The sequence below is a fragment of the Pinus tabuliformis genome, chromosome 7, assembly GCF_031772625.1.
Source record: "Pinus tabuliformis cultivar Carrire ecotype Pingquan chromosome 7, CPIR1, whole genome shotgun sequence".
Taxonomy (NCBI): Eukaryota; Viridiplantae; Streptophyta; class Pinopsida; order Pinales; family Pinaceae; genus Pinus; species Pinus tabuliformis.
The window spans coordinates 1705809397-1705881485 of record NC_142293.1 but is presented as its reverse complement, the minus strand read 5'-3'; the positions used below and the strand labels follow the sequence as shown (position 1 = coordinate 1705881485).

The 72089-nt window shown below is 36.6% G+C and overlaps 2 protein-coding genes and 1 pseudogene across 4 annotated transcripts; all 3 read left to right on the top strand.

The window, feature by feature from the left end:
• Positions 1-2304, top strand: part of LOC149255144 (2-oxoglutarate and iron-dependent oxygenase domain-containing protein CP2-like) — a 42757-nt pseudogene extending 40453 nt beyond the window's left edge.
• Positions 2305-22926: 20622 nt separating this feature from the next.
• On the top strand, positions 22927-23922 carry LOC149255143 (uncharacterized). Its single transcript, XM_089454959.1, has one exon. It carries the CDS (start codon positions 22927-22929, stop codon positions 23920-23922), a length of 996 nt encoding a protein of 331 aa, XP_089311085.1.
• Positions 23923-68654: 44732 nt separating this feature from the next.
• LOC149255142 (putative F-box protein At2g36090) lies at positions 68655-71325 on the top strand. 3 transcript variants are annotated; one of them, XM_089460327.1, is made up of 2 exons: positions 68655-68926; positions 69787-71325. In XM_089460327.1, the coding sequence occupies exon 2, from the start codon at positions 70061-70063 to the stop codon at positions 71150-71152; it is 1092 nt and encodes a 363-aa protein (XP_089316453.1). In that variant the 5' UTR covers positions 68655-68926; positions 69787-70060; the 3' UTR covers positions 71153-71325. The 3 variants fall into 3 exon arrangements, with proteins under 3 accessions (XP_089316453.1, XP_089316455.1, XP_089316454.1); XM_089460329.1 differs by having other exon boundaries at positions 69768-71325; XM_089460328.1 differs by lacking the exon at positions 68655-68926 and adding an exon at positions 68943-69541.
• Positions 71326-72089: the final 764 nt, after the last annotated feature.

Below are 72089 nucleotides of genomic sequence, written 5' to 3'. Positions count from 1 at the left end.
AAGTATATCTCTATTGCATTGCTTTAACATGCCATTTATATAGTCTAATCATCTCAGAATGTAATCCTTGAACCAATTTTCATCATGGCTTGCTTAAGCATTAACTCCACCACCATATCCCAATTCACATAATATAGAGTTTATTGAACATGACATTTATGCACCCTTGGAAGTTTGCTTGGTTTGGATTTTGTTTCGGCTAATGTTCAAAGTAATCTTGATGCATGGTTGCAGAAACTCTATCATATTTTCTAAGGAACAATGTTTCATGCAAATATTGAATTATTTACATCACATTACAGATATATGGCACTTGCTTCCCTACTTACATACGAGAAAGGGGATAAATTATCAAAAGAAGGGACCAAGGCATTTCTACCATGGAAAAGGAGGACATACCTTTCACCATTCCTCCACAATCAACTTATGTTTCTTTTGGCATGCCACCTACCATGCCTCTCAATGCCACTTTTAATTTGATGTGGAATTATTGTCCTGACTTATATGGTTGAGGAAAACTAGAGTGATGGCATTCTCAAGAAAATGTATCTCAAGTAGAGGACTGAATTTCTACCCAGATGATCATAAAAAAATAAAAGACTAACTCATTGAATTCCAATTATACGAATGCAGAGCTTTTTATCATAAGAAGTGATTCAGATTATCAACTAGAAAACAATCTAAAGTGTGGATTATCTCAAAATATTTTGAAAATATTAGGACACAGTAATCAATAATTAAGCAATCGTAATGAAGCTATAATTAAACAATTTCTAGTAGAGGAATTGCAGGGATATAGTAATTCTACAATCACCCCTAAAAAATAAATGGAAGCAGCTCGTCTCGCTAGAGAATCAAGAAGTAAGTATTATATTGGACTAAAGAATGATGGTTCTCGTATGATACTATTATAAGGTGGAAGTTTGAATGAAGTAAATTGTGAATGAATTAAACGTTTAGGTAAAAAGGAAGGAAAAGGAATGTGGCAATTGGGGTGTCAGTTTAAAGTATGACAAACTTATCCAAGTCAATTAATAAGTATACCTTGAACTATGACTTTTCTCCATCTCATCATGATTTCTTACCCCAATCACAAATCCCATCTCTAACTTTTATTCATTCCTTCATTCTAAATTATGTTAATTGCATCACCAAAATGCAATCCCCTTAGTTGCATTTTCATTGACAACTAAATTCAATCACATTTTCATTGGCGACTGATTTCAATCACATTATCATTTGTGGTTGGTTTTAATCACATTTTCAATTTGTTTTATCACATCACACTCATTTAATTAAAATGTGATTTCCTCATCATTAACACTTTGTCTTCTTTGCAATGATTAAGGGGAGGTTTTTCAAGTCGCACCCATCACCAAGGATTGAAAGAGGGAATTCAAACCACTTGGTTGCATAGTCAAATTATAGTCCTTTGGTTGCATAGTCAAATTACAACATATGTCGACACAAAAGAAGATAGTGTGCTAAGTATGGACACTGTATGGTATTATGATGATGGCACGAACCTTGTCATGGAGAGGGACTATGGTGTTGATTGGAATCTGGCAAAGTAGCTACATCAAGAATTATACGCGTTGAATCCTAATCAATTGTTTTTTCAATATTTTATCAATGCCATTAAAGGTAATATTGAGGAGATTTTTAGAAGAATTATTTCAAAACCATCCCCTGGGATTTATACATTTAGAAAGCTTCGTCATAATTTTATTAAATGATTTTTTTTCTGAGGTGGATAACTTTCAAAAGTGGGTTCATGCAACAAAGTTAAAAATAATGAGATAAAATATAATACTTGATAAATTGATGGTAGAGTGTACAACTCCTTTGGCTTCAATTTTCTTTCCTAATCTTTGTGGTTCATACCTTGATTCCCATCGTGGCCTCGTTGTTGTGTATAGAAAGGATAAAGATTTAGAGCTAGGTTCTCATGTATATGACTATGAAGTAACATTAAATGTTTGCATGGGTAAACAATTTACTAGTGGGAATATCCTTTTTAGGGGAATACTATGTTAGAATTATGTTAATGGTAATACTTATAAGGAGGAAATTTTTAAATATTCTCATGTTCCTGGCCAAGTTATGCTAGATGTTGGTCATCATTTTCATCGAGCAAAGATCATTACCTCCGGTTATAGGGTGAATTTGATTCTTTGTTGTAGAATTTCATTGTTCAGAGAGCTAAATATGTATCAAACTGAATTTTCTAGTTGGTGTGGTGAATGCCTTCACTACAAGCAAGAACGACAAAAGAAATATTTGTTGCAAGGAAGCAGGAATTAATTCAAATATATTAGGGTTAATTCATTCAACTAGACTATGAATTGTACCATATTCACTGCTATCAACATTCACCTCCAATCATATTATCTGTACATAGCGTGAAGGGTTCATGGTGGCAAAGTTTCTTACTATTATTTTCACCATGGGTTGAATACTAGTTATTTAGGTACAAAATTGTCAACTTACCCCTTTTTGGGGTATCAATTTAACCATAAACACCAATATTTCAATAAGTTTTTCCTGAAATTTAAGAAAAAAAATTGGATTGAATAAAACATATTTGTCCTTGCATGTCACATAAATTTATCACAGTACTTCGAGTTCAAAGAGAAAAACTTATACATATGCAGTTTTACCTACTTTTCCTATACCATCATATAGCAGCATGATAACTATTGTATCATTTAGGGAACATAAGGGGAAGGAAAGAAATTTGGTAACCTCATCCATCATGGAGAGGTGTCATAAATTGCAACTCATTATCATATGGAAAATATTATTTGTCATATTCATGAAACTAATAATGTAAAGGTCAACCAAAAGTCATAAGGAATTTAAAGAGTCATGGGGGAAGGTGAAAGGTCACCTCCTAATTTCTATAAATGTCTCCCCATGCCTCTATAGAGGGCACTTTTAGCACTTGAAATTTATTAGCATTTAGATAGTTTTTTTTTGCTTAGGGAGATGAAAAAATTCTCGCTCTTGGAAACTTTTAGGATGAGTGGTGGCGAGGCTAGGGTTTTTTTCTTATAGTTGATATGAGCAACCCTCATTCCACTATTGTATTTTGACATTATTGTAGCATACGTACTTGGATTTGCAACATAATTATTGGGAATTTATTTATGTTTTTGGCATAAATTGCCATGCATTTCTTTGTTGGGAGTAATGGCTAACCAATACTCCAATCAAGTCTACATATGTGCTTTCATATTAGCTTTATGTTGATGAACTAATTCATGGATATTTCTTATATGTTTGCTTCAAATCTTTTCTTTCTTATTCCATGTAGATAGTAACTAACTATGAACAAATGTGTGGTTGACCTATATTGCTTTCTTATTGGTATGTTTCAGATGGTCTTAGCTAATTGATTCCCCTTGAGGCATACTTTTCTTATTTTTTTGTTGTTATGTCCTTTACATTTTTTTGAAAGGTTGTCAATTATGGGTTGACTTCGTCCTAATTCTCTAGGAATTTAACACTTATCATCACTCTAACATATCTACATTTGACAACCAAGAGAAAACGCACACAGTGGCAATGAGGCCCACATGTCATATGGGTCTCCTATGCCAAATGGTTTGAGGTCTAATTGGGACTTCACACTGGGGAGACCCCTTATTGTTGGCGGTACATTTTTCCTCATCAATAGGGAGATGGGTCATTTCATGTCCACACCATTGCCACATCAATCCAACCTTGCACTACCTGGATGCCTTTTGTTCTATCATCTGGATATCATGAGTCCTATCCTCCTGCTACCACGTAGTTAACCTATTTGCCACGTTACTGTCACCTTCATGCCATATCATCTTGTCATGTTAGTATTATGCCATGTGTGTTGCCAAGTTATGTCGGGTCCACTTGTTGCATGAATGCAATATTCTCAACCTATAGCTTCCTGTAATTATTCTGCTAGATCATGTGATTTTCTTCTATTCCCTTGGCAGTTGTGTTTCTCAACCCTCTGCCCATATATCTAATAAAAATGTACTTTGGTTGATATATTTTCTTGGCTTTCCTGTCGAATTATCAAGGTGTGATGGTCTTGGAGTCTAATATTTCCAGAACCTTAACTAGGGGAAACTTGTCCTGTACTGTTACACTTCAAATCATTTTTCTCCTAGTATGTGGGAGTTAGGAAAACTGTTATATATTTTTTGAAACCTCTCTTAAAGGGATATCTACCCAAACACTTCTCATACTCTTTTGATTAAGATAAATCTAGGAAAAATGTTTGTTAATCTAGGTTTACCAACTAATTTGAATTCATGACGTAAAGGAAAACAATCTGCAACATATATACTCAACAATAAATGACAGTGGGCATCTTAAATGGTAATGAAATCACTAGCATCATGAATATTCAACAACCACTCCCTGAGCTTAACATCACTTGAAAACAATGACTAAACTTGACACCGATGACAACAAAAAACTACCAAACTACCAATACTCTCCCCCTTTGTCACTAATTTCAATTACACTAGAGATTATTGGTCATTGTTGGGCCTAGAAAAAATTTGAAACTATAATAGGCTCAATAGAATAAATATATTCATAGACAATTGGTATAAATCCAAACATCAAAGGAAATACTAGTAATGCTCCTCAAATGATCTTGGTTGTATAAGAAACAAAATGAAGTGCAAGAAAATGGTGGTGGTTTATCTCTTAATATAAAGAGATGGAAACTATGCTCATTCAACAACGCTATTACAATAAGCCAAGAGAGTGGCCTTTTAATGTAAAGAAAGAACCATAAAGGTCCAAAAACTGAACCTTAGGGAGGGGAAGTGCCAAAAGGTTTGTAAGCCCCCAAGGTGGTTAGTTGATACATCAAATTCCTAGGGGAGGGGCATAAGTTTTGCATGAAAATTCCATTTAGGAAACAAAATAACTCATTAGAAATATCTAAATAAGAAGTGAAAATATTTCTAGTGCTAAGGCATGCCATGGTAACTCTAAGCCCCGGAATTGCTAAAAAAGATAATTTAGGGACCTCAAAATCACCCTAGAAGTTTAGGATTAAAAGAATAACAAAAATGCGAAGGTAGAGAACCATGTTGATTCAATGGAAGAGGTCGATGACCACCAATATCCACCATGATCATAAAAATTAGGGAGTAAAATCTGTTTCTAGTAACCCAACCAATGGAGGAGGGGAGGAGTGGGCGGGTTGGAGAAGCCAATCTTTCTAAAAACCAACCACATCTAAAAATATTCAATGAAAGGAGTGTGTTGTAGGGAAACCCAACATCCCCCATTTTTCATTCATTTACTTTAAATAATGGGGACCCTTTCCAATCATTTTTGGCTAAAATACATTTTTATGATTTTCATTAAGTTAATTGTCCTACAATTTTTCCATTTTTTCATTTTCGTCGGATTTCTATTCGGATTGTTTAATTGAATTCGTCTTTTAGCAAGATTTCCATCGATACTTGTTTCACCTCATTTGGTCAACCAGTTTGTAAATGACACTCCTTTGAAGTTTGATCATTTTGTCGCCAGGGTTAAAAAAATGTATAAAATGTATAATATTTCAATTTTTGCAATTAAAATAGTTATTCATTGTAAATATTAACTCTTAGTTAATTTTTACTAATTTTTTCATTTTTCACTAACGGTCCTAAAAAATGAGCTAGTCAAATTGTAGAATGGTCAAAAAACGCGTTTTGGGGATCTCAGGGAATTTATTCCAATTTCTTATTTTAAAACAAATTGTCAAACCCGAAATCTCAAAATTGCAAAGTGGTTGTAGTTAATTTTGTAGATTTTTTAATTCCATGTGCGCCTCACTTGACATCACCTCCTTCCTTCTAAAACCCCGAAATAAAAATCTTGGTCCGATATAAAAACTTCGATATCGCAATATTGCGTATCGTAGTTTTTGTGCTCATAATAAAACTTGTGGTATTACAAAACTTTGATCGTTGATTGGTTTTATTTGGTGCCTATTTGATTTTAATATAAAATTTGTTCTAACTCCTTATGACTCCCGTCCTCCTCACCACCTCACACTCACATCACCTTATTCCTGTGTCATACTCTACCTCACCTCCTTATCACTCCACCTTACTCCATCTCACCATCCTCCATTAACTCCCATGGCATGTATTATGATATTTGTTTGAAGTTTTGATTTATATGGTATGAAAAATATATATATTATATTATATTAATGATATAATTTAATTATATTTTAATTTTAATGTAATATCATAATTTTCATTCCCGGATCCGGGTGGCACCATCGACCTTACTGTTTCCCATGCAAGGAATTAATGTCCGGTACTGCCAGCTGCAGAGCAGCGTGGCCTCCCGGGACTTAAACTCATGCGAGCTGGGGAAGGTTATTAATGCTGGATCGGTTGGCGGATTCGCATTTATGCTCTGCGTTGATCGACGCAACATTCCTACTGTTATAATCATGCCGCTCCATAGCTCTTTCACCATGCCTTGTGCTCAGTCGCGCGGCAACGGAACCTAGTTTGCGGAGGCTGTTGGTGATGGACTAATTCTGGTTCACTGCCACGAGCTCCAAGCCAACTCTATCAAGGGTAATTTCTCCCCTATTCTGGATTCATGCATTGTGTTGTTGTCTGCAAGTTTTGTGGTCGTCTGTAAGTTCTATTATATTGTTTTTTCGGTTGCAAGCTCTGTTGGGCATCCCTCTCGCCTCAATCGACTTTGTCCTGTTGGTTCTCCCGTCCATAATCCATTTGCGCCCTACCTCCTATCTGTCATCATGGTTCGCTCGGGCAAGAGGCAACGTTCAGGGGGGCGTCGTGACAGTCGCTTGCATCCCCTAGTTGGTCATGCCATGGAAACTGCGCCGGAACCCTTCAATCCCTCCCCCGTCCATGAAGCTGGGCCTTCTATAAGTTTGGTCGTAAGCCTATTCCGAACAGTGCCTTCCAAACCACGCACTTTAAATTTCAAAGCAATTTGCATAGGCCCCTTATCACTGCTCACATCACCATTATTCGTTCGGAAGAGGAAAACCAAGTCTCCCCTTTGGCCTGCATCGCCCCTGATCCTTCCCAAAGCAGTGAGCATTCCTCGGACAAAGACAGCATGGAGAATTGGAAAAATGAGAAGTCTGAACAGGAGGAATTTCTCAAAAATCTTCCTCCCCTTGAAGATACAGGACCTGCGGCTGAGACCGGGACTCATGGCGAAGCAGGCCATGCCATGGCAATCCCTGACAGTGACTTGAGCGGTAATGAAGGTCTGAAGACTGGTGATATAGTTCTGGCTGAGAAGAAGAACCATGGCCCGGCAAATGAGAAGTAGCACAACTTGGGACTGCCTCTTTTTGTTTCGGCTACTGTTTCAGGCTCGCGGTCAAGGTTCAGTGCTAATGTCCTACTGTTTTTGGCTTCCAGATGGGAATTTGGTGACACATTATGTGCTGGTTTGCAATGTTTTTGTGTTTCTGTGCTGGCTGAGTTCTCCTTCTCGGCAAAACATGTCTCTCTTTATGTCTGTTATCTGGTTTCTTGATCTTTGTAACTGGTTTCCCCAGCTTATGTCTGTAAAGGGGCAGTTCTGTTCTGTCGAGTGCTTCCAAGCCTCGATACTATGTAAAAATATTTTGCCTTACAGTTAATAGAAGTTAGTATTTGCAGAGAAAAAAAAATATCATAATTTTCATATAATTTAATTATAATATAATTATTTTTAATTAACTTTCTAATTAGTTTTAATTTTTAATTAAAAATTATTATTTGTGATAATTAAATTGTAATTAATTAAGTTTAATAACATAATTATAATTAAATTAGTATTAATTAATTAATAATTATAATTTAAATTCAGGGTTTAATTTTAATTAAAAATTCCATTTTTAGCCTAGGCAACAGATTTTTCAAAATTCTGGCAGTTTTAATTTTTCAACTTTGGAAGCTCATAAATTAAGCTTTACTTTGCCAGATGTGGTTCACGACGACTCGTTGGATAGATAAAATCATGGAGAATATTTCTGAAGTGATTTAATAACCAAATTTGATCACTTAATGGGTCTAAAATTCAGTAGAAGATCAAGCTCAAAATTTTTAAACAAAACTAATTTTATGAGTTTAATTTTCTACATTTTCAATTACTCATAGCTTCTACTGAGTGTACATACATTCGTCTATGTTCACCTTGATCAATTAGATCATCACAGGAATCAATAGAAATCTCATATTTCTTTCGATTTAATTATGTAATTGAGTTTTGATTGGATATGTTTTATAGTCTAGAATTAGTACTTTGATTTTAATTAAATTTTGATTTATTTTTTGCAGGGAAACAGTTAAAGAGATGAGGAGAAAAAAATTTAAATCAATGAAAATTCTCCAACAATAGAAAAATAAGATTTTGGGCCAATGAAAATTGATTAAGCAAAACTACTCTTCAACAACTTTCCTATTGAGAATTCTTTTTGTAAAATTATAAATAGTAGATTGTAGAATGTAGAACGTATTAGGGGTTTCCCTTCTCTGAAATTTTGGAATTTTTAAAAGCATTATTGTAATGAGGATTTAGAGTTGTAGGTGAGAGGAGAGAAAATCTCAGATATGGGGGATTATTGAGGATTTTTCTTTTGCATCATGAATTATGTATAAAGGGCGAATCTTGCATTATTACAACTCTTGTTTTAACAGCAGAAGTTCAAAGCATTGTAAAGGACCATTGGAGACCAAAGCCAAAGAAACAGATTCATGGTATTTATAATGCTATTGTTTTAAATACTTGTTTCATTTTATAATGATAGAAATGTGTCATTTTATTCATATTTGTGCACTATTGTCAAGGTGAGTATTTTGCCTCAATAATCTGTTGTTATTTATCTCTGCTCTTATGTGCTGAACTACATTTCTGAGTAACTATTTACTCAAAAACCAGTCTTTTAATTCTGATTTAACAAACAATAATATTTTATGAACTATTTCCTTATATTATTGTTTAATCATTCAAATTATTGATTTAATAATCAACATCATTTTGTGAACTACTTCCTAAATGTTATTGATTAATTATTTCTCTTAATAAATCTCTGAACATAATGTGTTTTGGTATTCATGATATCAGTTAATTGAACTATTTCGTTAGCTTGATATTTATTATAAAGCCATATATATTTTAATCTCAATCATTTAAATATTATTCTCTCGGTTAGGTTAGATCTATATCTGCCTAATTGAGATAGCTTTAGGATCTTTTCCCTTTGTTTTCATTTTAGGATTAATTAGCATTTAGATTTAATTCTACATTTCTAGAAGTCCTCTTCCCAAACAGGAAAATTTTAGTTGTGGCTTGCCCAATCCCCATATCAGCTTAAGGATCACTTGCTTACCTAATCAGCAAGAGGGTTTATCTGATGTCTCTTCTCTATTTTTAGATGAAAGTCATATTTTAAGCCATTGGAGATAGAGAGAAGATAACTGGACCTAGTTTAACCAGTCATAACCACCATTTCAACTGAAAAGGAGTTGTTTCAAGGTCCGGACCAATTGGTCGCCCTTATAATGTTGTAGATAGAGAATTTTGAGCCTTCAACATTTTTGGCGCTAGAAAGAGGGCCTAAAGACTTATTGTCTATTGGAGTTTTTATATTCTAAAGTTTTATTTTTCACAATGACTCCTCTTAAACTTCCAATTTGGAGTTGTATTTCTAGACGTGCATCTGCCAATACTCCACCAGAAGTAGTAAGACTCTCGTCTCAGGTAAATTTTAATGGTAAGAGGAATTCTTCTGCTTTTGATCATGCCTTTCAATTTATTAAAAAAATTACAAATTCTGATTTTCAAGGAATTGATGAAGGTATTTTATGCAAGATTTTTACTCTTACGTTCTTAGGAAAAGCCAGAAGTTGGTGTCAATCTCTTCCAATTACCTCTATTCACAATTGGGATCAATTTATCAAAAATTTCCTTTGTAAATTTGATGGCTATGACCACGAACAATTATGTGATGAAATTGAAGTATACGGAAGTTCGAAAATGAGTATTATATTGATTTTACCATTAGATTTTGTTTAAATTGTTTGAGATTTAAAATTGAAGATAAACCTTCAGGAGATGAATTATTAGATTGGTTTGAATATATTACTCTCTTCCTCCCATCCACAATCCATGTGGGATTATTACAAGTTTTTATCAAACCTCTTCAAATTTTATTAACATAATTGAGAATTTCAATATGGAGGTGCAAACTAATGATGAAGTGGCTTCTACTATGTACAATCAATTCCTTCATTTAGTGCACACTTCCTACATTGTTAATAATGATCAGGATGCACCTTCACATGTTAGTGAATCTCAATCACAAATCTTGGAAAATTTTACCATTCAAATGCAAGAAGATACTAGCAACAATCTTAGAGGAAAAAACTGCCTTGAAATCTGAAAATCACTGTGCATTAAATTCAGAAAATCAGATTATATATCAGCAAGTACAAGCAGAAATTCGAACTTCCAATAATATGCAATTTGTTGTACAAATTTCTGAATCTAATCATGTTGATCAAATTCCAAATTCAGGGCAGCCAAACAGTCTTCAAGAAAGCATTAGTAGACAAATCAACTACTATAAATCTGAAATTTGCAATGAAGAAAATGCACAAGAATCTGCAAATAGAGCTATTTTTAAATTCATTACTTTTGATTCTCGTTTTCACCTCTATCCTAATATTTTTGCTCATAGCAATTTATCCCCTCTCTTCTTTAATGTTATTCCAGAAAACAGAGAGGCTAATATAAATAAATTTCCTATTAGTTTTTTCTCAACATAGAGAAACAATTATTGATCATTCTTCTAGCATTGATGAACATGTGTGCCATATTCCTTCTTGTTTTCATACATCAGATGAGAATGAAGGCAATTCTAAAGAATGTCATGAAGTTCTTTGTGATAATTATTCTGACATTGAGGATATTGATTTGTCTTATTCTCAATTGAATCCTCATGATCAGAGATCAATTAAATGTGGAAATGAAAAACACTCTAATTCAGAAATTGTTCCAATTAATTATCATTCTCAAGCAAAAAATTATCTTCACGATTTCAGCATTCAAGAATCAATCCCAATTTATAATTCATACGATCATCAAGATCTTATACTTGTTCGTGGTTTAGAATTGTTTCATCTTCAACAAGTCAATGCCAATGGCCCTTCTTATTTTATGGTTAATGCTTATGAGGAGGAAGTTGTTTTAAATCTATTCTAGTTGTGTTGTAACAATAATGTAAATTATGATTTGATTTTATTAGTTGTACTTCATCTATTTTTATTGTGGTCAGGATTTTTTTGTTAACATTTTTCAGCTTTTAGATGTCTTTTGCTGGCATATCGAATAACTAAGGGTTGAAAATTCGCAATATGTATTGCTAGAATGTGAAGAAGAATCACAAAATCTAAATTATAACCATCAAGAGGTTTTGATCTCTCAATTCTATTTGATGGTTGTATATTATCATCTTACTTTTCTTTCTAGTATGCATTATCAATATAAAACAATGCTTGGAAATAAATTGGTCCAATATGACCAACAATCTAATTTAATTAATAATCTTCCATCAAATCTATTAGATTTCTATCCATATTTCATAGACCCATTTGAAATACATTTGGAAAGTGTTATGAAACCAGCTCACAAAAAGATAAAAAGGATATATCAACGCCTTAGAAATAAGCCTCTTCGAGGGGGCAACCTCCTTTACATTACACGAATGAACAATTCTTAGATGATACAAACGAAAAGACCCCATTTCTATATATAGGAGTCTAAGGGGTCATAATACAATCAGAGCCGACATAACAATAATAATGTAACTGCGCAGTAATAACAATAGTGGGCTTCTGTGGGGCACAATAATAACAATATGAGGACTACATGGACACAAAAATATAATAAGGGGGTTGCAATAATAACAATAAGGGGTTACACTAATAGTATAGGGACCTAACATGCCCCTCTACTTCAAAAAGTGTTGTCCTCAACGTTTGAGTAATTCTTGATGCTTCTGTATAAAATTCTTGTCCTCCCATGTGGAATATTTAGCGGGTAAGTTCTTCCACTTGATGATATACTCTGAAATTGATTAATTTTATAGCTGTCGGGTTCTTGTTTCTGTGAGTGCTCCAGGTTCCAATATGATTTTTCCTTCCTCGTCAAGTTTTGGCAATATTGTTTGAACTGGGATCTTCTGCAACTTTTGAATGAGTGGCCACACTTCTTCGTCCTTCTTCCATTCATCCCTAGCTTTTTTTATCCAATCTGGTGGAATAATAGAAATAGCACAAAAGAATGCTTCCACATCCTCATCCTTTCTTGAGAGTGCATCTGCAACAACATTTTGCTTCCCTTTTTTTGAAAATGATTTCAAAGTCATAACCCAACATATTTCTGACCCATTTTTTTTGTTCTTCTAAAGATAATATTTGTTCTAAAAAGTATTTAAGATTATCATGATCCATTTTTACCTTGAAGTGTCTTCCCATTAGGCAAGGTCACCATTTCTTAAGTGCATGTAGTATTTCCAACATTTCCTTCTCATAAATAGCTTTCTTGAGATGTAGTTGTAAAAATACCCAATTGCTTCCATCAAAACATATGTCACTATGACGTTGATCTGCCTATTGCTTCATTTGATTCTGCACCAAAGTGGCATTATCCTTTAAAATTTGGAGAACTTGTTGTTGATGCTCGATGTGATTTTTCACTGCTTGAATCTTTTTCTTCTTGATATGTTCTTCTATATTGAGAGTTTGAGGAGTGGTAATTTCTTCCAATACATTACAAGATATGGTCGGATTCATTTCTTGATGCTCGATGTGATCTTTCACTTCTTGAACATTTTTATTCTTGATATGTCTTATATTCATAGTTTGAGGAGTGGTAATTCTGGCCAATGCATTACAAGATATGGTCGGATTCATTTCTTCTTTCTCAATGTGGTCTTTCACTTCTTGAACCTTTTTCTTCTTGATATGTCCATTGATCTTGAGAGTTTGATGAGTGGTAATTATTTCCAATGCTTTACAAGATATGGCTGGATTCATTTCTTGATGCTCGATGTGATCTTTCACTTCTTGAACATTTTTCTTCTTGATATGTCCTTTTATATTGAGAGTTTGAGGAGTGGTAATTCTTGTCAATGATTTACAAGATATGGTCGGATTCATTTCTTCTTTCTCTAGGGTTGGTTCCTAGTGTATATCCTCTTATTTTGATGGTTCTTGATCCTTTTCTTCCTCCTCTTCACACTCAATGTAAAATAATTTATTCTCAGCACACTTATGACCTTTAATGTATTTGTTATCACAATTGTAACAAAGCCCTTTTGCTCTTTTTTCTTCCAATTGTTGTGGTGTCAACCTTGTAGGTTGTGGAAGGCTAGGAGAAACAACACTTCCATATTTATAGTTGTGAGGGGTAGACTTCCTTGTTGCCATAATTTTGCTTTCCACTTTTCTTGCCAATCTAAATGGATTCTCCAACGAATTAGGTTCTCAAAGACAAACCTCATGTTGAATGCTATCCTTTAAAGTCCATATGGAGACCTCAATCCTCTGCTTCTATGGAATATAATTTTCCCTTATATTCGATTTTTGAAAGTCCTCAATGTGCCCCGCCATTGAACACTTTTGTTTGAGATTTATCAATTGGCTAAAGAAGGTGTTGCTCTTTGTATCCTCATAATGTGCTATCATTTCCTCCATGACAATTGACCACGTAACAAGTGGTTTACGAGAACAAAGCCCTTTATAACATAAAAATTGATTCAGTTCTAAATAATTAGATGCAGTACGTACCTTTTGTAACAGTGGTACACCATGTAGATCAAAATATTTCTCCATCTATAGTATCCAATTTACCAAATCCTTTCCATCAAACTTCCTCATCTCGCTTTTTCTTGATTTTAGGAGTTCGATCTTGAAACAATTGTAACTCTGTACTTTCAGATCTTTAAGTTCTGACATTATGACCTATGGTATCCCTCTGCATCCTCTTTCTAATGCCACCCGTTTGATCGAAATTGGATTCTCCAAGAAATATTTATGCACAATCTCCCAAGATAAACTAATCATATGCCTTTTCAGATGAGATAACTTGTACAAAGTACCACGTTTCATGGTTTTGACCTACGACCTTGAAATTGATACACAAAAATCTACAGGATGTCCTCTTTCTGTAACTTCTTATGAAACTGCAATCTGATGCTCAGATAGAACGTTATGACGATTTTCCCAAGGTCACCTGTTTGGGATGTAATTCGGGAGCCTGCAGAAACCTTAAATTTCTTGGACTATATCTCCACAAATATAGCGAAAAAAGATCTGAAATTATGGACCGAGCTTCAAAAAGTTTTCTGCTCAAATGGGTTTTAATTTCAGAGTCTAAAATTTTGTATAAGAATAATTATAGAGAAAACTCCATGATGACCTATTTGAGATGGAATTCTGGAGCTTGCAAAAAACCCAAACTTCCTCAGAACATATCTCTGAAAATATAGTGAGTCAAGATCTAAAATTCGGACGCGAGCTTCAGTACAATTTTTGCTCAAATGGGTTTTTTTTAGCTTTTGAAATTTCGCAGGAAAAAAGATATAGAGAAAATTCCACGATGACATGTTTGGAGCAGCAAAAACCCTAGAATCCAAAGCTTTGATACCAAATGTTATGAAACCAACTCACATAAAGATAGAAAAGATAGATCAACGCCTTAGAAATAAGCCACTTCGAGGTGGAAACCTCCTTTACATTACACAAATGAAAAATTCTTAGATGATACAAATGAAAAGACCTCCTTTCTATATATAGGAGTCTAAGGGGTCATAATAAAATCATAGCCGACATAACAATAATAATGTAACTGCACAACAATAACAATAGTGAGATTTTATGGGGCACAATAATAAAAATATGGGGACTACATGGACACAAAAATATAATAAGGGGGTTGCACTAATAACAATAATGGGTTACACTAGTAGTATAGGGACCTAACAGAAAGTTTTCATACACAAAATATTATTAATAATTTAACGTATGCACATAAGACTGACAAATTTTTGCAGGCCATTGTATCTAAAAGTTCATTTCCACAATCTCGCATATTATCCTCTCTTTTGAATCTCTTCCAATCATTAATGGAAATCCATCCATATTTCTATGATCCAATTGATTTAGTTCTCTATAAATATGTACATTCTGCATACAGATTTAGTTCTCTTAGTTTAACCGCATGATAAACCATCCAGTAGAAAAAAAATACTGAGTCTATCTATCCAAGCTATATAAGTTTGATTATTGTCCACATACATACTCTATTTGCCTATACATATATATGACTGTAAACTAGAAATTAAAAGCTATCCACATAAAGACTAATCCAAAATAACTAAAAGCAAGCATTCTATTCATCCTTCTTGGTGGAGGAAAATGCAACTAGGGTCAAATCTTTAGCATTGGAGCCTAGTAGTTCTATCTACGAAAGCAGACAAGGGAAGTGTCTCTCCAAGCGGCCAAGGAATCCTTCCTTTTTTTGCATTTGAAATTGCAGCTTCTGAAAATCCTGTTTATAATTTGGGAAATTTTGAACAGCAATCACCATGCTCACCAAGATTTTCTCCAAGGGCTTACCCAAGAGACTTTTCATCAACCAGTATAGATACAGGGTCTATTTAAATTGAGTCACTCGCCCTCTAGTGTGACCATGATCCAGAACTAGGAGTCTCAAATCCTCCATTTAAACTTCATTCGTGCTCGCTTGTCAGTTTAATTCATCCTCCCATTCTTTTATCAACCCTCTGATCTCGTCGTTGGTGCCTTTCTTGTATGTTGTAGCCACTTCATTTATCATTTTATCCACTGGATTTCTCCCACGTCGCTTGCCTGAGGATCTTGGTTCCTCCTCCGCCTCAGCCACCTGAGGTATCTCGCATCAACCCTTACCTTTTGTCATTCTGCCCATTGCCACACCATCTCGATGCCTACCTACCAAATCTTGTGGAAATGGGGAGAGTAGCGTCAATGCTCTTCGCGCCCGAGACTGCTTACCGTATTGAGGACCTAATATGGAAACAAAACACCATAATTTCCAAAACATTATATTTCGTTTTTCTGTTTCCTGCAAGCTCTGTTATTCCACAAAATCTACCACCCCTGGTCCAATTACATAACGATAGAATTTAAGCATCCCATACCAATCATACCCATTACCCGCACCCTGGTACAGGTTTCTTTGCCCCAACTAATGCCTCACCATAACCATTGCCTTGCAGATGCTTCGACCCCAACCTTGGGTACAAGGCCCCAACAACTAGTCAACCACAGATCCTATAGTAGGGTGACCAAGCCCACTAATACCAAGCCCCTCACCTCCACTGCCAACATTTGTATGACTAGTCCCCCAACCCAAGTGACTCAGCACTGTCTTAGCAGTACCCTCACCGATATTGCAACACGAGCTTTGAGCATCTAGCCCCAAGAAACAGCCATCCAAAACTTCGTTTTCCACCCAAATTCCACTGAACGATCCAAAACTGGCATGTCTAGTGCCAGATTCATTCCCAATCCCAGACCCTAGATGACCCTTCCCCTCGAAAACAACCCCACAACATTTTCGACTCAACTGATGGGTGCCTACCTTCAGGAGCTAACCTTTCAAAACCTCCACAACAACCTCAATGAAGAAAGTATGACATGCGATGATAGTATCACAAACATTGACAACATCCCAACCCCCGACCCCCTAGTTTAAAAGACAAGTTAGACAGAAGCATACCTCCGGGCTGACACCCTTTCCCCCAAGCCAGATTAGCCCCATGTGAGAGGAAAATCCCATAGCGGATTGACACTAGGGAGGTGCCAATGAAGTTGGGGTTCTTCCAACGGACTCTTGATGCCATGCACTTCCCCCATCCCGTCTTATTACTGCCCACCAGCCAATTTCCACCATACATATCCCAATTATCAAACCAGACATAGGGAAGCATGATGGAAGGAAAGAAGAACCAAGTTACATACCTGGTACCTAGCATTTGGAGCCGATGGGACCTTTGTCGCTTCTAAATCCGTTGGTCCACTCTCGCCTCCGAGACCTCTACACCTTCTATCCCCTTACTTTTATCCTTCACAATGACATGAAAACTTATCAAAATGTCTTTGCCACCTTTCTTCGTGATGGTTATATTAAACATGCCAAAGGCCACCGCACCCATCGCCTCAAGCATGTGGGGGGTGGTGGCATCATTCCTCTACGTACTCATCATAAAGGCAATCTTAATGGATCCATCTGATAGCTCGCACCCCGATCGGGGGATTACTGTAGATTTTTAATAAACAAGTAATGAGTCCAATTTTTTCCTTGGCATTCCCCTATCATTTCCTAGCAAAGTGGATTAAAACATATCATAGTCGAATCATATACAGATGTGATGCACTTGATTGCATTACTTTTTTAAAACTTCATCATATGGTTTAAAAAATGTTTTTGTGATAAATTAACCTACGAAGAAGTTTTCAAGGAATTGTTTTGATTCACCACTCTTGCCCTCTAACGTAAATTTGAAGTGGATGCAATTGAAAAGCTCATTACTTGCCAATTTTTACTAAATAAGTAGATGATGTTGAACATGGGGAAATTTGAAGATTCATGAGGTAAATTTACAGTCAATATTCTTCCAGGTATGCATTTTACAGGTTCATCTTCATCCGTTGTTAGTTTCTATTTTCTTTAGTTTATTTCTTATTTATATTTTGTTTCTTTTACAAGTCTTCATTCTCTTGATTTTAGAGATTCAAGATAAGCAAGAAGACAACCATTTTTAAATCTGCAACATGTTCACATAAGTATTTGTTGTTTCATCAGAATTTGAGGATTCTTTAAATTTTCTTATATTCATTAAAACCCTGATAGACCTTTAATACATTGTTGGAAAAATCATATTGAATCATTACAACATTGTAACTCTCCTTATAAGAAAGTTCTAATAAAATCATTCCTCGATCAAATACTTCTGATAGTTAATAGAATTATTAAATGGGTTTTCTGTTAAAAAAACAAAGTTGAGCTAAGTGATTTTTTTAATATAATACTTAAAAGGCTTGATCCCACAGGACTACCCCGTAGCATTATCAGAGCTTCCAAATATTAAATTTTCAATGTTAACCTCATTTCATCGATCTCTTATATCTCGATCCGCTGATCTCTTATATTCCTTCTCGCTTATCATCCGATAGATGACTTTGCCAATATTGCGATATCCATACATCTTTGATACTTCGATTGCTGATATCTGATATTCCTGAACCTCCCATCCTCCATAAACTTCCCATATCAGAACTTTCATATCACAACTTCCAAGCAGTGGTTACCCTTTCGCACCCCCGATATTAAAACTCTGATAAAGGACCTCTGATATTCCTTCCCTCTTATAACTTTTAGTCGTTACGTTAAAAGGGATATCAAAAGATGAGAATATTGTGTGTTTCAAAAATAAAACCATAAGATTTCTCTTATATTTTTCTCCAATAACGCTCATGTGTGTAGAAAATCAGGAATTCATGTTTTCCATTTAGCAATATGAGTAAATAATCATGTCCTGTCTCTCATCAATGCAGCTAGAATGAAATGCTTATACTCATTATTAATCTAATTTGCTACAAACAAAGGAAACTTTTGCATAGAACGCTTGCAGCAAATGATCTTATCTGTGATTTTATCTATGCTTGTTTTGAATCTTATAATTGCCAAATTGAGTAGAATCACGACATCACACTCATTCATATTATTTTCCCTTTAGTCACATTTGTTTTTCCAAAGGGACTTAGAGCCTATTTGAGAGCTTGGATGTATTTTAATCATAATTTCAACAAATCCAAGTATTCATTCATCAGGATAACCTTCTGACTATAGGGATATACATTCTTCATGATGTATGCACATCGACAATATTTTACTCTTCTCGGAAATCTACTTGGTTAATGGAAAATTTCATCACCTGCGGTTCATTTATGTTTTTTCCTTTGACTCATTATTCGATGCACATTTTGTCATCTCAATCATCTTTTAGTGAGCATCTTCATTTTCTTTTGAAGGCACTCTTGAGCAACCACTAAGGTAATGCAACAATTGATAAGAAATTTGGAACAGGTAAAGATATTGAAACATGGTTAAATCATTCTTGATTTCTCTTATATTTGAGTTTTGATATATCACTCTATATTTAGCATACAAAAGTCAAGACCCCTCCATCTACACTTTGTATTACATTGTTTTGGATTCAGTCTTGATTCTGGAAAATTTATGAAAATCATGGAGTAGATATGAAACTTGTAATATTATGAGAACAATCCCCATTGCAATTTATAAAGAAACATCATTTCATTCTCATTTCGGTGGATTTGGTTTATTTCTGATTCCTTGAACATGAAACATTATTTTCTTCTAGTTTACTGCTTGCTTTAGTATAGATTTAATAAATTGTGATTTTGGATTAATGAAATTTCAAAAGAATTCAACTCCTTCATATTTTTAATTCTAATTAAAAAAAGAAGTTATCTTTTATCCGAGAAGACGATATCTCTCAGGTAAGACTAAATGGAATTCTCCAACGGTAAGTTTCATACACCCACTTTTATTCATTTTCTTACTTTTGTTTTCAGTTCAATTTTTAGTTTTCGCTGATATAAAACTTTGTTTTGCAGGTCTTCATGTTTCTTTTTCATGCCTCTACTAGATCAGATTTGGAGTTCATTCTCCTTTGTTTGGTTTGATTTTAAGTTCTTAGGAGAAGTAGTAATGGTCCTTATCAAATCGACTAAACTAGGGAGTTTATGAACCTTTAGTCTATTTCTTGAGCATTACTTTTGTCAGAAAATGGTTAAGATGCTTTTATGCAGGTTTTTCTTTCAAACAAGAAAATTTGCAGCAGACAGAAACTTCTCATTTAACATATTATCTATCATCACTGCTATTCACCCTCTACATTTTGAGAGCCTCATTTCTTAACTCTACAAGATAAAAAATTTAAATCTCAATATAAGAAGAAATGTTCACATGATTATCTTATTTTACTTCTTTTGTTGAGACTTTCATAATTATAAGTAGTATTTTTGGAGTTTATCTTTTAAATTTGCATTTTTTTTTCTTTTTTCTTGCACCTTTTGCTTTCTTCATTTTTTTTATTTTTGTTCACTAATTTCTTTTTGGAATTCTTTTCCTTTTGCTTTCGGTTTTGTTTTGATTTTGGTGACTCTGTCATGATTTATGTGAAAGGCCTTTTTTTTCACCCAACAGTGGTTGGCATACATGGAAATCTTTACTCTATCTATTTCAATGAATTTCATTTATCATTAGAGACATACCTTTATGGAATAATAAAACCATCTTGCTTTAAATATTTTTCATGGAGGAACATACATCCTTACTAAGTGATATAGTTTACTTTTTCAAGGAAAGAACTGATTTGAGTATAACTCAATGGATCCCTCCCACACATCCACTTTATAAAAAACCTCTGATTGATAGTCGCGGGGAAATAATTTGGAGTCAGCACTATAAAAGTATTATGTCCATCAAACATAAGTCTCTACTACCATCCCACCTCTTTCACTCAAGTACATCATAAACTAAAATCTTGTAAAATGTGCTTATCAAAAGGGTGATTAAAAGAGGAAGCATGGGAAATGCAAGTAAACTCGTTGGAGTTATGGACACTCGCTGGTAGCGGGGCTAAGCTTGCATGGCATAAAAGACAACTTCGGCGGGGTACTGTTCAAGATTGTTGGCAGCGAAGAGATGTTATATACCATTCATAACAATGGATATAAGCTTTATAAAAAACTCAAGTTTGTACCTTCTTCTATTTCTCATACGAGGTAATTTTAAAATAATTTTTCTCAAATTTGGATTCATGTATTTTACTCAAATATTCTTTGACCACTTATCTTCACAAACTCATATTTCTTAATTATTTATGTGGAACCCATGGAAATGTTTTACTATTAGACTGTTTCATGATCTCCATTATTTTTAACCTTTAGGTAAATTAGAGTTCATTATCTTTAACTAGAGATAACTAGTTCTTCCCAATGTGTCGTCATTGTTGTATGGAAAACCCAACACCACTCAACTTTCATTCATTTACTTTAAATAATGGGGACCTTTTCCATTAATTTTTGGCTAAAACACCTTTTATGATTATTATTAAGTTTATTGTCCTACAATTTTGCCATTTTTTCATTTTCGTTGGATTTTTATTTTGAATATTTCATTGAATACGCTTTTTAGCAAGCTTTCTGTCGATACTTATTTCGCCTCATTTGGTCAATCGGTTTGTAAATCACATTCCTTTGAAGTTTGATCATTTTTGTCATCAGGGTTTAAAAAATGTATAAAATGTATAATATTTCAGTTTTTGCAATTAAAATAGTCATTCATTGTAAATATTAACTCTTAGTTAATTTTTACTAATTTTTCATTTTTCACTAACGGTCCTACAAAATGACCCAACCAAATTGTAGAACGGTTAAAAAACATGTTTTCGGGATCTCATGTAATTTATTCCAATTTCTTATTTTAAAACAAATTTCCAAACCCGAAATCTCAAAATTGCAAAGTGGTTGTAGTTCATTTTGTAGAATTTTTAATTCCATGTGGCCCCACTTCACATCACCTCCTTCTTTCCAAAACCTCGAAATAAAAATCTCGATCTGATATAAAAACTTTGATATCGCAATATCACAACATGCGTATCACAGTTTTTGTGCTCATAATAAAACTTGTGATATTACAAAATTCTGATCGTCGATTGGTTTTATTTCGTGCCTATTTGGTTTTAATATAAAGTTTGTTTTAACTCATTATGACTCTCGTCCTCCTTATTACCTCACGCTTACATCACCTTATCCCTCCGTCATACTCCACCTCACCTCCTTATCACTCCACCTTACTCCATCTCACCGTCCTCCATTAACTCCCCTAGCATGTATTATGATATTTGTTTGAAGTTTTGATTTATATGGTGTGAAATATATATATATATATATATATATATATATATATATTATAATGTAATATTATAATTTAATTATAATGTAATATTATAATTTAATTATAATATAATTAAAAGTAATTAACTTTCTAATTAGTTTAATTTTTAATTAAAATTTTATTTTAATTTTTAATTAAAATTTTAGTTTAATTTTTAATTAAAATTTTATTTTAATTATGTGATAATTAATTTGTAATTAATTAAGTTTAATAACATAATTACAATTAAATTAGTAGTAATTAATTAATAATTAAAAATTCCATTTTTAGCGCAGGTAACAAATTTTTCATTGTCCTCAAGATGAACCACATTGGCTGGTTCGAAACACGTCGACGAGATTGTCTCTTATGTGATTTTTACCGAAAGATATTGTTATAATTCTTGCAATTTTAATTCTTCAACTTTGGAAACTAATAAATTGAGTTTTACTTGGCCAAATGAGGCCTAGGATGGCTCGTTGGATAGATTAAATCATGGAGAATATTTCTGAAGTGGTTTTATAACTAGATTTGATCATTTAATGGGTCTAAAATCCAGCAGAAGATCAAGCTTCGAATATTTAAACAAAATTATTTTTTTGAGTTTAATTTTCTGCATTTTCATTTGCTCACATCTTCTACTGAGTGCAGATGTTATGAAACCAGCTCAAGAAAAGATAGAAAATATAGATCAACACCTTAGAATTCAGCCTCTTTGAGGGGGCAACCTCCTTTACATTACATAAATGAACAATTCTTGGATGATACAAATGACAAAACCTCCTTTCTCTATATAGGAGTCTAAGGAGTCACAATATATCCCAGCCGACCTAACAATAATAATATAAATCCAGATAGAGATTTTCCATGGCCCTGAAGATGAAGAATCCTCTCGACTTCATGCCTAAAAGACGCAGAAATCTCTTTCTCTGCCTCACCGCAGTTGCGGGAACGGGGTATGGAGATTACAGGGTCTACAATTCCCCATCGATAGCCAGGAAAAAGTACCAAATCATTTTCTCTCTGAGGTCTCTGATGACAATCACAGAAGCAGCGTTTGAATCTGCACAGACCATCTCTCTGGTCTCCAATGACCTCAACAATTTCGTGCTATCGGATTCCGATGAAATCCCGGCAAGTTTAAAACAGCTCTTGAAGGTCGCCCAGTGCAAGGAATTTCAGCAAACCCAAACTAGGGTTTCAAGCGCCCTTACCGCCAGAGTTTTGCAGGGTATCCATGGTCCCACAGGGGAAATTGCCAGAGACTGCCAGTCTGAGACGCCTGGAATTGCAGAGAGGGTGTTGGACAAGCTCTTCACGCCGGCAGCTCTGATCAATCCTCAAAGACTGGCGAATCTGGACATGGATCTGTCTGTTGTTTGTGGGAAGCAGTCTCCGCTCTTGAACCAGCCAGATCTACCTGAAGAAATACATGCATTTCATATCCAAGTCAAACTCTCGGGCAAGACGATGATGCAATGGGTACACGCAACAGATCTCATGCAGGATCTTTTGCAAAAACTCAAACTCCGGCTGGGGATCCACTCCTCTTACCTCAAATTGCTATATAAGGGTAAGCAACTTATGAATCCCCTTCCTCTCTCCTCTTACAGCATTCATAAGAACGCTTCTATTGTGGCTACCTTTCGTTTAAGAGGTGGTGCCATTGGGCAGACCTCCTCTGCCCCTTCTTTCTCTTATAAAGATGTTGTCCGCAAAGACGCTGCCCAACCTCAGTCCTCTTCGAAAGCAGCCCAACCAACTGGGGCTCCAAAGCCATTTTTGGTAGACAAATCAGAGGAAATTCCTTCCATCAATTTCTCTCATCCTGAGATTGACGATCACTACCAAATATTTGCATAATCTACACTCATATGCAGATTTAATGGGCTCTAGCCTCGCACATCAGATCTATACCAATGGATCCATACCAATTGGACTAAAAAAAGCAAGATATAATTATGTTCAAAAGGATTCTTCATTGTGGTTTTTACTTAAATGAAGATTACCAGAAGGCCTTAACGGGAGGCCCTTGGTTCTGGGGTTCGGCTGGGCTTTTTCTCACCCCTTGGTTTCCAGACTTTGACCCTTCTACAACTGTCATCACCAAGCTTCCCATTTGGGTCAGGCTCCCGAATCTTCCGGCACATCTATGGCATATCTCTGTCTTCTTAGCCATTGCAGACACTTTAGGATGCTACCTGGCTATATATTCTTCAAGAAAGGAAAATGGACTCTACACCTACGGCAGAATTTGTGTAGAAATAGATATCAACAAAGGACTGTCGGATCAGATTAATCTCAAGATTGGAGATTTCCACCGGACTCAAACCTTGGATTATGAGAAGACAGCCTTCCGTTGCCGCCATTGTCATCAAACGGGGCACCTCCAGAGTACTTGTACCCAGTTCCTCGACAAAAAGAAGAATCTGAAACGCAAACCCAAATCCAAGAGCTGGAATCCTTGTGTGCCACCCCCTCCTATGGACGATACAGATTCCTCTAGTTCAGATGAGGAGGAAATTGAAGCAGATGGGAAGAATGATGAGATTCCGCTGGACGCTCCCTCGGTCGCTCCGACAGTCCCCTCTGCCCTTCAGATCTCTCAAAAACGTTCTCATTTATCTTCGTTCTCAGACTCTGATAAGGATATTCCGCCATCAGAGCAGAATAGTCTACAACTTGTTATGGCTCAGCCAAACTCCACTGGATGGGTCAAAGTTAGCAAGAAAAAATGCAAAAAAAGTCGTGTGGCAGTAACTGCCCTCTCGGGGTAGATATCTCTGCTTAGTTCTAGTTTTTTGTATTCCCGTGTTTTCTATGGCCCTTTCCTTGATTGTATCTAAGGAGCGAGGTAGATAGCCTATCACCTACGACTCCCATGCTTTTCTGCTTCGCTTGCATGCAAGCTTGATTGTACTATACTTTTCTTATCTTAATAGAATTAGTCTTTATTCAAAATAAATAAATAAATAAAATAAAATAATAAAATAAAAATAAAAATAAATAATAAAAAATAAAAATTATATATATATATATATATATATATATATATATATATATATATATATATAGCCACAAAAATAACAATAGAGGGATTTTATGGGGCACAGTAATAACAATATGGGGGCAATAGGGGCACAACAATATTAATAAGGAGTATAACTACAATAGTAATGGGGTAATCACTAGTATTATAGGGACCCAACATGCCCCTCTCCTTCAAAAAAGTGTTGTCCTCAACTCTTGAGTAGTTCTGGATACTTCTGTATAAAATTCTCATCCTCCCATGTGGAATCTTCAACAGATAAGTTCTTCCACTTGATAAGATACTCCGAAATTGATCGATTTCGTAGCTGTCGAGTTCTTGTTTCTGTGACTGCTTCCGGTTCCAATATAATTTTTCCTTCCTCATCAAGTTCTGGCAATATTGTTTGAACTGGGAGCTTGTCGCCTATAACCTTCTTTAAACATGAAACATGGAAAACTGGGTGCAATCGAGAAGCTGCAGGCAACTCCAATTTGTATGCCATAGTACCAATCTTTTGCAACACCTTGTACGGACCATAATACTTTGGTGATAATTTATTATCCTTCTTAGCTTGCTTGAGGGAAATTTGCTTATATGGTTGTAGCCGTAGGAATACCCAATCACCTACATCAAAACTTCTTTCACTGCGATGTTGATCTGCCTGTTGTTTCATTCTATTCTGTGCCAACACGAGGTTATCCTTTAAGAGTTGGAGGACTTGTTGTTGATGTTCAATGTGATGTTCCACTGCATGAACCTTAGAATTTTCTCTTAAATATGATGTGATGGATGGTGGTTGATACCCATAAAGTGCCATAAATGGGGTCATTTTTGTTGCTGTATGGAAGGAAGTGTTATACCACCATTCAGCCAGAGGCAACCATTTGACCCATTGTGTCTGTTTATCAGATACAAAGCAACGAAGATATCCTTCCAAACATTTGTTTACTATCTCAGTTTGCCCATCAGATTGAGGATGATAAGATGAGTTATGAGCTAACTGAGTACCAAGACAAGAAAATAATTCTGTCCAAAAATTTCCAGTGAAAATGGGATCTCTGTCACTTACAATAATCTTTGGGTTTCCATGTAGCTTTTGAATTGTTTCCATAAATGCAGTAGAAACTGTACTGGCTTTAAATGGATGTGATAATGCACAAAAGTGTGCATACTTGGTAAGTCTGTCAACTACCACCATGATGACACTCTTTCCATCAGACTTGGGTAAACCTGTGATAAAATCCATTGAAACCTCCTCCCAACGTTGGCTTGGAATGGATAAAGGTTGTAATAGACCTGATGCCTTAATTGTTTCAACTTTATTTTGTTGGCAAACCAAACTTTCAGCCACAAACTTTTGAATATCTGATTTAAGGCCATCCCAAAAAAATTCCTTCTTAACCCTGTGGTAAGTTTTTAAAAATCCTGAGTGCCCTCCTAAGGGAGAAGTGTGCAATTCCATAAGAATCTTTTGTTTTAGCTGGGAATTCTTACAGAGGTATAAGCGATCTTTGTACCATAACGAATCATTTTCCAGCTAAATGTATCAGACGTACTGGAATCTTGTTGTAACTTTCGAATAAGTGCCCACACTTCTTCGTCATTCTTCCATTCCTCCCTTGCTTCGTTTATCCAATCTGGTTGGATAATAGAAATGGGGCACAACAATGCTTCCACATCCTCATCCTTTCTTGAGAGTGCATCTGCCACCACATTTTGCTTCCCTTTTTTGTAGATGATTTCAAAGTCATAACCCAACATCTTTGTGACCCACTTTTGTTGCTCTTCAGAGGATAATCTTTGTTCTAAAAAGTATTTAAGGCTATCATGATCCGTTTTTACCTTGAAGTGTCTTCCCATTAGGTAGGGTCGCCATTTCTTAAGTGCATGGAGTATTGCCAACATTTCCTTCTCATAAATAGCTTTTCTTAAAAACTTTCCCTTGATTGGACGACTTTCAAAAGCAATGGGTCTTTCATCTTGCATTAGAACAGCACCAATTCCATTTCCTGAAGCATCACATTCCACAATAAAGGTTTTTGTGAAGTCCGGTGTAGCTAAGACCGGTGCTTGGCACATTGCCTCTTTAAGATGTTCAAAGGCCTTTGTTGCTTCCGGAGTCCATGAAAATGCATCTTTCTTCAATAATGTTGTTAGAGGTGCTGCTATTCTCCCATAATTCTTAAAAAACTTGCGATAATACCCTGTCAACCCGAGAAATCCTCGCAGATGCTTTATGGATGTGGGGATTTTCCATTCCTTAATGGCTTTAATTTTGCTAGGGTCTACCTTAACTCCTTCATGAGATACAATATGACCCAGATATTCCACCTCCTGGACTCCAAAGAAACATTTGGATCTTTTTGCATATAATTGTTTCTCCTCCAATAGTTGTAGCACCCTGTCAACATGTTCAACATGATCCTTCCAAGACTTGTTGTAGATTAGTATATCATCAAAAAATACTAACACAAATTTTCTAAGGAATGGTTTGAAAATTGAATTCATCAAACCTTGAAATGTTGAAGGTGCATTGGTAAGGCCAAAAGGCATGACCAAAAATTCATAATGACCCTCATGAGTTCTAAATGTTATTTTTGGAATGTCTTCAGTCTTCATTCTGATTTGATGATATCCTGAACGAAGATCCAACTTGGTGAAGTAAATTGATCCATGCAATTCATCCAGTAATTCATCAATGACAGGAATGGGGAACTTATCTTTAATAGTGAGCTTGTTGAGCTCCCTATAATCCGGACACATGCGCCATGATCCATCCTTCTTGTGCACCAATACTACTGGAGCAGAGAAAGAACTTTGACTCGGTTGAATTATACCAGCCTCTAGCATTTCTGCAACCATACGTTCAATTTCACTCTTTTGGACATAGGGATATCTGTACGGCCTGATGTTTGGAGGAACACTTCCTGGAATCAGATGAATAGCATGATCATGATCACGCATAGGTGGGAGACCTTTGGGAGTCTCAAATACCTTGGAATGATTGTCCGGACTTTTTGGAGATCTGGAGAAATAGATGATTCCAATGTGGAAACATCTAGCGAACATAATTGTGCAATTACACCTCTTTGTTCCTTTTTTAGAAGCTTTGTCATACCATTAGAGCTGATTATATTTCCTGTTTTCCCTGCAATACCCCTTAATTCAACTTCCTTTCCTTCCGTAGAAAATTTGATGAAAAGTTCTTGAAAATTAAAAGCTATTGTACCCAAGGATTGTAGCCATTGGACTCCTAGTACAACATCAGCACCTCCCATTGGAATGGAAAGCATTGGGCTAGTCAATACATATTCTCCCATGGATAGCTTGATATTATGGCACTTTCCAGAGCAATTTATTGTTCCTCCATTTGCAATCATCACTTGACACTCTGGTGCTGGATATAGGAAGCAATTCAATTCTTTTGCTACTTTACAATGAATAAAATTGTGGGTGCTTCCTGAATCAATCAACACTATTACCTTTTTCTTCTTGATTTGTCCTTCTATCTTGATGGTTTGAGGAGTGGTAATTCCCGCCAATGCATTACAAGATATGGTTGGATTTATTTGTTCTTCATCTAGGCTTTGTTCCTGGAGTATATCCTCTTCTTTTGACCTTTCTTTCTCCTTTTCTTCTTCCTCTTCACAATCTATTAGAATAATTTCTTCTTAGCACACTTATGACCTTTAGTGTATTTTCTATCACAACTATAACAAAGCCTTTTTGCTCTTTTTTCTTCCAATTGTTGTGGTGTCAACCTTATAGGTTGTGGAAGACTAGGGGCAACAACACTTCCGTCTTTATAGTTGTGAGTGGTATGTTTCCTGGTTGCCATAATTTTGCTTTCCATTTTTCTTGCTAACCTGAATGCCTTCTCTAATGAATCAGGTTCCCAAAGGCGAACATCATGTTGGATATTATCCTTTAAAGACCCTATGAACACATCAATCCTATGCTCCTCTGGAATATCTTTTACCCTTATGTTCAATTTTTGGAACTCCTCAATGTGCTCCATTATTGAACCCTTTTGTTTGAGACTTATCAATTGGCTAAAAAAAGTGTTGCTTTTTGTATCCTCATAATGTGCTATCAATTCTTCCGTAAAAATTGCCCAAGTGATAAATTGTTTACGAGAGCAAAGCCATTGATACCATACAAACTGATTTGGTTCCAAATATAAAGTTTCCATACGTACCTTTTGTGTGTTTTGCACATTATTGAGATCAAAGAATTGCTCCATTTGTAATATCCATGTGGCGGGATCCTTGCCATCAAACTTCCTCATAATGATTTTTGGAATATGGTGAGTCTTCGATCCAACATTAGAGTCTATGGAGTCATGATTAACATTTCTTTTCTTCTCATCATGAGTTTCCTTTAGTACCCTTTCACCATTAGTGACCATTTCTTGTAGCAACTTATTCATATTTATCTTCAATTCTTCCATCTTATCATCCATGCCATCAATTTTAGCGTCCATGCCATTCATCTTAGCTTCCATGCCATCCATCTTAGCTTCTATGCCTTTCTTTAAACAATCCATCTTAGCTTCTACACCTTTCTTTAAACCATCCATCTTAGCTTCTACATCTTTCCTTAAACCATCCATCTTAGATTCTGTTGCTTTTTGTGCAAGTGACACTTGTTGCACTTGTTCTTGTAATTTTGATATATCATATAGCATTTCTTCTTCTTCTTCATGAGTCATGCTAGAGCTTTCAGGTTCCTTACTAGGTGTTTGCATTTTCTTTCCTCGGGGCATCAGTTACCGATAATAATTCTCTACTAGCCCTTTGAATTTCTTCAAAATAATTTTTCAAACCACTCTTAAGCAAAAATTTAAAAGAATCTACACACCTTTTTTTCACTTTGTAGGAGCTCGATATTGCCTCTGATGTATCTCTGTACTTTCAGATCATCCAGTTTTGAAATTGCAACCTGTGGTAGCCCTCTGTGTCCTCTTTCCAATGCCACCAGTCTGATCCAATTTGGATTCTCCAAGGAAGAGTTATGCGAAATCTCCCACAGTGACCTGATTATAGACTAGTTCAGTAGAGCGAACTTGTACAACGTGCCACGAGTCACTGTTTCGTCCTTTGGCTCTGAAAAATATATAAAAGAAACTACAGTCCATCCTCTTTCTGCACCTTCTTACGAAATTTCAATCCAATGCTCAGGGAAAAAGTTATGATGATTTTCCCCAGGTCACCTGTTTGGAATGTAATTCAGGAGTCTGCAAGAAGACCAACTTCTTTAGATCATATCTCTGCAAATATAGCACAAAAAGCTCTGAAATTCGGACCTGAGATTCAGCGCGATATCTTCGCAAATGGGTTTTTTTTTAGCTTCTGAAACATCGCAGAAAAAAAGTTATAGCGAAAATGCCGCGATGACTTGTTTGGAGCAACGAAACCCTAGAATCCAAAGCTTTGATACCAAATGTTATGAAACCAGCTCAAGAAAAGATAGAAAAGATAGATCAACACCTTATAATTCAGCCTCTTCGAGGGGGCAACCTCCTTTACATTACATAAATGAACAATTCTTGGATGATACAAATGACAAAACCTCCTTTCTATATATAGGAATCTAAGGAGTCACAATATAACCCAGCCGACCTAACAATAATAATATAAAGCCACAAAAATAACAATAGAGGGATTCTATGGGGCACAGTAATAACAATATGGGGACAATAGGGGCACAACAATATTAATAAGGAGTATAACTACAATAGTAATGGGGTAATCACTAGTATTATAGGGACCCAACAGCAGATCCATTCGTCTATATTCACAGGAATCAATAGAAAACTCATATTTCTTTTGATTTAATTATATAATTGAGCTTTGATTGGATATCTTTTATATTCTAGATTTAGTATTTTGATTTTAATTTTCATTTTAATTAAATTTTGATTGATTTTTTTGCAGGGAAACAGTTGAAGAGATGAGGAGAAGAAAATTTCAATCAATGAGAATGCTCCAGCAATAGAAGAATATGATTTTGGGCCAATGAAAATTGATTGAGCAGAACTACTCTTCAACAACTTTCCTATTGAGAATTATTTTTGTAAAATTATAAATAGTAGATTGTAGAATGTATTAGGGGCTCTCTTCTCTGCAATTTTGGAATTCTTAAAAGCATTATTGTAATGAGGATTTAGAGTTGTAGGTGAGAGGAGAGAAAATCTCAGATCTGGGGGATTATTGAGGATTTTTCTTTTGCATTCTGAATTATGTATGAAGGGCAAAGCTTGCACTATTGCAGCTCTTGTTTTAACAACAGAAGTTCAAAGCATTGTAAAGGATTGTTGGAGACCAAAGCCAGAGAAACAGATTCAATAAATTGGTATTTATAATACTATTGTTTTAAATACTGGTTTCATTTTATGATGGCAGAAATGTGTCATTTTATTCATATTTGTGCACTATTGTCAATGTAAGTAATTTGCCTCAATAATATGTTGTTATTTATCTATGCTCTTATGTGTTGAACTACAATTTCTGAGTAACTATTTACTCAAAAATTGGTCTTGTAATTTTGATTTACCAGTAATATTTTGTGAACTATTTCCTTATATTATTATTTAGTCATTCAAATTATTTATTTAGTAATCAACATCATTTTGTGAACTACTTCCTAAATGTTGTTGATTAATTATTTCTGTTAATAAATCTCTGAACAAAATGTGTTTTGGTATTCATAATATCAATTAATTGAACTACTTCGTTAGCTTGATATTCATTATAAAGCCATACATGTTTCAAGCCAAATCATTTAAATATTATGTTCTTGATTGGGTTAGATCTATATCTGCCTAATTGAGATAGACTTGTGATCTTTTTCCTTTGTTTGCATTTTAGGATTAATTAGCATTTAGATTTAATTCTACATTCCTAGAAGTCCTCTTCCCAAAGAGGAAAACTTTAGTTGTGGCTTGGCTGAGCCCCAGATCAACTTAAGGATCACTTTCTTGCCTGATCAGTAAGAGGGTTGATCTGATGTCTCTTCTCTATTGTTAGATGAAAGTCATATTTTAAGCCACTGTAGATAGAGAGAAGGTAACTGGACCTAGTTTAACCAGATGGAACCACCATTTCAATGGAAAATGAGTTGTTTCAAGCTCTGGACCGGGTGGTCTCCCTTATAATATTGTAGGTAGAGAATTTCAATCCTTCAACAAAGTGGTAGAAAAACTATACATTATCCATAAAAGGAGGATTTTTCTCCTTTTGAGTTTGAAAATCTTGAAGTTACTATTCTCATTTGACAAATTGAAAATGATGTTGTAAGCACTACCATAAGGAAACATAAATATACATTGTTTGAGCCTCTCTCTCCTTGTTGTGCATTCCCAAAATTGGAATCTCCATTGTGTTCATCCTCTTTAGTGCATATTTATGTTTTGTTTCATTCTAAAGGACTACCAATATTGAGAAAGGTCAAAGGGAATAGAAAGTGCTAAATGTCTTGGATATTAGTGAGGAACATCTCCAAGAGAATACATAAATGTTGTAAGTACAAATCCTAAAGCTAAGTCTTTACCCAAATATACTACAAACAATCAGAACTCAAACATTTGGATGACATTTAAAAACATATATTGGCTTCGATAGTGGAAAGTCGAAATAAGCTAGGCTAAGCAAGGTTTCATAGGTAGTTCCTAATGTTTTGGCTACTTGCCCTGAAACAATTTATGAAACCATGAATTGGTTGTAAAACATAATGTGTCAATTCCATTGTTGTTTTGCGCAAATAGTGGTTCCAAGATTCCTTCATTTCTTGCATATTCCATAGTAGACTGTTCAAATCTATGGGGACATATCTAGAAATGTGAAATGTGGGTTCCCAATATAAACCTTATTATTGATAAACAAGAAATATCAATAAAGAGGCTCTAGGATTTCCATTTCCATCTTCAAGAGGTTCAAGGAGTTACATTTCCATATTCAAGAGCTTCACATAGAAAATACAATATTCGAACATGTGACATCTTTTGTGCATCTTATATCTCAATTGTTTTCGATGAATCTAATAAGCTAAGAGAACTTTCTCATGAAAATATTAACTAGGAAGAGGTTTAGGTTTAGAGAATGAATAGTTAAAGGCTATTACCTTGAATATTTCATGTTGGAGAAGCAATTTAAAATTGAGGAAATCTTTAGATGAGATCATATTGAAATGTATGGAACATCTGCAAAGAAGCATATAATGGATCACATAAAGTCCTGGAATGGATATACTAGCAAGCATGGATGAAGAAGTTGAGAATACAAATGAAGAGCCACATGGTAGAGCATAAATAATGGAAAACATGGAGACTATAGCTCAATTTTGTGTTGTTTTTGTTTTTTTCCCATAGGAATAGAATGGTGTCCAATTGTTGGGACTATGTTTGTTTAGGGAACTCTAATCCAAATCTTCTTTTTTGTATGTGCCTATCAAGGATCCACAATTTATGTGACACCTCTTAAATTGTATTAGAATCAATATTGAATTCCTTAGCCATTTCTGCGAGTGTTGAAGCCCAATGGTGAATGTTACATATGTCACAATGAAGGTCATACAACATGAGATTGCAGGCTCAACTTGAGCTTGTACATAGAAAAAAAGGAATTCCCATGAATACAAGGATTAATTCTACAAGATGGGAAGAGGTCAAGAAGGATCTTGATTAGATTTGATCTCTCATATATAATCCCTTGGTGAAACCATCTTCAAGACAATAATTTGAATCAAAACTTGAAGCACTTATATGTAGGTAGAATGAGCACTTTGAGGATATCATATGAACAATAACGAGGGAAATTAGAGAATTCAAATATGATATGTACTTATCAATAAAGGTAGCATGGTCTTAGGGGGAGACTTTGAATATGCATGAACAATTATGAGAAACATTGGAAGCATGGTCTCAGGGGGGGCTCTATTAATATGAAAACATGATAATAAGAAGGAAATATGGCTCTTATAGCTCCACAAGATCATACTAGAGTAGGAATAATTGACAACATACCTATAGAGACATTATTTCATGACAGGTTTTGATATACATCTGTAACCCTTTATAATTGATGTCAAAGGGAGAGTTATTGAAGATAGTGATACAAAGGAGAGAACGTAGATATCAACATAATGGAGCATCGTTTCAGTAAAAACATGGGGATATTTTTTGTTATAGGTTTGACATCAAATGACCATCAATGTCTAATGGTGTTTCCATCAATGACAAAGGAGGAGATTGTTTCAAATAATGTTGTCATTGATGACAACAAGATTCCATTGATTTCAAAGGAATGTTTGAGACAACAACTACAACAAAAGGAAGCAGTTTGACAATGGATACCTTCTGTACTATCATCAAGTGATTAAAGAGAGTTTAAAGTTTACAGAGTTTCTGATAAGATTATGATGTCCTAATGATTTTATAAATAACATGGTTTTGTAGGTCTTGTCGATACCTTTCCCATGGTATATTCCACTCTGAAAAACTCTTCCTATATGAGAAGTTATGGCCATTTGAAGTTTAGCAATTATGAAGGGCCCAAAGATTATAGAAAAAACCCAAAATAATAATGTGTCAAAGAGTGCATAGATTTTGAGCACATCCATGGTAAATTAATCAGGTCAATGAAAAATGCCTAAAGAACATGCATGACATTTAAATCTAATAAACATCACACATATTTTACAAATCAGGTGCATTTGATAGCAGAAGTAGAGATTGAAAAGTGAATGATATGAAAAACTACACAATAGTTAACAAGCCTCTAACCTACCACTATGGTCCTACATAGTAACACATGGTAAGACCAGAGTGGATCATATTGATGACTAGACAAACACATGGAAAGCAGAGAGTGGATCAAGTTGATGACTAGGCATACACATGGCAATCCCATAGTGGATCAAATTGATGATTTGGCAAACAAGTGGAAAGCATGGAGTGTATCGGGTTGATGAATGGTCAAACACATGGCAAGCCTAGAGTGGATCATGTTGGTGATTAAGTAGACACATCGAATGCCCAAAGTGACATGTGGCAAGCTCAGAATGGGTCTTTTGGATGACTTGGAATCCTTGACACATGGAAGAATATTACAAGATGCCTGTACATGTGGCATGACGCATCATTTGATGACATAAACATGCCAACATTACATCACCATGAGTAACACGTGGTAGGCACAAATGACACATTTTTCTTAGAAAAAAGGTTGAAAATGGGTGACATGTGGCACCCATCATAGGCTCCCACATGGCATGATGACATCACATGGATGACCAGGGACCCTTAGGGACTTATTCATAGAGCTTGGTCACATCAGACCAAAGCGTTGGGTTTAACCAACCGAGTTGAAGCATTCAAGAGAGCATGGTCACATGGTAGGGCCAATACCTAGTTATATGGGGGAAGCAAAGAATCAAATAAAGTTAAAATCACATGGTTAGGGCCAACCCTCAGTTGTATGGTAAGAAATGAAGTTAAAGTCATTTGGTAGGGCCAAGCCTTAGGTTATATGGCTCGTATATTAATGTATGTGGGCCCTATTGCAAAGGTCAAATCCATGAGCCTTTGGTCAAACCTCCATAAGCCCAATACCACATACCACTCTAAATATGTTCCCTAGCTACTCATTTCAACAAATAAGTGATCAAGTGATATATTGGTAGCTTAGTGAAGTCTCAGTATCGATGGAGTGAATTGTTTGAAGTTTTGTTTGGTTGTAGACTATAGTGGAGGCTTAGTGCTTCTGTTCATTTTCTGGTATGGTGGTGATTTCAACTCATACCTCTAACCTTTGATGTGGCTGCAAAAAAATATACAAATTACGAGTTTAACCAGTGGTGATAATCATCACAAACTTAACGTCATTGTCCATATACTCGCCCATGTAATACTTGTTGGTGAACGACCATCAACATGTCGGTAACACTTTGTAATAGTGTTGGCATGTAATAAGGGTCTATACTCTCACTTTGTTTTTAAGTCGCATGTAATACTATGTCAAGTGCATTGGATCATAAGGATCATCATATAGCTAGTTTGGTGGGACGTCGGTAGTGGGTTGGTCAAGATCTTGGTTCAAGTCCCAACGGTAACCAAGTCAAACCTTTTTTTTGTTATTGACATCCATTTTTTCAAATGCTTAACCAATTAGTGTGTGCACTCTATAGGATCAATGTTTAAAAGTGTCAATTTGTAGAAGCATGCCCGAATATAGGAAAATTGTAGAAAATTTAATTTATTATATTGTTTGGTATGGTTTTTATGAGTTTCTGAACTTGTTATTGATCTAGATTGGATTCTGGAAGAAGCATGGTGATCATGGATTAGAAATGGATGCAACCAAATGTATATAATGCCTTGTTGACACTTATTTTATTCCTAGAATCATTTTTAATGTTGTGAGGGTTTACAAGCAAGTTCTAGAGGTTTTTGGTGTATGGCAATAATGGCTTCTGAGAAGGGGTATGTGTGACTAGATTGATGAACAAGTTAGAGTAGATTGTGGAAAAACAACGTGATAGCTAGTGACAATGGTTTATAGGATAGGTTCTGGTAGTGATTGACAATGGATTGTAGTGACAGTTGTTGTAGGTGTGACAGTGATAGTGATTGCACATTATGACAGGTTTTGTAGTGATAGTGATTGACATGGATTGCAAGTTATGTTTGAATATTTTGATTTTACTTATTATTCAATGATTAACAATTATAAATCATGACAACGGATATAGTTTGAAAATGATATGAAATAGAGGTCCACAAGGAGTTGAAGAAGGAGGAGGGTGTGTCCACTGAGGTTGGAGCCTAAATCAAGTTAGAGCCTAGAGTAGGTTGGAGCCCACTCATCATCGAGGTTGGAGCCTAGAGCATGTTGGAGCCCACTCATCATCGAGGTTGGAGCCTAGAGTAATTTGGATCTCTCTCATCATCGAGTTTGGTGTCTCAATCAAGTTGTATCCTATGTTGAGAAGCTACTTGCATACTTTCGAAGTTGGTGCCTTAACCAGGTTGTATCCTACAGCAAGTGTCAACTTGCATATCTTGGGGGAGGTTTCCTCCAGCAAGTTGTAGCCTACAAATCTATGTAGTGAATTGAAGATAAAGAAGAATAAGGATTTATGGTTTTCTCCAATATGAGTTTCCATGGAAAAGCTTGTGTCTCCTTTTGATGTGATGTCTTCTTGATGTGTTATTAATGTGATAATAACTTTATGATGCATTGTTCTATATGATGATATTATGCTTTTGGTTATAATTTGGTCCAACACTATAGTGATTGAGATTGTGAAATCACCTATCAACCTATGAATTACACATGTTTAGGAAGAATTATAAATACTCTAAATGTATTTTTATGACAAATCCAATGTGAATAATTTTCTATCATTGAATCCATGTCAAGCTTGAATTGAGTCTAGGTCTACTAGAAAATATAGTTCTAGAATGGGAAAAAACTTGATGAATACAATAACTTTCAATCATGTAAAACATGTTGTTTATATGTAGCTTTTATTGAGATATAAGCAATCATCCCAAAAGCTAAGTTCTCTCTACTAGGCAACATCTAGAATCATTGAATCTTTTGAATATGTAATCCGAGAAAATATATTTATGGAGTAACATTATGGGAAACAATTTTCACATAAATAATTTTGTATTCACTTTCATGTTTCAATCTTCTACTTTGGAGTCACTATCTAATAAATCCTTATGAAAAAATTTCAAAAATAAATTTAAAGCACTCTGAATGTTGGTTCATTGAGAAAAGTCTTAACCTCTTCATGTGAGATGAATGGAATCAACATAAATTATGCCAAATAACCAACCCCTCATATATATATTATTATAACTAGCTTAGATCCATATAACACCGGATCTATCATGTGCCAAGAGGGATCAAATCCCTCGAGGTGCAAACCTTATTTTTGGTGTGTAGAACTTGAGGAAAGGTTTTCACCTTAAGGATTTGATCCCTCTCGATGCATGATAGATCCAATGTTATATGGATCTAAGTTGGTTCCAGTTGAGGGAAACAATGTCACATTTTTAGATTATCATTATTATGTATATGTTTGAGATAAAATTCAAAATTCACATTATGTTTTCTTTGCTTGGCATGACCATATCATTCTCTTCTTTATTTTGGTCTGTGTTGCTTTCCTTGAATGGTTTGTACATTTGTGTTTGGATACTTTGAGTGGTTTGTGTGTTTGGATTTGGTAATGTTTGTGACTGTTACAATTGTTGTGTTATATTTTCTTATGTGTATGTAATTGTTTATTAGTAATTAGTTGGTGATGAAGAAGGGAGATAATCTTGTTAATAGTTTGCAGGAGGATTGATATTGCACATTTATTTCATTTAATTTTAGGTATCACAACTTTTGACACTAATTAATTCTAAATAGTGTTCCTCCAAATATTACAAAATATATCTTGAAGAGTAGTTTTAATAATTTACTGTGTCAAGATTACTCTTGAAATAATTTGTTTCTTTGTTTATGTTTGAAATAATTTATTTCCTTCAAGAATATTTTAATGATTTTTTTTATGTATATTCTATTTTGCAAAGTCAAGAAATAATGTATTTTTGAATTTTTTTTTAATGAGTGGTCAGATTTATAAAATCTTTACATTATTTTTTTCTCCAAACAATTATCACATCTCCTTCAAGAATATTTTGATTTGTTTTGATGTTTATAAGTATACATTTTCCTCTTATAAATATTTTGAATACATTGTTGTACGCAATTACTGTATTAGTAATTTTGAATATATGTAATCTTCTATTAGTAATTAGTTGGTGATGAATAAGGGAGATGATCTTGTCAAGGATTAATTTGCACTTTGCAGGAGGATTGATTCTGCACATCTTTTTCATTTTAATTCTAGGTATCACAACTTTTGATAGTGAATTATTTCTTAATTGCATCCCTCTACATATTACTAAATATATATTGATTTTTTTTTAATAATCTACATCCTCAAGATTAACATCTAATGCATCTAATGCAAGCAATCAAATAGGATTAGAAAACAACATCTACGCGGAAATCAATGCATATAATGCAAGCAATCAAATGAGATTAGAAATCAACATCTACACTGAAATCAATGCATCTAGTGCAAGAAATCAAATAGGATTAGAAATACACATCTACATTGAAATCCATGCATCTAGTGCAAGCAATGAAATAGGATTATAAATCCAAATCTACACTGAAATCAATGCATCTAGTGCAAGAAATCAAATATAATTAGAAACCAACATCTACATTGAAATCAATGCATCTAATGCAAGCAATCAGATAGGATTAGAAATCATCATCTACACTAAAATCAATACATCTGGTGTAATAAATCTTCTTCCCTCTATCCCCTATCCATCTAATCTTGAAAAATATTTTTAATATTTTATAGTCTCAATATTAACAACACCTAATCCATCTAATGCAAGCGATCAAATAGGATTAGAAAACAACATCTACATTGAAATCAATGTGTATAATGCAAGCAATCAAATAAGATTAGAAACCAACATCTACATTGAAATCAATACATCTAGTGAAAGAAATCACACATAATTAGAAATCAACATCTACATTAATATTAATGCCTTTAACGCAAGAAATCAAATAATATTAGAAATCACCATCTACAATGAAACCAATGCATCTAGAGCAATCAATCAAATAGGATTACAAATCAACATCTAAATTGAAATCAATGCATCTAGTGAAAGCAATCAAATATAATTAGAAATCAACATTTTCATTGAAATCAATGCATCTAGTGCAAGCAATCAAATAATATTAGAAATCAACATCTAAACTGAAATCAATGCATATAATACAAGAAATATTCTTCCCTCTCTCCCCCCCCCATCTATGTATATATCTCCATCCATCTCTCCTTCTTTGTCTCTCTATCTCACCTCCCCAAACACACACACACTCTCTCTCCATATCTATCTATCTCTCCCTCCCTCTCTCTATCTCTCTCTTCTTCCCTCTCTTCACCTCCCATCTATATCTCTATCTCCCTCTGCCTCTCCTTTGTCTCTCTATATCACCCCCAAAACATACACACTCTTTCTCCATATCTATATATCCCCCCTCCTTCCTCGCTCTTCCTCTCCCTCTCTCTTCCACTTCACTCTCTCTCTTCCCTCCTACTCTCCTCTCTCCCTCTCTCTCTATCTCCCTTATCACTCCCTCTCTCTCCACCTTTCTCTCTCTATGTATTTCTTCTTACCTCCCTCTCTCTTTCCCTCCAACTCCATCTCTCTCTCCCTCCCTCTCTTGTTCTCTCTCTCACATTCTCTCTCTCTCCCTCCCTCTCCCCTTCTCTCTCACGTTATCTCTCTCTTCCTCCCTCTCTCTCCCCTTATCTCTTACCTCCCTCTGTATCTTTCCCCCGTTTCTCTCTCTCTTCACCCTCTAACCCTGTCACTATCTCCCTCCCTCTCTCCTTCTCTTCCCCCTTCCTTCCATCTCTCCTTCTTTTTCTCTCTATCTCACCCCAAAACATACACACTCTCTCTCCATCTTTCTCTTGTCACTCTCTCTCTCTCTCTCTCTCCACTCTTCTCTCTCTATGTCTTTCTTCATTTTATCTCCATATCTCCCTTGTCACTCCGTCTATCTCTCCACCTCTAACACTTTATGTCTCTATTCTTCCCTCCACATATATATCTAGAGTTAATATATATAATGATATATTTATATATATTATAATATAACAATTGAATATCATACTAAATTTAAAATTGTATTAATCCAAAGTTATTAAATGTAATAATATTGCTATTAGATTTGATAATGGTTTTTATGGCATATATGGGTTTCCCCTTTAAAGATTCATTTTACAAATATTTAATCAAAAGAAATATTAAAAGATTTTGGAGTAGGATTTTCGATTCTTTGTGTTGAATTAGCCTTTTTTCCTCTGATTTAAGAAATGTTATTAGCTTTAGTAAATATGAGTAAATCTAAGTAAAGATGTTTAATATTTTACCTAATTTGGAATTTTTAATGTGGTAAAATTTGTTTTTAAAGTAAATTTATGATCCATTCAAATTCACATATATGATAAAGGAACTATTAAATGCATGAGATAATTTATTATCCATTCAAATTATATATAATAATACATAGTTATATTTTAATAATTAATCTTAGTCCATTAATAAGATTAAAAAGTTATATATAATTTAAGATTCAAGCTAATGTTTTGGCCAACATTAGTAAAAAATATTTTTATTATTTTTTGAGGACGTGACATACTTACACATCAGGGTCATACTGGGCTCTAGAATGCCCCTTTAGGCACAATTAAAAAACCATTTAAAATATGAAGAGGTGAAATAAAACTAACTAGTTATACTTGAAAAGGGAAATAACCACTCCCACCATATCAATATAAGCCAAACATTTACTTTTGATTTCAACTTGCCTCAAAGTACTTTACTAAGTGGAAAGGCATTAGGAATAAAAGGGGAAAGGGTAAAAGCTAAAAGGGTAAGTGTATAAATGTTGAGAAACCATGAAAAGAACATTTTTAATAAAACTTAAAGCGATTAGGTTGTAGCAGAAGTTTGATTAATTATTGTTAGCCATAGTTGTGAGTAGAAATTTAGATTCAATAAAATGATCTAAAATTAGATATTAAAGTTTATTTACTATGTGTAAATATCAATTTTTTATATACTATTTTGTAAATATAAAAATATAACAATTTAATTTAAAATAAATAACTATAATTTAATTTAAAATGAATAACTATTAGTTAGTTTTTTTTTAAGGAAACGAGTAGGGATATTTATATTAATAAAAGTTGGGAGAGGGCCCATAACTCTTACATCTGGTATATGTCACAAAAAATATATCTCATCATAATAAAATGATAGTTTACTAACCCTTGAAATTGCAAACTAGATTAGACAAAAAAAGAAACTGATATATATTCTGCAAAAAGTTCCAAGCATAAGTTTACATTTATAAAATAGCATCACTTATAAGTAAAAGTGACTAGAACTAACCACATATCCAAAAATACACCAAAATGGCAGACAAGAATCATTTGGTGTTGTGATCGTCCTTGTCAAGTCCTCTTAGGCGACAAAGTCTTTTATGGTTTGTAGGAGCCCTAGGACCATTGCTACCATGTGGTACTCTTGTTGCAGTTGACAAGGAAACTTCCAATGCAGCCACCCGATCACTAAGAAGATGGATTTCATCCTTCAAGTCATCCAAAGATTCATCCATTTTGGCATGGTGGGAAAGAAATTTGGCCTCTAAGAAGAGTTGAAACGAACACCTTTGTCACTCTACCATGTCTTGAAGCCTATAAATAAAAAAAAGCAGAGCCTGAGAGGCATCCAATAAGTTGTCAACCACAGCTGCCACCTTGATGTTTTCATGAGGGTCTGAATTGCCTTCCATTCTAAATTGGAAGCTCATAATTCTGTAAGGCAGGGCAAGAGTAAACACAGGAGGATTACAAGCCAAGGCACAAAGAAAAACAACAATATCCCATTGTGAGAGTCGAAGGCCCGAAAGGATTAATAAATAAAGGAGGCCCAAGGTTTGGCACGAGCCAACCTACAACGATAAGACCCAATTATTCATATATAATTCCCAAGTGCAGAGGAGTGACATTGAAGGGATTCCATAGGACAAAATAATTAACTTCATTCCCTGGCGAAATGCATTAAACACCTCAACCCACTGAAAATGTAAAAACCCAATCCTCATGCCAATTAAATAGATAAAACCTTCATTAAGAATTGAAGCCAGAGAAGGTAGCCACTTACATGCAGCCAGAAGAGAATGAGAATTTATAATCCGGGACTAGAGATAAGGGAGGGTTGACTGGGAAAAGTAATTAAGTTGGGCCCAATAAACCACTAATGGATCTTGTTTATTCTTCGACATCCACATAATTTTTTGTGGATAGAGAAGGAAGCAGGGAGGTCACTCCCTTCTTGTAATTTTTTTTATTTGAGTTCTTAGCATGTCAAGGGATCGACAAGAAATCCCATCTTTGCTTTAGATCTATTTCTCCTTGACTCATGGTGACACCCTTTTTGGCTAACTCACCGGCCTCCAAATTTAGATGTCTAAACACATGGTAAAGATTCACCTCTTCAAATTGTGAGATTAAAGCAAGATTTCTTTGACTTAATGTCATCGATTCGCTACTAATGGATTTCTTAGGCTTTGTAAACTACTGGATGATCAGCATCGAATCCCCAAAAACATTTATTTTGGAAATTTTATTGTCCTTGACAATCTCCAGACCCTTCTATAAGGCTAGATATTTTGAAAATAAATAATTATTAGTTATAATATATAATATATAGAGTTTTTAAAGATGATTCAAGTTTGAAATTTTAAGGTAATGAGGAGATATTTAAAACCCAACCTGGTTAAAATTTGATGTGACCCACATTGGATGTGTTGGGATAGGGTCCCTACGGGTTAATTTTGAAAAAGTTTTTATTATTCATGTAAAGTATCCGCATTTTGAGGAAGCAGAATGCAAAGGTCGTAGAAGTCAAAGGGTTTTACGAAGATCAAAGCCCCTTAGTTTGCTTGAATTTAGGATGTTTTGTGACCCACCCATGGTTCGCAAACCATGATATTGTAATGAAAGCAACTATATAAAGGAGTCATAATGAGTCATAGGAAAAAAACAAGTCATTGAAGATCTATGTATGGGCAAGTGATCTAAGGCAGAAAAGTATGTCTTTTGTACTTAGGCGAAGGGGAAGGCTCTTGCAGTTGTGTGCGTGGAGACCTTGGTAAGTCCGCAGCTCAGTGCGCGGGCCCCTGCAGCTGTGTGTGCAGGGAATAAAGAGTCCGTAACAGAAGGATTAATCATAATAAAGACTATTTTGGATCCATATTTGCGTATCTGTGACTTTTTGTTTACTTATGCATTTTTTTGTGTATTCGCTCTATTTTCTACAATTATCTAGAGAAACTCTTAATTGGTGCGCAAAAGTAATATATCTACTAGTTTACTTAATGACATGGATGTTTAAGGCAATCGACATAGGGTTAGAAGTTATTATCTATAAGTTATGTTAGTTTCTGCATTTCAAGGGTTAAGGTTCGCAAAGGTTAGGATAAAGCCCTAAAAGTAATAGAAACCTATCACACAGACCTTTGGATGCGGAAACCTAGTTCTGTCATCCCCCAATACTGCTTCGAGTGAGACTGCAGCCTGTGCTACGTAGGTTGTTTCTAAAAGGGCCAACGGTGAAGGGTTTTGTTAGTTGGCGCAGCTAACTCTTAACCTAGGTCGAGGCCTCCTCAAGCCAACATGATGCAATCTTTAAGTGATTTTGATAACTAAAATACATTTTAGATTCTAATTTCTCAAACTATAAATTAATCTTCTAAATAACAAATACTCTTTATATATACTCCTTAATTTTATATTTAAATTTATAAATGATAAATATAAATTATAAATAATTTATGAAATTTACTTTAAAAAAATATTTAATTTTAAAAAAAATTACACAAAAATATCATCCTAAATTTTAAATTAAAATTGTATAATTGATTCCTCTAAGTAGGATTCCCATATGAGGACATTTCCCCCTCGCTTTGATATGATGCCAACTCACATGAAAGGGTATTGTGACTCTTGCTATACTTGGTGCATTGCATGTGCTCTCGTCACTTCATTGATCATGGCATAAAGTTGGCACAAGGTTAAATCCCATTTGAAAGTTGCAGGTCGTATAGGGAAGTACAAAAGGACTTGGTAGAAGAATTATGTTAGATTGGGCAGAGTTGGAGGAAAAAATTAACAGTATTAATCACAAGTCGACCATTCTAGCTAGAAGATCAACCAACATCTCCTTATCCTTGGATGAGGGTAGTGACCGGCCAACACGAATTCTTGGAAATTTTTCCCAATAGTTGTTAAGGCTCACTAATTTTTTGCTTGTAGCACTAGCAATATTTTTTTGTCTTCTCATGTCGATGTATGTCAAGGTCTAGCACAACCAACCTATTTTTATAAGTTTATATTTATAAGATTCTCTAGTTAGATGAGGTCTTAGCAACCTCAAGACTTTGAACTTATGTTACTAGTCTAGTTTCCCTTCGGGCAAACCAATAGTAGAAAATTTTTGGTTTATGTAATTCTCATTTGGTGTAACACAAAGTTCCTAACTTAAAAAAAGAAATGATATAACTGATAGATACAAATTTTTAATATAGCAATAATTCTAACCCTATGCTAGGTTCGGGGGTTTACCAGATGTTGGCTTGTTGGGGCCTGACCCAGGTTCAGAAGTGATTTAGCCAAACAAATCTCCAAACTACCGGCCCTTTCGACAACAGTCCGCGATGCGCGGATTGAGGTCTCACCTGAGGTAGTAGGGGAGGGTGCCGGAACCAGGTTTCCGCAACCTAGGGATGTCTTGATGAAGTCTAGGAAGTTCGCGAACCAAACCTACGCACTTACGCTACGCCGCATAGCTGTCTGTCCTTCGCAACTTGTGCACTTGCTTTCGCACAGCTCTGTAAAGAGCGCGAAGAGGTGTTGTCTAGATCCTTAATCCTTACTGTGCATATTATTATAGATCTTAACTTAATTGTGTGGGCCCAATATTCTCATTAATTATTCAACATTCATAACAAGTGCGCGCAATCATAAAACTGTAAAGAGATGCATAAATATAATAGAAGCATAGACACATAATATTCCAGAATCAACTTATCTTTTATTAATTCTCTGTCCAAGTACAATCCCAACTATGCCCTGCGCACTCAGCTGTAGGGGTCCATGCACACAGTTGCGGACTCTACCAGGCCTCTGCGCACTCAACTGCAGAGCCTCTTCCTAGTACTACAACCCAAGACTCGAAATTACAGACTCAAAGCTAATTCATCATCCAAAAGAACATATTTTTTCTCCAAACTAAGACTGACTTTACACTTAGATCCTCGCTCTATTTATACAATCCCATGGTTCGCATACCATGGGTAGGCTAATGTACCATACATTAAATTACATTATTTTAGGGTGGACAACCCTAGACTCTTGCGCTCCGCGCCCGCATTTCGCGGGGTCTTTACATTGCACTTGACCAAAATTCAGGCTTCAAGCCCCAAAAACATACTATGGGGGCATCCGTTGTCCAACGGGCCCCCAACACAATCATCGTGACTCGTCTTGAGTCACTCTGTTGGCGCGACAATCTTCGCGCGAAGTCCATGCAGCAGGTCTTGCGCAGCTTGGGTGTCTGCAGCACACTATTCCGCTGCCTATTGTACTTGTTGCACGCGTATCTCTGAACTTTCGTGAGCAGGGTCACATTCCTGTCCAACCGTATACAGTTCCTGCATCTGTGCCAGCTTCCCTTCAATGGTAGCTGTGACTGTGAACGCTTCATCGATCCATGGCTGGATGCGTGCTTTAAGCAAGGCTTCCTTTTGGTGCGCGATGTCTAGGCTGATTTAGGGATTTTCGATGCATCCCCTACCAGCGGTGTAGAGCTCTGCACAACTCCCTTGGTTTTTGACATCATTCTGATCAGGGAATCCTATGTCTCCTTCGGCAATGTTTCAAACCATGGACTTGCTCTCATAACTGCCAAATTCGTTAAGTTCATACCCAATTGATAGTGCAACAACTGAATTCTCAAAACGCCAAGGGTTGTTCGGTGGAGAGCCACCTATGATTTATAGGCCCTTTTGAATTCAAATTCGACTGTTCCCCCCATATTCGGCTCATTAATGCGAGATTGGCAGCAGATAGTCCCAAATCTAGTTTTGACTTTGTGTCTTAATTGCCCGTTGTCCGCTCCTCGTTGCCTTAAATTGGACATCATGTCATGAACAGTGACACCAATGGTCACTTCCCAGCCTACCTGCACGACATTGCAGCCCCTTGTGTGCATACGCGACCCGTGCGTCATACTGATCCTGCGCGCAACTTCCGTGTCACGCAGCTCCCATACAAACTCTTTTATAGTCTCGTGCTCTCTTTCAACTACTTGGAGCGCTAAGACTGTGCTTCCTACAGATAGTCAGGTGGTTGCACCATCGGTGCAAGGCTTCAAGTCACCTTTCAACTTGGTCCACGGGCCTTCCTTAGTTACCCTCGCGCCAATCAGCGCCTCGCGTTCTTCCTTATGTAGTGTGCTTCCCTGGTTACTTTATTTGATAAGGTGCAATCGCAGCCATGGTAGTATAGCCAAAAATTCTTGGCAACAATCTTCTAGTGCGGTGGTAGGGCTGCCCATACGTTGTCCTGTCCTTCTGTCGACGCGTAATGCTTGCGCGATTTTGGTTTCCAGTTTTCTGATATCCATGTCCATTAACATGCTTTTCTGCTTCAGTTGTACTGATCTTCTTCGAGTTTGCGAAGCTCAAGGTTCCCTTGCCGAATGGCTTCTTGAATCTACATATGTTCGTCCTCGCACGACTACATAATCTCTTCGCTCTGGTCCTCATGCGCTATCCCAACTATGGGAGTTATCATGTGAGGATTCTTTTTCAATGTTATGACCTCGACTCTGCTCGTCATCTTCAGAATCATTCCCGCACTCAGGTTCTTGTGCATGGCCCTATAGGCCCATCGGATCGTTGGAATGCACAGGTCCCAATTAGTTCGTTCCGCCTGGTAAACTATGTTCATGATTCCGCATTGATTTTTGAATGCTCCAATGTGGAATATTTGTGGTGTGCGTTGCTTTTCTTGCTATCGCGTCTGGTTCTAATTTTCAATCCTTAGTCTGGGATGTGCTTGCACAGCACATGTTTGCACCCATCGACACAGGTGGGCGCGCAAGATGCTTCGTCCTAGATGCCCGGCTCTCATTCAACGTTGGAGACTTCCAAACTATAAGCGCATCCGTCTTCTACATTCGCACCAATTTCCAATGGTATTCTGATGTGTACTCCACCATCATGCTGGTGTTGCGCGCAGCGCCCATTCCATCGCATCGTACCGCTGCTGTTCCGGTACTGCGCTTTCAAATTTGTCCAGGAATTCATCCATCATTGTCACCCCATCATATGTTGGCAGTTCCCTTACCTCTGTCGTCACGCAATGCATTGATCTAATCATCATATTGCAATTCAGCGTTGTCACTTCATGCAATCGGTTCTGCCAGCGTTCTACTTCTTCATCTGAATCCGAAGTACAGGAGTTGTTGCGCTCCCATGAGATTCTCCCATATGTAGTCAAGTTCACCCGCTCCTGGTCTCGCGTGGTTATCTGGTAAATACAGTCCAGTTCATGCTCGCTTTCATCATCGCGCACCGGTGATGCGCTCCCTCGGCTGGGTCTAGCGCAACTACTATGCATAGGGACTTTTTCTCAAATATCATCTTCCGCTTCTTCAAGTTGATGACTCCATTCATATCAGTGGCCTAGTCTATTCCTAGCAATGCGGGATAAGGATTGTTGTCATCGACAATCTCTATTACTTCAAAGTCCGTCTGTGTGCTCTCACCTTTGATATCAACTGTTACCCCTTGCAACCTCCCCATGGAAAAAATCTTCTGTTGGTTCGCCATTCGTAATTGAATAGGGGACCACTATAACGTGGGCCTGCCCATACGCTCCCATGTCTGCTTTGGTAATACATTCACGTCTGAACCTAGGTCTAGGATTACTTGATCCATTTCATATTCGCCAATTTGTGTCGTCAATCTCATTTCCCTCCCGGTGCACAATGCATGCTTTCCCAGTTTCTGGACCACGCACCATTCCCCTGACCCCGTGCACCTGGTGATCAACTCCTATAGTCCCTTAACTGCTTTCTTGTCATGCAACAGTTTCATGCATGTCTCCAAAAAGGTGTATGTTTTAACCCCGTACAGAAATTACTTGCATACAAATTCTAAAACACATATACACAGAGATTTTCCCCTGGATCCCAAAACAGGGACTACCAGCTTGATTTTTTCATTATGTTCCTTTCAATGTTATAATACATATTTAAACATGTCGAAGCATCCAATACCATGGCTCGAAAACCATTGCGTCCAATAGCATGGACCAAAAACCATCGCGTCCAAAAACATGTGTAAAAATCATGCATAAAACCATAGGTGGGTCTGCCCATCCTAACATAGGGTCCAAAACCAAAATTTTCTGGGGCGCTACCCCGGACCCCATAAAGAGGGGTTACGGGTACGCCTCAAACCCCTTGTGACCCCCCCCCCCCACTACACAATCGGCGCAATGAAGGGGGGCTCTGCCCCCCCTCTAACCCCCCGATTAACTACGTGGGCTAGTCGTGGAAAGAATATAACACAACCCAACAAAAGGTAGTAAGCATAGAAGGATCCATCCCTGGCTCTGGTTGATCCTTACTACCTGAAGTAGAGGCCTCTGCGAAACTCTTCTTAGCTTCCATGAACGTCTCCTTTGTGTGTTCTAAGTCAAACTCAGGTTCCTTTGTAGGAGCCTTGCAAACCCATGTATCTTCCTAAGGTTGCTTCCCCTCATCCTCCCCTGTGGTTGCACCACTTCTGAGCATCATGTTTTGAGTTGAAGGAGGCTAGAGTACCCCTTTCTCACACATCTGTGTGATGAACGTAGGACAATCTACCATTTCATGATCAAACTGAGCGTAATATGAACATGATACTCTCATTGGGTTGGTACAATCGCGGGCATAGTGCCCTGGTCCTCCGCAATTGTAACAAATTAACTGTCTACGGCCCCTTCCTGGCCCCATTCCTCCTCATCCTCGACCTCGCCCCTGGAATCCCGAGTGCGCCATCCCTGCCGCTGGGTCGAGGGCTCACATTTCTGTCTGCTTCCATAGGCTGGGGTCCAATCCATCATTAACTCATAGCTATGAAAAGTACGCTCGTCGTGGCCTAGTGACCTACATAAATTACAAAACAGCTATTGGGGAGTTTGTGTATACTTCTCCAACAAATGACAATTATCCATCGTGTTCTTTCCTCCTATCTGACAGATCGTGCACCATAACGCGGGTGTCGCACTCGGCCCTGCCTGAGCCTCCGGTCTCAACGGCATTGGTCCTCGTCCTGCCAAGTAGTTCGTGAATATTGGACAATGACCCTTGTCATGGCCCTGGCCTTTGCATTTTATGCACCATACTTCCTCGCACGCCTCCAGCCACGATGCCCTATCCTACTTCAAGCTCTGCATTTCTAGGTAGAGATTCTGTAGCTGCGCGTGGATTTGTTGAACTCTTAGCCCCAGATATTGTATTGGTGTCTCCTGTAACCTCATTGCCATTTCCAACGCTTCAGCCTGGGTAGAAAGTTTCTGTTGTGACAGCGCTGTCCTCAGGTGCGGTGTTAGAGATGCCACAAACCATGCATGATGTTGCGCATCCGTGAGCATCATATTAGCTTCGCGGATTGTACTCTTCAGCCGTTGATCTAGATCCCAGGGGGTCTCACCTGGAAGTATCGCGATCTCTTTAAACCCGATGATTGATTGTGTCTGATTTCGGCCAGATAAATTCTTTGTTCAGCGTATTCTGGATCTCTGTTATTCCTGCATTTGGGTGATCATTAGAGTGCTTGATATACCATGTCAATGTGTGATCCTGTAGCGTGCTCACCAATGTAGCCTTCTTAATGTTATTGTCCATGACCCCTTGCACTTCCCATACTGCTCTTACCATGAACCAAAACTGGTCTGGATCCTCATTCCCTACTCCTCTGAATACGGGTATCTTGATCGCACTCACCATGCTGAACTACGGGGGTGGTGGAGGTGGAGTGGGTGAAGATAGAGGTGAGGGTGGTGAAGCGGTTGGTGGTGTGGGTGGGGGTGGTAACTGCAGAATGTGTTGCCTTATCAAACTGACCACACTTCTCGGAGAGACCCGAGCGAGCTCTTCCTCTCTCTCTCGCGAAGGTGAAATTAAGGGATTGTTTCCTAATTCCCTGTTACCTTTGTAGATCTTTCTACTCCTCGTCGTTCCAAACATTAATGTATTTGCATCACCCGCTTTTCACATAACAGCATCTTAATCCAGGTATTCAAAGATTTAATGTACTTACCTTGTGGTTCCTTGAGAAAACATCGTTCTGCTTCGTTGTAGCTCACAGTCATGTCTATTGCAAACTTAGTGATAAATCCCCCTATTATCCATTCGAGCTAGTGGTCCACAGCTCATGCGATCTTATCTTCTGATGCCTCTAGTCTGCACACTAATTCCAGAGTCCACACTATCGGTTGGTCAAGCTTACACCTTCCCTGGCTATCAACTAACCTTGTGATCCACTCATACAGTTCAGAAGGAAAGGATGCGAAGAAGATCTCGTGGATTTCCGTATACACGTAGTGATCCAACCACCTTTTCTTGGTTACCTGCAAAGTTCTATTTTCCTGTGTCACGAACTCGTGAAGCTTCTTATCCAACCACTCTTCAATTTCCTTCTTTCTTGGGTTCCAGTGGCACGACATCAGACATCCCTTAGGCAGATCCTGGTCCCGGAAACGGAACCATTTGTTGGCTTGTTGGCCTGACCAAGGTTCAGAAGTGATTTAGCCAAACAAATCCCGAAACTACCAGCCCTTTTGGCAATAGTCTGCGGTGTGTGGACTGAGGTCTCACCCGAGGTAGTATGGGAGGGTGCTGGAACCAGGTTTCCGCACCTTAGGGATGTCTTGATGAAGTCTAGGAAGTTCGCGAACTGAACCTGCGCACTTACACTACTCCCGCAACTGTCTGTCCTTCGCAACTTGTGCACTTGCTTTCGCGCAGCTCTGTAAAGAGCGCGAAGAGATGTTGTCTAGATCCTTAATCCTTACTATGCTTATTATTATAGATCTTAACTTAGTTGTGTGGGCCCAATATTCTCATTAATCATTCAACATTCATAACAAGTGCGCGCAATCATAAAATTGTAAAGAGATGCATAAATATAACAGAAGCATAGACACAGAATATTCCAGAATCAACTTGTCTTTTATTAATTCTCTATCCAAGTACAATCCCAACTTTGCCATGCGCACTCAGTTGTAGGGGTCTGCGCACGTAGCTACGGACTCTACCAGGCCTCTGTGCACTCAGCTGTAGAGCCTCTTCCTACTACTACAACCAAAGACTCAGACTTTCAGACTCAAAGCTAATTCATCATCCAAAAGAACATATTTTTTCTCCAAACTAAGACTGACTTTACACTTAGAGCCTTGCTCTATTTATACAATCCCATGGTCCGCGGACCATGGGTAGGTTGACATACCATACATTAAATTACATTATTTTAAGGCAGACAACCCTAGACTCTCGCGCTCTGCGCCTGCATTTCATGGGGTCTTTACATTGCACTTGACCAAAATTTGGGCTTCAAGCCCAAAAAAAATACTATGGGGGGATCCGTTGTCCAACACCAGATTCCCTATTCGTGGGAGAAGTCATACATTGGCTAGACTGGTTGTCCGTTTAAAGCTTGCCTTAAAGAACATATTTATGATACCAATCATCTATGCCTATCAAATTCTGCCATCGTTTAGCACTCTTTTAATTCAAAACATTTGATCTGGTTTGATCAGTCCAAAATCCTTACCTCTATTATGCTTTACAACTCTAGAGTCATTAGGGAAGCCCTCGAAATCGAGAAGCACCCAAACAACTTTAACAAAGAATATGACTATAAATTAATTCATTCTTGGAAACTTGCTATCCATCAACTCACTTGATAGTTTGTTCTTCTCCCCATTCTCTCATTTTCCTCTTTTTGGACCTCTCTTTTCCCTTTGCTCCATCATTATATTTTGTTCTTATTTTTTGATCTCCTAATTCTAGATTTAATCTTTTGGTCTCTAACCCTCTTATCTTTTAATCCTCCCCTTCATATATATATATATTCTATGGCATTTATTCAGTTATTTATAGAATTATCTTTTCCTTTTTCCTTCATCCTTGTATCATTTTTTCATTCATATCTATTTATATTTATGTGTTCTCATATCCTAATGAAATTAAATAGATTATTTAAATTTATATCTTTTAATATATTTTAGTCTATCCCATGGCCCCTTTCTTTTTCTTCTTAACCCTTAATTCACTTTTTTATTTTTATCTTGAATTTTTTATTTTTGTGCTCATTTCTTTTGTTATTTATTTATTATAATCTTTTGACTTAACTCTCTTCTCTTAATGGCTACATTTATTAATTTATCATTAATGCTTAATGACTAATTCATATGCTTCCCTCTATTAAATGCTTCAAAACACTCGTTTGTGATCACTCAATTCTCAAGTTCCTGATGATGGGTAAAGTGTTAGCCCAAACGTTGGATATGATTAAAATTCCTCTACACAATCTTATCTAGAAAATTCACTCAATATGAACAACTATGGAAATCCACACTCTCTCATCAACAATAATAAAGTTAAATCATTAAAACTTCATTTTAGAATAAATAATAATTTCATTATTTATTAATATTCTTTTACCATTAATAATAAATTGATTATTTATTAAAATGCATATTATAGAAAAGTGCACTTTCAAGATAATTATACTTTATATGTTATATTTATATGCTTTATATTATTGAATATTTGTATAATTTTTAATTTTTTTTATATTTAATTATTATTATTATTTAATTATTATTTTTAATAAGATAAATATATTTTAAATTGATAGGTGTGATTTATTTTGGAATATATTTTCTAGAATTTCCATTCCTTAAAGTATACAATATTATGGATGATCTAGATTTAATAATATGAGAATATTCGTAATCTTAGACATGATCTAATGGATGAAATCAAGAGTTTCTAAACGGTTTTTTCGTTTCCAACCTCCACTCTTGTCTTGAGTTACAAATTTTCTGCGTTACAAATGACACATAAGTATTTTGATGGCTATTGACATTTACAACCATTTAATTTATATGGTTGTGCTAATTAATGTTAATTGGTTTTATCTTAAGCGACTAAGAGGAATGTGTGTAATTTTTTTCATCCAAGTGTAATTCTCATAAACAATATGTTGAGTTTATATACAATATATTGTTGTAATGTATTTGAACCTTGTTATTGAATGATCTTGAACTTCCTTTTGTTTCTGTGAATTAGAAGAACCTTTAATTAATTAGAGAAAAAATACAAGTAGCCTTGTTCTCAAATTTCAAAGTCTAGAAATTGTTATTTATCATAAAAGGACTACAAATCTTGGCTTGCCAACCAAAGATGCTAGGAAATTTACTAATCAATAACAACCTATCAGAGACTAACAATAACAACAATTACGCCAAAGAACATACTTATTCTCTTAAGATTTAGGATGGAAACTTCAGGGTTTTTGGGTTAAGAAGGAGGAAATGCACGTGATATTGGCATGTCTTTCCCTGAGTTGACAAATTTTTCTCTATCTTCTTGGATGCAGTCCTTAATGCTCTTGTGTCCATTTTTCTATTCTCTTTGACCATCTTTTGGGGATCCTTGAAAGATTGTGTATGGACTCCTAAATGGGGATTTGAAGAACTTGAACTAGATTGAGCATTATTTGTTTGATGGTATAGTATGGGTTGTAGATATTTATTGAGGAAAGCCTTTACCATAGCAATCATGTTTGGAACATCTAGATCCATATCTTCTAGGAGGTCTTCAATATCATCCTCTTCCATTACTAAGCTATTTGACTCCTTTGGCAAAGCATTTTGCAAATTAGATTCTAGATTCTTTTTCCTGGGCTCTGTTGGGGGTGGTAAATACTTAGGAATATCTCTAGCATTTGATTGAGGGACTAATTGAGTAACTTCTTGCATGGGGTTCTCATTCGGGGAGGAGAGAGACATGAACCTTTTTCCAGATCTTCGGTTATGACCGTAATTTGTTGCTCCTTAAGGTTCAAATTCCTTGTCCTTTGTGTGAATTTTCCAAAACCCTCTTTCTCCTTATGTGTTGGTTTCTATGTTTCTAAATCATTTTAAATCAAAAGAAATTTTCTAAAATGATGCCCATATTCATGACAATGTTTGTATTTAAATTGAAAAATTTCATAATCTAGTGTTTGTTTCCAAAGATTGTCTTAATAATAAATATCTATTGAAGCTAGAAGAGGTTGTGAAATATTTATAGAGATACATATCCTTGCATAGGACGTTTATCTCCCTCCCTTAGTTACCTTAGATATCTTGACAATGCTACCAATGGCATTGCCAATGCCTTCAAGGATTTCTTCCTCCTAATATTTCTTTGTAAGAGAAAAGAGTTGAACCCATACCGAGGCAATAAGGAATTCTTCCTTCTCAGGATTGTACTGCTCTTTCCAAAATCGCATGAAGAGCACAACATTATTAAAAAAGTAAGGTCCCCCTTCAAAAACCATCATTCTATCTTCCATGATGGAAAACATTACTATGCAGAACCGTTTTTCTCTTAACTCTAAATTTATTTGTCCCTTGAGGTTCCATTTATTTTGGATCCAATTGATCATGGAAATTTTAGAGGACCATAATCCGATGTTATATTTGGCTTCATACTTTGGATCTCACTGCTTTTGGCAGGAAACACCCTTGAATTTTATTTTGCTAGAAAAACCCAAGAAGTGGTTTCTCTAAGTGATCAGAATCTCCATTATCTCCATTAATTCTAGCTGTGATTTGAAAATGGCACGAATGATGAGGAGTTTGGGAGGGATTGCTCACCGATCTAACATTCCTATAAACTCTTGAGACAATCTAACTAAAGGAGGAGGTTGACCCCCCTACCCTAGAACTAGCCATGGATGGCTATACAAAACAAACCCTACTTAAAAACTCTCAAATGATCTTGAAGTTTGAAAAATATTTTACCTTTATTATTAAATGAATTTTAGTTTTAAAACATATCTTCCCCTTATGTGAGAGTGAAATTATTATTATTATATATATATTATATATATATATATATATATATATATATATATATATATAAATTTGTATAGTTCCCCTATGGGGGTGACTATGCATAGGGATGCGAGGAGCAGAGATGGGTGCCTGCCACCCCAATGATCCTCCTAGAAATTAAACATGGGGTGGCGTGGCATTTGGGTGACATGCACCCTCGTGTGAGAATTTAATCCGTGGTAATGTGACATTTACTCTATTTAATGGTGTGCATGTTGGTTTATGGAGTCGATGCACAATGGCATGGAAGGAAGCTTGTGTTGCTAGTTATGAGTGGCTTACTCTCGTATGGGATGGACGTGGGTGCATATTCCACCTACCTTTCTTAATTAGGGTGTGGGGGGTAATGGAGATGGTTGTCTGTGCATCTTGAGAGAGCCTGTAAACATGAGTATTTGTTGTGTTTTGGGAGTTAGGAGTAGAGGGGCGTTAGCTTAGCAAAAGTTTAGCTGGGATCCCAAAATGGAGTACTACTGCTTGAAGCTACTTAGAGAATTATCTGACTAGATTTTACTAGACTCTGTCGTGTTGGCATTATGTTTCTGGTATGGCTATATGTTACAGATGTTGTACTTGATGGCAACTCCCGTGGCAAGGATCTCATTTTATTGAAAATTAAGAAGGACGCAGGAAATCAGTTCATAAGGTGCGTACCCGCAGGTACACCATGCAGGGACCGCGTCCAGAGACGCAGGCCAGCCGTTCAGGAGGTGCGTCCCCCCAGTGCACACATTTCAAGGCAGAGAAAAGCCACGTGGGGGTTTCTTGTGTTTTACTCTTGGTATCTAGCCGACGGTATTGGGTTATTATGGTGTCGGCTCGTGGTATTGTTCCATGATTTTAGGAGGAGCTTGCCTATATAAAGCAAAGGAGATCATTTGGCTTGAGCATGGTTTTGGTTGAATATCTTATGAGGGCTAGATCTGGTCTAGATCTAAACAAGGCGAATCTACTGATGGACCGAGATCTCTTCGGCGCATGTTCAGATCTGTAGATCTGACTGTCTGGGTTACTTCTGAAGTCTTGAAATCATCTATGCCCGGAGGGACGCAGGTGCAGTAAGGGTTCAGGTGTGCCGGGACGCAGGCGCAGAAGGGTTCAGGTGCGCCGGGACGCAGGCACAGAAGGGTTCAGGTGCGCCGGGACGCAGGCGCAGAAGGGTTCAGGTGCGCCGGGACGCAGGCGCAGAAGGGTCAGAGCGCCGGGACAGGCAGTTCAATGACTCAGAGCGAGGGACGCAGGCTACCAGTTGAGCAGAGTGCGTCCAGGACGCAGGCTAGCAGTTGAGCAAGGTGAGTCCGGGACGCAGGCTAGCAGTTGAGCAGGGTGAGTCCGGGACGCAGGCTAGCAGTTGAGCAGGGTGAGTCTGGGAAGCAGGCAAGCAGTGGAGCAGGGTGCTTCCTTCTCTTAAAATCTTTGTTTATCATTGTTGTGTTCTGGGTTTGGTCCTATTACTGTTGATCTGGTTACTACAGTTGATTGGGCGATTCTCTCATACTTGATGATCAATTGATGCTTATGGATCCAGTTTGAAAATTTATGAAAAGTGGTCCTTGTAAGAAAAGAAGTAGGGGGTTGTAACTCCCTTCCAGGAGAGACTGGAAAACGAGAGAGAGTTGTAGCTCTCTGCAGGTTGTAGCCTGCGTACTGGTAAAGGACTGCACCAGTACAAAACCATTGTAAAAGAAGTTTCTAATTTGAAAGAAGATAGAGACATATTGCAGCAGGTGGTTTTCACCCACATTGGGTTTCCACCTTACATCTTGTGTTCTTTGGTGTGACTATCTGTTTTCTTTGTTCATGCACATTATTTTATGGTACTGACATCCAAAAATAATTCAAAGATCAAATAAGGAAGGTTCATTAAAAGAATTAGATAATACTGATTCACCCCCCCCCTCTCAGTATTATTTCCAACAATTGGTATCAGAGCAGGTCCTTCTGAGGAAGCTTGATCGCTTGAAGGAAAAGATCCATCAGAATGGCTAATCCAGAAAGAGAAGCACACATCAGGCCACCAGTCTTTGACGGGAACAATTTTACTCACTGGAAGATAAGAACCACTGCATATCTACAATCACTTGGAGCAGAAGTTTGGGGAATCGTAGAAGGAGGATACAAATTCCCATCAGCAACTCCTACAGATCCAGCAGAGAAAAAGCAATATGAGCTCAATGCCAAAGCTGTTACTGTCCTATTGAGTAGTTTGACTCAATCAGAATTTATGAAGATCATGCATTTCAAATCAGCTAAGGAAACATGGGACAAAATCGTCACAAGCTACGAAGGAGATGATCAGGTAAAAAGAGCAAAGCTTCAAACTCTCAGAATCCGGTATGAAACTCTTAAGATGCGTGATAATGAAAGCATAGCTAATTGTTTCCTGCGTATGGATGAGATTGTGAATTGTATGAGGGATCTGGGTGAAGAATTTGAGGAAGTTGTCTTAGTTGAAAAAGTTTTGAGATCTTTGTCTACTAAATTTGATTCTAAAGTATCTGCCATAGAAGAAAAGGAGAATGTGCAGAAAATCACCATGTCACAACTTCATGGGATCTTAACTGCTTTTGAAATGCGACAAGAGGTACCACCAGAGGCCGCATTCGAAGTGTCAGAGGAAGAAGATAAGGTAAATTTTGTCAAAAATCTTGAACGGGGAACTGGACGGTTCAAAGGTAAGCTACCTTTCAAATGTTTTCTATGTGGTAGAGTTGGTCACTATGCTGCTAGATGTCCTCATAACAAAGGAAAGATATCTGAAGAAGATGGTAGAAGCTATTATACCCATATTAAAAGTTCATTCAATGATAGTGAAGATATTAGAAGTCTCATGGCACATAATAAGAAGAATGCTTCATCCAATAATAGCGAAGATATTAAAAGTCTCATGGCACATGAAGAGAAGAATGCAGAAACTGAAGAAGTTGCCAAATTAAAAGAACAATTGGAGACAGAAATCAGGGTAAGGGAGCAATTGCAGGATATAGTAAAGGATCAGAGTACAACTATTCAGAAACTCGAATCAAAGATCCTCTCTCTAAAAGAAGATCTTAAAAAATCAAGAGAACAGAACAGAGAAGATCTTGAAGATCAAGAACATGAAGTGACCAAACTAAAGCGACAAGTGGAAGAAGGAAGAAAAGCTGAAGAAGACCTAAGGAATCAATATCTGAAAAAGGAAGAACAACATCAAGTTGAGGTAAATATCTTGAAAGGTAAAATAGAAGAAAAAGATAAGCTTTTACGATTTCAAGATAGTACTAAAGTCTTGGATGATATTCTTAATAGTCAAAGGTCTCCTGCTATCAAGACTGGTCTTGGTTTTCACGAATATGTTGAAGGTGAATCTAGTTCACAAGGTGAGGCAAGAAACTCTAATGAGAAATCTGAAATGCTCAACAAGGAACAACCAAGGAAAGAAATTCCTCAAGGAAGATCCTTTACTCCTAACTATGGACGTGATAGACGATTATTTCCTCCACTGAAAAATGTTGAATGTTATGTATGTCATAATCTTGGACATATTGCAGCCAGATGTAGAAGTAGAATGGTTCAAGAAAGATCATCGCATCCCAGGTATTTCAGAGGATATTGTTTTGCCTGCAATGCATATGGACACAAAGCAATTGATTGTGATAGAAGGAACATGAAAAATGTAAGATGTTATACATGCAACAACTATGGGCATAAAGCAAGGGAATGCAGGAGCAGATTTCAAAATTCAAAACAAAAGGACCATACATCATCACAGTTGCAGGAATTGAAGAAGACAGAGACAGAAAGGTGTGGCATAATTCAGACAGCGGACATAACAAACACAGGGGAATCTGAAAGTGATGAAATTCAGTATTCCATCTTGCATACGCTGATATAATGAAGACAAGTCGCGTATATACGCGAGTTACAGGCTGCAAAGTCGCGTATATGAAGAAAGGGCAGCAGAACAGACTCAGGTTCAGTCATGGTTGGCTCAGACTCAGGGGGAGCAGAACAGACTCAGGAAATGGTTCAGTCATGGTTGGCTCACAGGTTCAGGGGGAGCATATAATGCATTGTTGGCATTATGGAGGATGGTCAGAAGGAGATCTTGGAAATAGCTGCAATATGTCTCTATCTCTTTCATGGTGGATTATGGTTCTTTGTTGCAGATCTGGTTCTTTTTCAGGGAGAGCATGATCTTAGGGGGAGTATACCCCTTTGCCCTTGATGTCAAAGGGGGAGAATGAAGCTGAAGTTTGTGAGGTTGCCATCAAGTCCAAAGGGGGAGATTGTTGGCATTATGTTTCTGGTATGGCTATATGTTACAGATGTTGTACTTGATGGCAACTCCCGTGGCAAGGCTCTCATTTTATTGAAAATTAAGAAGGACGCAGGAAATCAGTTCATAAGGTGCGTACCCGCAGGTACACCATGCAGGGACCGCGTCCAGAGACGCAGGCCAGCCGTTCAGGAGGTGCGTCCCCCCAGTGCACACATTTCAAGGCAGAGAAAAGCCACGTGGGGGTTTCTTGTGTTTTACTCTTGGTATCTAGCCGACGGTATTGGGTTATTATGGTGTCGGCTCGTGGTATTGTTCCATGATTTTAGGAGGAGCTTGCCTATATAAAGCAAAGGAGATCATTTGGCTTGAGCATGGTTTTGGTTGAATATCTTATGAGGGCTAGATCTGGTCTAGATCTAAACAAGGCGTTCTATTGATGGACCGAGATCTCTTCGACGCATGTTCAGATCTGTAGATCTGACTGTCTGGGTTACTTCTGAAGTCTTGAAATCATCTATGCCCGGAGGGACGCAGGTGCAGTAAGGGTTCAGGTGCGCCAGGACGCAGGCGCAGAAGGGTTCAGGTGCGCCGGGACGCAGGCACAGAAGGGTTCAGGTGCGCCGGGACGCAGGCGCAGAAGGGTTCAGGTGCGCCGGGACGCAGGCGCAGAAGGGTTCAGGTGCGCCGGGATGCAGGCAGTTCAATAGACTCAGAGCGAGGGACGCAGGCTAGCAGTTGAGCAGAGTGCGTCCGGGACGCAGGCTAGCAGTTGAGCAGGGTGAGTCCGGGACGCAGGCTAGCAGTTGAGCAGGGTGAGTCTGGGACGCAGGCTAGCAGTTGAGCAGGGTGAGTCCGGGAAGCAGGCAAGCAGTGGAGCAGGGTGCTTCCTTCTCTTAAAATCTTTGTTTATCATTGTTGTGTTCTGGGTTTGGTCCTATTACTGTTGATCTGGTTACTACAGTTGATTGGGTGATTCTCTCATACTTGATGATCAATTGATGCTTATGGATCCAGTTTGAAAATTTATGAAAAGTGGTCCTTGTAAGAAAAGAAGTAGGGGGTTGTAACTCCCTTCCAGGAGAGACTGGAAAACGAGAGAGAGTTGTAGCTCTCTGCAGGTTGTAGCCTGCGTACTGGTAAAGGACTGCACCAGTACAAAACCATTGTAAAAGAAGTTTCTAATTTGAAAGAAGATAGAGACATATTGCAGCAGGTGGTTTTCACCCACATTGGGTTTCCACCTTACATCTTGTGTTCTTTGGTGTGACTATCTGTTTTCTTTGTTCATGCACATTATTTTATGGTACTGACATGCAAAAATAATTCAAAGATCAAATAAGGAAGGTTCATTAAAAGAATTAGATAATACTGATTCACCCCCCCCCCCTCTCAGTATTATTTCCAACATGTCGTAGGAAAATTGGTTGTGTTCTTGCCTTCGTTTTGGATACTCCATGTCTAGAATGAGGTAAGAATCTGTGGTTCCCTTCTCTGCTAAGTCCCTTTCTTATCTGAAGTGTTTGGCTGCACTAGTATTTTACAAGGGTGTGGGTTACAAGTTGGTGCTCTCAGTAGATCTAACTCTCTATGCAACTTCTGGGCTATTGGGGGCTTGTTATTTTACTAGAGGGCCAAGGGGCTGGGAAAGGGAGATATGTGCCCAACCTCTCCACTGTTTGGCCTGGTAAGCTTTTTGGCCCTTGATAGTGTACTTTCCTGGTGCTTTTTTGTGTGGGCTAAGGAGGGCACGAAGTCTGTAGGCTTGGTCTTGAGTTATATAGAGTTAATTTGTGTTATGTTTGTCTCCCTTTGCACCTATTTGGAGGCCTTGTGTTCGCAATATTTCTTTGGGTTAATTTTTTCAGTGGTGGAGTTGGTGGTTATTGTGCACAGGTCACTTTACCAACTCCGACATTACGTTGTTCCTATGTTAGTTTATAGTCGCTATCCCAACCTCATAAGGGGACCTCTAGGTTGTTTTCAATAGTGGTTAGCGATGAATGTGTTTTTGGATTTGAGCATAGGTGGATGGTGTCTCAGTGCATTATGGAGGATTTGTAGATGTGGGGAAATTGAGTTATAGCCTAGGTGTGTTGTTTGGAGGAGAACCGCCGCTAGTTTGGTTGCGGACCAGTTGGAAATGCCTCACCAATGTTGACAAGTGCTAAGAGGTGTGGGGAAAAGAGGGTAACACAGGGGGAGCTTGCAGGAAGATCATAGCCAAGGTGAGGTCGTCGACCTAGTCCCCACTTAGCCATCTTTCACAATGGTTCGACCCCTCCACCATATGATATTGGCAATGTTTTGAGTCAGATTACTCTCACTTAGGATCAGCTTAGTAGGGCTCGACATGATGATCATAATGGAGTTATAAGTTTTATGAACAACCTTTAGTGCAACCAGTGGTAGATGCATGATAGATTGGCTAGTTCGATGCGAAGGCATAGGTGCATTTAAGAGAAGTTGGATCAACTTGATGACAGGCTAGCCCATATGGAGAAGCACAACCATTGTGATATGAAACCTCCTCCATCTCCTAGCTTAGGAATATACCACCCTGCTCCGGTCAACTCTTCTGATTTTTAATGACTATTGGCTATATCTTGATCTTGCAGGTGTTTTGTTATCATTTACTTTTCTGGTTTTGGTCACTTATCTTGGGAACTTGCTATGTGTTTGAGTTTGGACCTATTGGCCAATGAATCTGGTAAGAGTGAAGCCAATAAAATTTTAAGAAATTGTATTTTGAAATGTAATCTTTTGACTTAATAGAAACTCCTTGATGCACAAACAAAATGAATACTAAAGTTATATAGTAATAAAATCACTAAAAAAAAACAAAAAAACAGTTATGTAAAACATTATGTAATGTGATGTTATGTTGATTGGGTCAAATTATTTAAAATAAAAATAAAATTAAATGTTAAAGGTGATAGACTACTTAATATAAATTTGAATTAGTTATTTGATGGTGGTTAACAAGCCCATGGTATTTGTCTTTAGTATTTGTTATGATGAAAACTATTTAACAACTTAAAAAAAAATATTATAAAATGCAAGAAGACCAACTTAAATCTATATAAACTCCAAATTTAATCTCTCTTAATACTTGTAAACTTTGATTTTTCTTTAATTAATTTATACTATTTATTAGAGATAAATAGACCTATAATAATTTTATATTGAATTGACTCTGAAAATGTTTTCCTCGTACACCATAAATATGAAACATTAATTAAAACTGGAAGTCTATGGATTTATTTTACACGCCTTCCATAAAATTGGAAACATTGATGTGCAATACCATCTATAAGATTATTGCAAAAGTCATTGCGGTGCGCCTGAAACCTATTTTATCCTCCTGTATCTCAAAGGAGCAATTTGGGTTTCTGGACGGTCGCCAAATCCACGAAGCAATCAGGGTAGCTCAGGAAACTATTCATAGTATAAGGCAAGCAAACAAAAAAGGGGCAGTGATCAAAATCGACCTTTCAAAAGCTTATGACAGGGTCAACTGGACATATTTAAGGATGCTCTTGACCCATCTAGGCTTTCAGGTGGGTTTTATAAACTGGATCATGGGATGCATCTCAAATGTAAATTTTGCTGTTCTGATAAATGGAGCTGCATCTCCTTTTTTCAAAAGCCAAAGAGGTCTGCGTCAAGGTTGTCCGCTATCCCCTCTGCTATTCCTCCTAGCAGTAGAAGGACTTAGCAGACTGATCTCAAAGGCCAAGAGTGCAGGTTTGGTAAAAGGTTTGGAAGTTGCTGTTAACTTATTCATTACCCATCTACTTTTTGTCGATGATATTCTTTTGTTTACAAATGGGAATGTAAATGAAATTAAAGAATTTAAGCTCATTCTTGATCAGTTTCTGAAAGCAACAGGACTTCAAATAAATGATAGGAAGTCTCAATTAATCTTTGAAGGTTTCAGTAGGCAAGAGGAGCTCCTGATTGCTTCTCACTTGCCTTTTGGAACCTGTAATATGGAGCAGCCTTTCAAATATCTTGGTTTCTGGCTAAAACCATATTCCTACAGAAAGCAGGATTGGAACTGGCTGATTGCGAAAATTGAACAAAGAATATCCCATTGGAGCTTCAAGTGGCTATCGCGGGCAGGCAGACTTACACTGGTAAATTCGGTCCTGCAGGCTATTCCGGTTTTCTGGGCTGCATTGACTTGGATACCAAAAGGGATTCTCTATAAAATAAAGCAGATTTGCAGTCGGTTCCTGTGGTCTGGGTCAAAAGAAGACACAGTTCTCCCGTGGGTGGCATGGGATAAGATCGCTAGGCCAAAAGATTGGGGTGGGTGGGGTCTGAAAAGTCCTATTGATTTTAGTCAATCCTTGGCTGCTAAATCTAGATGGAGAATCATTTCTTCGGAGAACCTTTGGACTAGGGTGGTAAAGAGGAAGTACATTGATCCTACTCCCCTTGAACACTGGATTAGGTGCCCAAACAAAAAAGGAAGGAACTGTTCGGTTATTTGGAAGGCCACCACAGAGGCTTTTAAGGTAATTGAACAAGGTCTGGCATGGCGGGTAGGGAATGGTGAATGTTTGAGGATTGGCAGGGACCCGTGGGTTGGATGCAGTGAAGGATTCGCACTATCACCTGAACTGCTAATTCATTTGGAGGAAAAAGGAATAAAATGCTTAAACCAGATAGCAAATTTGGAGCAGTCTTCTATTTGGGGGCAGGCTTGGAAGTCTGCAGATGATTTAGGCATTGATTTCAATTGGAGGAATGAATGGCAGCTTTTTCTTCAGGAGCTTAAAAGATCAAATGTCAGAATAAGAGACAGGCCGGATTCTTTGGTTTGGGCTCATGCTGAGACAGGGCGATATTCTCCAAAGGTTGGTTACAATTTTTTGATGAAGAGAAAGGGTTGGGAACCTCCTATTTGGTGGGCAAAGCCTCTGTTTAAACTGAAGTGTCCTAAAAAAGCTAGGATCTTTTTCTGGTGTGCTTTAAAAAACAAAATTCCTACTTGGGATGTCCTTAAATCTCGTTTTAAATAGGGGCCTGGTAGATGCCCTTTATGCTTAGCAGACTCAGAATCCACCTCTCACCTGTTCCTGGTCTGTCCATTCTCAAAGCAAGTCTGGAATGAGGCGGAAAAGCTATTAAGCGTAAAGGTTAGATGGGAGGGGGAGGTATTGCCTGCTGCCTGGGAATACTGGTGGAACCATTTTCAAGAAAAGAATTTGAGGAATTTGCCTCCCATCATCTGCTGGGGCATATGGATTGCCAGAAACCGAATCATTTTTAAAGGAATCTCGACTCCAGCGGCAGCTATTGCCATTCAAAGCAATGCTATCCTCGCCAGCATCCCTGAACCAGAGAAACCTGTAAAAAATAATCAGCGGAAAGAGTTACAGCTTAGAGAGGGGATTCCGTGGGCTTTTTTCGATGGGGCAGCCCAAAATAATATCACAGGAGCTGGAATCTGTATTCACCTTAATGCCGATCACTCGTTAAAAGCCTCAGTGGGTCTTGGGATGGGAACAAATAACTTTGCAGAACTTTCTGCCTTAAAGCTTCTCCTTTGTTGGCTCATCCACAGAAATATCCTTGCAGTTCAGATTTTTGGAGATTCGATGAATGTTGTTAATTGGGTCATTGGGAAATTCAGATGTCAGCATTACATGTTGTTGCCTTTACTAGAGGAAATTCAATCTTTAAAATTGCAGTTTAATGTTTTTTCTATTGGTCACATCTACAGGGACAACAATGAAGAGGCCGACCGGCTTTCTAAAGAAGGTGTGCAACAAGCTGTGGGCGCATGGAGAGTAACAGAACAGCTTCAAGATCAGATCCGTGTGTCGGATCTCCCTCCAAACATATAATGTCTTTTTGTGTTTTGATTACTCATATGCTCCAGTTTTTTATCCGTGTTTTTATTTGAAAACGGTGGCATATAAAAACTGTTCTTCCCTTTTATATACTATCAGGCTCTGTTTTGACAGAGCGGGTTGTTAAACTGTGGTTACTGTATGTGTTTTTTCTGGGTTGTTTTCCTCATGAAAGGAGATCCAGGAAACACAGTGGTTTTTCATTTCCTTTTTTGGTATGGCTGTTAGGTCGGGTACAGGAGTCTTTATAGATTTCTGTAGGTATGCTGATGCACTTACTCAGAGGAGTTTTTGCTCCTGACCATGCAGTTTTTTGCAGAATGTTAACTCATATACTATGTAACTTTTTTATGCCTAATAAAAAAGTTCGTTTTTTTCCTTGGAAAAAAAAAATTTGGAAACATTGAAGGATCCCATAGGTAGGAAGTGAGGACAATTTTTTAGATGGTTTATTTTCTTTTGTATTAACCTTCTTCGAATATGTCTGAAATATAATTATTATACGGGTTGTTTAGTAACTTCTTTCTATCTAACTTCTTCTTCTTTTTCTTCTTCTTTTTTTCCATTTTTCTATTATTTATTTGTAAATTCCAAAAATATTATGGAATGAAAGAGTTTGATACCTCTCTAGAGTGTTGAAAATAAAAAACACTTTCTCTTTAATTCTCTAATATATACTTAAATTAAATTTAAGTTTTAAACTGTTTATCCTACTACCAATTTTACTGACATTTTAACTTAACAAATTATAATGATTTAAAAATACTAAACTTAATATTTTTAAAAACCAAAATAAAATTTAAAAAAAATTCAAATAACTTTCTATTTTTTTAAAATCTAATAAGCTAAATTCAATCTTAATAAATATTATATAAATTGATCACAAAATATATAATAATTAATTTTAATTTTAAATTAATAATAATAAATTTTATATAATTTACATTTAAAAAATAATAATTAAAACTGAAATTCAAGTTTACTTATTATTTATGATTTTTGTAAAAACGAATCTGTACTTTTATAATGATAAAATATCTGATGGTCAAAATTAGTTAGTAAAATGTACCAAACCTTGAATACTATATTAAACATTTGTTACAAAACCATAAATTTCAACTTCACTCGATATTATGATAAGGATTAGTTATCTAGCTTTATCACTCACTATAAGAGTGACTTGAATTCAAGGGTCAACTTTATTTGGTTAATCATTTTTATTTAAATATTATTTTTCATATTAAAAAATTGTATAATGATGTTGATTTATATAATATGTTTAAAAAATAATTTAATTTTAAAATTATGAATATTAAATTGGTATATAAAATTTCTTTTATTTATTAAATAGATGATTTATTTATATATATATTTGTCTTATTAAAAGGGTTGAAGATAAAAAATATTTTCTCTTGGATTGCTCAGAGTTTGCTCATATCACTTTTCATTTTTAAAACATTTGTCACACTACCAACTTTCTTAACTGGTTAAGTGAACATAACTATAATGATTTTGGAAAACTTCTCTCTTCCTTTTAATCATAAAAATAAAATATTAAAGAACCTAAATTAATCTCTTACTCTCTTAAGATCCGATAAACCATATTAATCTTAATACATATTAATCATCATATATATAATCCTTTTAAATTTAAATATATAATTTTTTAAATAAAAACCCACAATTTTAATTATAAAAAATTTACATTTAACATAATTATTATAATTTTTTTTTTTAATTTTATAAATATATATTTATTTAATTAAAGTTCATTTTCAAAATCACTAAAATTATAGAGTTCAGGGTCTGTGATCCATATCAAGTTTGAGAGAGAATTTTGGGCGAAAATCACATGGGATACCATTTGTCGACGCGTTTCGAACCAACTAGTGTGGTTCATCGTAAGTACAAGTTAAATTTAAAATTTCGCCTCATACTCTATACACTTATATTTATTTAAAATTTCAATTATATATTTAATTTAATAAAAATAATAAACAATATGGTTAATTATAATATTTCAAAATAGTTTTTATTATAAAATAAATATATTGTTATTCGATCTATTCAAATTTGAATTTTAAATTTTATTATTCCTATAATATTTTATAATATTATAACTAAATTAAATAAATATATTTTTATTTAAATTTTATAATAATTTGAAAATGAAAATCACTTTATCATTTTCAACGGAATCTAAATCTAAATTAATTTATTTGTAAAAAAATAAATCTATCGGAATCTAAATTAATTTATTTGTTAAAAAAATAAAACTATCTGAATCTAAATTAATTTATTTGTAAAAAAAATAAATCTATCTCCATCTAAATTAATTTATTTGTACAAAAAAAATATATTTAAATTTATGTAACCTTTATACCCGGGCTGAGCACATCTATATTTCATGTTAAAAATATTAAAATTTATGTGACCTTTATACAAACGCTGAACACATCTATACCGTCATGGCTGCGTTTCTTTCCATAACATGACATTAAAAATGTGAAGATTTCCACCGATTTTCTAACCGACGGAGTTGCACGCGACGGAATCGCACGCTTATTACCTACTTCTTGGACATCACTAATCTACTCTGAGTCACCAAAGAGCTGACATCTTTACGCTTGAAAAACTGTACAAAAGACCCACATGCCTGCTCAGATATTCTTAAAATACTGTCCAAAACAACTGTACAAAGCATCTAGTTTGGTGTTCAGAGAGTTAACTATTTTGAGAGTGCAGAGTCTATTTAAGAGCAAAAGGGGACAGAGCCCACACAAGGGTACTGCAGCTATATACATGTAACTGCATGAAGCAAAGGTACGCTGCTAAAAAATCGAAAACAGAAAGGGCGCTTACTTTGAATTTGAAATGGTGAAATATCAAGATTGTTTCTATGAATGCTTGAATTTGAAAATCTCGTTTCTAGCAATTTTCTTTGATCATTTGAGTGGATGTACCTCAAAGTATTCACAGAGGCGGGAGTTTCTATGAATTTTCAATCATCAATTGATTGGATGTACGTTATAGGATGATTCACAAGGGCGGGAATCGATTAAGATGGTTTCCGCTTTGGGCTATTTATAGCCCTGGGTTATTGATGGATCTGGGTTTTTCTGTAAAATCTGTAGTGGGTTGCCAAGGGCGTAGTTAGAATGTAGGGTTCTTGAATTATGCTGAGCTTTGATGAAGTAATATAAAGGGATTAGGATTGGGTGTGTAAGTGTTTCTCATATGTGTCTCTGTCTCTGCTTAAATTTTTTCATTTCATCACAAGTTGTTATGGTCCAGAAAGGGGTTAGATTAGCGAATGGATATCTGTTTCAGTCACATTAAAACTTACATCTGAACAAATAGAAGTTCAGATTGCATGTACTCTGTTTCAAAACAGTTGATCACCTTTGTTGGTAGTATGCTTGGGAATAATCAGAACAGGTACAGAGCTACTTCATGTTGAAAGGGTAACTAAAATATAAAGATTCTGGATTTTGTACTCTATTGGTAAAGTCATCTGGTTTCCTTACTTGCATGGATAAATAGGGTGAAAGCCATTTTGATGTAATAATGTTTTAGCATGTTTATTTTGAAGGGATGGTAACTGCATCCCTTTCAGTATTACAAGTACCAGGTTTTTTGAAAAACAAATAAATGATCTTTGCAGGATGTTTTTTTGTATGCAGGAAAAGCCAGGAGGCATGCATGGAAGGTGAATACTGGGAGGGCCACTTACTTTGGAACATTATGTTGCCTTGTTAAACATTGGTGAAGATTATTCTTTGGGTGTTAAATCCCGGTGCATGTCTTGGTTGATATGCGCATCAGTTTGAGTGGGTGTGATATGAATTATTGTCTCTATCTGGACCTTTATTGAAGGAAGCATCTGCTGTTGACTGCTAGGCTTAGATGGGCTTTTAAGTTGGGCTTTTGATTGAATTCTCAAGAGTTGCAGGGATCATGGCTTTGAATTCTGACCTAATTTGTGATATCTTAAAGCGGGTGGATGGTGTAACAATTGCCAATGCAGAGTGTGCATCCTCTCTTTTCCGTTCTGCAACAAGAGAGGAGCACACCTGGGAGGAACTATGCTCGTCACTATGGCCTTCTACTAGAAATGAGGAAGTAAGAAGTTTGATTTCTGCATTGGGTGGGTTTCGGAAGTTCTACACAGATTGCTTTCCAACGGTTCTGTTTACAGAGAGAGTTTCTGCTATTGACTGCAATTTGGACTTCAGCAAATCAGAAGAATCGCTATCCGAGTACTGTGATAAAGAGCTCCATAGTGTTTCTTCCTCTGATTTTGTTTCCCTCGTTGATGTACATTATAGAGATAAAGCAATTTATTCCAAAATACTTTGGGGAATCCCAGGTGCAGCTGATAGTAATGGCTGGTTCTCTAACTCTCCTTTCAGTATTGATTTGCTAAGTAGTTTTGACAAAGCCGAGAACGGAGCGAGCCAGGCCAATATCTCCTTGGCAGAAGGGTTGCCACCAATCACATCTCTTGAGAGGGAAAGGAAAGATGGGAAACTTTGGAGAGAGATTTGGAACAACATAAGGCTTAGTTGGATCCTTGTGAATAGAAGGGAAAAACAAACAGTGAACCTTTCAAGCTGGAGTCCTTTAGGAGGACAAAAACATTGGCCTACTGACGAGGATTTCCTTTTGCTCTTCGGTTCCATACTTCCTGCTCATAAAATTCTGCCTTTTGGGGTTGTTCAGGGTACCCTTGTGATGAAGTGCAGAATTTCGGATGATAGTGTTGGAGATGCTTCTCATACTACTCTGAACTTGACTGAGCTTGGCATACGGTTGGAAGACGTGGATGGTGCGCATGTGAATGGAAGGAACAGTCTGCTCGTCCTTAAAAGAGCTCTGAGCTGCCACAGAACGATGAATTACAACAACGTCTTAGCATCTTATCATCAATTTTTGAAAGCACAGAGTCAGTTGAAGGTTGAGAAGATGAATAATGAAAAATTGATTAATACAGTTTGTGCTCTAGGTGGAATTACTGCATTTGCCATTAGTTGTTTCGTTGTTCTTTGAGAAATAAATGGTTGACGCTAGCGTTCTATGACCTGTTTCAAATTCAGAGGGAACTGCATATTCTCTGCGCCTTAGCAATTCATCGATATTGTACAACATCTCAGTTGGAATTACTGAATTTGGAAGAGCTTTGTGTATAATGGTAAATGGCTTATATTAATTCGAATATTTTTAGCTCTCTTTTTCATGTGTCTTGTGGTTACAACTTTCAACTTGTGCTCTTCTGTATTAGGTTAGTTGCCTCACTAAGGTTGCTGAACTCTCATTGACTTTGCTTTTCTTGATGTCATAAATGATATTTGTGTTAGAATATCTACTTCTATACCCCATAGCATATTCACTTCTTCCATGTTATCATCATCAGATTGTTGGTGGCAGGTATCCCTGCTTACATGCTTGGTTTATCAATCGAACTAAATTGAAATGGAAAATTATCATATATGTCAACCAAATCACATTGTGTCTACGTAGTCTGCCTACACAAGAGTATCTAGGATGCTAAGAAACATGTGCACACTGCCAACTGGTCTTTCTGAATCTGAGCCAAGGATTGGTAGTGATATCAGATGTTTTGAAGACAAACCAAATTTGGAGAAGTAAAGGACCTTTGACTTTGAAAACTTTGAAATCCAACTATGGCCATGATTAGCAAGGGATACATATAATGGATATTTTGCCTTGCTGGAGCCAAGAGAAAGCTTTGTGTAATAGAGTGTGAAGGCTGCTCTGTTTGGCCACCACCTGTTGATAATTTTCATGAATACTCGTAGTGGGTGGAAATGGAAGCCCAATACCTCTATAAAACTAGGCTTACCGATTAGAACTTTAATCTTTGTTCTTCACCTTTTGTGTGAAGTTTAGGTTAATTTAACATTTGGCACCACTCGTTGTGAACACAGTTCAAAATAAATACTTGCCTAAAGCAAGGAAACAGACA

What these genes read in the sequence shown, in the direction of transcription:
- LOC149255143 (XM_089454959.1), top strand. Translation starts at nt 22,927, where the DNA reads ATGGCCCTGAAGATGAAGAATCCTCTCGACTTCATGCCTAAAAGACGC.
- LOC149255142 (XM_089460327.1), top strand. Translation starts at nt 70,061, where the DNA reads ATGGCTTTGAATTCTGACCTAATTTGTGATATCTTAAAGCGGGTGGAT.